General features: G+C 48.1%; 8 protein-coding genes across 9 annotated transcripts; 6 read left to right on the top strand and 2 right to left on the bottom strand.

Annotated features, from left to right (window-relative positions):
* Positions 1-6,927: 6,927 nt before the first annotated feature.
* gm2a (ganglioside GM2 activator) lies at positions 6,928-8,375 on the bottom strand. The gene is made up of 4 exons (XM_076137469.1): positions 8,182-8,375; positions 7,909-8,061; positions 7,379-7,561; positions 6,928-7,219 (listed from the first exon to the last, which is right to left on the bottom strand). Exons 1-4 carry the CDS (start codon positions 8,260-8,262, stop codon positions 7,064-7,066), a joined length of 573 nt encoding a protein of 190 aa, XP_075993584.1. The 5' UTR covers positions 8,263-8,375; the 3' UTR covers positions 6,928-7,063.
* A 3,499-nt stretch (positions 8,376-11,874) lies between these two features.
* On the top strand, positions 11,875-16,957 carry shtn3 (shootin 3). Its single transcript, XM_076137486.1, has 16 exons — positions 11,875-11,886; positions 12,260-12,320; positions 12,706-12,800; positions 13,145-13,295; positions 13,377-13,474; positions 13,561-13,642; positions 13,918-14,012; positions 14,124-14,270; positions 14,400-14,532; positions 14,756-14,933; positions 15,425-15,495; positions 15,591-15,712; positions 15,917-15,979; positions 16,119-16,248; positions 16,344-16,632; positions 16,837-16,957. The coding sequence occupies exons 1-16, from the start codon at positions 11,875-11,877 to the stop codon at positions 16,955-16,957; spliced, it is 1,848 nt and encodes a 615-aa protein (XP_075993601.1).
* A 2,682-nt stretch (positions 16,958-19,639) lies between these two features.
* On the top strand, positions 19,640-22,212 carry thoc3 (THO complex 3). The gene is made up of 6 exons (XM_076137470.1): positions 19,640-20,050; positions 20,525-20,681; positions 20,956-21,160; positions 21,264-21,425; positions 21,552-21,652; positions 21,782-22,212. Exons 1-6 carry the CDS (start codon positions 19,871-19,873, stop codon positions 21,943-21,945), a joined length of 969 nt encoding a protein of 322 aa, XP_075993585.1. The 5' UTR covers positions 19,640-19,870; the 3' UTR covers positions 21,946-22,212.
* A 3,442-nt stretch (positions 22,213-25,654) lies between these two features.
* On the top strand, positions 25,655-28,308 carry cplx2b (complexin 2b). The gene is made up of 3 exons (XM_076137485.1): positions 25,655-25,842; positions 26,931-27,106; positions 28,111-28,308. The coding sequence occupies exons 1-3, from the start codon at positions 25,812-25,814 to the stop codon at positions 28,306-28,308; spliced, it is 405 nt and encodes a 134-aa protein (XP_075993600.1). The 5' UTR covers positions 25,655-25,811.
* Positions 28,309-33,333: 5,025 nt separating this feature from the next.
* Positions 33,334-37,159, bottom strand: slc25a48 (solute carrier family 25 member 48). Its single transcript, XM_076137472.1, has 7 exons — positions 36,750-37,159; positions 36,475-36,518; positions 36,243-36,314; positions 35,419-35,671; positions 34,787-35,074; positions 34,201-34,334; positions 33,334-33,880 (listed from the first exon to the last, which is right to left on the bottom strand). The coding sequence occupies exons 1-7, from the start codon at positions 36,802-36,804 to the stop codon at positions 33,776-33,778; spliced, it is 951 nt and encodes a 316-aa protein (XP_075993587.1). The 5' UTR covers positions 36,805-37,159; the 3' UTR covers positions 33,334-33,775.
* Positions 37,160-39,769: 2,610 nt separating this feature from the next.
* On the top strand, positions 39,770-48,351 carry dgkq (diacylglycerol kinase theta). Its single transcript, XM_076137471.1, has 24 exons — positions 39,770-39,985; positions 40,823-41,794; positions 41,937-42,016; positions 42,116-42,215; positions 42,583-42,668; positions 42,887-43,012; positions 43,157-43,310; positions 43,502-43,570; positions 43,662-43,762; positions 43,869-44,086; positions 44,205-44,295; positions 44,390-44,444; positions 44,550-44,611; positions 44,751-44,901; positions 45,006-45,044; positions 45,222-45,337; positions 45,491-45,642; positions 45,780-45,928; positions 46,068-46,246; positions 46,449-46,549; positions 46,682-46,828; positions 46,960-47,071; positions 47,173-47,325; positions 47,429-48,351. Exons 2-24 carry the CDS (start codon positions 41,620-41,622, stop codon positions 47,510-47,512), a joined length of 2,700 nt encoding a protein of 899 aa, XP_075993586.1. The 5' UTR covers positions 39,770-39,985; positions 40,823-41,619; the 3' UTR covers positions 47,513-48,351.
* A 1,780-nt stretch (positions 48,352-50,131) lies between these two features.
* On the top strand, positions 50,132-62,327 carry nfkb1 (nuclear factor of kappa light polypeptide gene enhancer in B-cells 1). Of its 2 annotated transcripts, XM_076137474.1 has the most exons (24): positions 50,133-50,429; positions 52,853-52,893; positions 53,099-53,168; positions 53,586-53,626; positions 53,731-53,829; positions 53,941-54,092; positions 56,209-56,372; positions 56,458-56,616; positions 56,982-57,086; positions 57,204-57,295; positions 57,460-57,598; positions 57,680-57,832; positions 57,928-58,074; positions 58,159-58,326; positions 58,420-58,549; positions 58,632-58,746; positions 59,118-59,319; positions 59,413-59,582; positions 59,883-59,985; positions 60,126-60,265; positions 60,631-60,694; positions 60,779-60,942; positions 61,270-61,378; positions 61,476-62,327. In XM_076137474.1, the coding sequence occupies exons 2-24, from the start codon at positions 52,858-52,860 to the stop codon at positions 61,556-61,558; spliced, it is 2,805 nt and encodes a 934-aa protein (XP_075993589.1). In that variant the 5' UTR covers positions 50,133-50,429; positions 52,853-52,857; the 3' UTR covers positions 61,559-62,327. The 2 variants fall into 2 exon arrangements, with proteins under 2 accessions (XP_075993588.1, XP_075993589.1); XM_076137473.1 differs by having other exon boundaries at positions 50,132-50,429; positions 53,731-54,092.
* A 1,419-nt stretch (positions 62,328-63,746) lies between these two features.
* Positions 63,747-67,489, top strand: LOC142988346 (alpha-1,3-mannosyl-glycoprotein 4-beta-N-acetylglucosaminyltransferase B-like; the record flags this gene model as incomplete). The annotated part of the gene is made up of 4 exons (XM_076137479.1): positions 63,747-64,046; positions 66,825-67,004; positions 67,191-67,334; positions 67,467-67,489. Coding segments are annotated over exons 1-4 (438 nt in total), but the record flags the coding sequence as incomplete, so codon positions are not given.
* Between the last annotated feature and the right edge of the window lie 11 nt (positions 67,490-67,500).

The following is a 67,500-nucleotide window of genomic DNA, read 5'->3' as shown; positions in this document are numbered from 1 at the left end:
TCTGACGGACGATACCTGTAGGACACGAGGAGACTTCGGTACCAGGAGGAGCTGTGTTGTGAGGAGTAATAGTATTAAGAGAAGAAGTAGTAGTGGTGCATGTGTCGTCCACCTCAGTGTGAGCGGCAGTGATAGTGTGGTGACAGAAGAAAAAGGAGCAATGAACAAACTCCTCTGTGTTCCAGATTTATTCCTGCAGCTCTCCTGGTAAAAGCCAAGTATTACATGAGATGCTGACTGGCAGAGTGAGCTCAGTAGGACAATATGTGGGTCGTGTTCTACCAGAGTTCATGATCTTCCTCTCCTTAACCTCTGACCTCTGTGTGTTCCTCTGTGTGTGTGTGATTGTGTAGATGTCTGAGCGTCTCTTCAGGTCTGCAGGTCTTTGTTTGGACCCTGCTGATGGATCCATGATCTTCTTTCTTCTACGGCACAAAGATTGAAGTGCTGCCCTCCACAATAAAAGTTAAACATGTCTCCTGGCTTGGTCATGTCTGTAAAGTGACACGGAGGGTTTGGGCTGAGAACTGAAGTGAGAAGACGCCTGAATGAGAAGTCGCTGGGAACACAGAAATCCTCTCTAGCTTCCAGACATTCGGAGGTCAGGTTCCTTGAAGGTTACAGGGGCGGTGACTTCCTGTAAGATCTGAGCGAAACATGACCTCAGAGCACAAACTCGCCTGTTAACCTTCGTCTTCATGGCAGCATCGTTTCAGAGAAAGCATATGTCCTGGCATCTGCTTCCTGTCACTCTGGGAGAGCGGCGGATGCTCCTCGGCGTCTTGAGTCACAGAGGAGCCATTTTTAAGGCGAGCAGCCATCTGTCCGCCGCGCTCCAAGTTTCTGCAGGCATCCCGGGGTGCAGCGGGAGACGAGGGCAGAGGAGTCGCCCTCTCCTCCACACCAGAGTCTCTGAAGACAGGAAACATTAAGGACGTCCAACAGCCCGCTGAGGACGGGCAGCAGGTCACATGACTGCAGCAGCTGAGTCATTCATGTCGTCTGTAGATAGTGACTGATCAGTTCTGAACCTGCTGTGTAATCAGTGAGATCAGATAAATCCTGAGCTCCATGACCCAACATGCAGTGATGAAGACCTGCTGGCTGCCATCCAGGGCGGGCTCACTACTTATCAATCAACCCTGTTTCAACCTGTCGGAGCTAACAACCAGAATAGTCGGAATGGTTTTGAGTAATTTTGTCTTTGATTGTTATTCTGTTCAGATTACAGTTGTGGATGATGTTGACTGATAAATGGTGAGCCTGAGCCATAATGGAGTGAGCAGGGTTGACTGATAAATCTTGAGCCTATCGTGGAAGGTTGAGTCATGAAGTCTTATGGAGACTGGTGGTGGTGTGGAGGGCTGACTGAAAGGTTCTGGACCTAGTGTGGAGTATTTTAATGGGGGCTAGGGTTGATTGATAAATCCTGAGCTTGGCATAAAGCAAAGTACCTTTTTTTCTGTACTTTAGTACTCAAGCGCGGGCAGAAGAACAAAGGAGTCGTTTGAAGCAAATATAAAGGAGCTGGTTTGTTCAGTCAGTGGTTGGTTGGTTACTTTCTTTCATTTTTTTTTCTTCTTTCTGTTGTGATCCTGTGTTTTGGCTTCTTTTGTTCCTCTTTTCCTGTTTTATTTTGTAGTTTCCTGTTTCTGTTTCTTTACTTCCTGCCTATGTGTCTCTTGATTGTTACCCGTTGGTCTCACCTGTGTTTCCCTTTGTCCTGTGTTCTCCTCCTGGTCCTCTTCCCCTCAATTGTCGTCCTGTATGTATACTGCTTGTTTCTCGTGGTCTCTGGTTGCTGAGTTACGTCTGCCTGGCTGCTCTTGGTCCCACAGTCCGGTCTGTTATTGTGACATTCTCCTTGTGATTCTGGTTCTGGTTTGGTCCTCCTGTCTTCCATGGGAGTGTAGTGTCCCTCTGCTTCCTGTGTTCTGCTCTGCCTCCAGGTTGTTTCTGTAGCTTTGCTTGTGTTTGAGTTCTCCCAGTTTATCTGAGTCGTCTGCACTTAGTTTTAGTTTCCTTGTTTGTTCTGTTGTGAGTTTTGTCATGAAACAGCCTTTGTGTAATCCATGTGTGACCTTAACCCTTTGTATTCTTCTTTATTTGTGACACTTTAACTTGATTTCTTGGTTCCTCTTCATTTCTTAAAGAGTAAACTTCTTTTCATGTACTTTCTTTCCTTCTTTCTTCTTTGCCTTTTCTTCTTGAGACGGCGCTGCACAAAGCACTTCAGTCTCTTTCTTTCTTTCTTTCTCTCTCTGGTAGTTTGTATTTTTTTGCAGTGTATTTTGGCATCGATGTCGTCCTTAAAGTAAGAACGTGAGGAATGTTCCTCACCTTCGCACAGGAAGTGATCAACACAGCCTTTTCTGCTAATTGAGGGGAAGATAATACCGAGCGCGCCCCCGGCTGCGGCCCGACAAACGGAGGAATGGGGGGGCCGGGGCCTTACACCGGGGGCCCCTTTGTGTTGGTGCGACACCAAGGGGATCAGCGCTGGAAAGGGGAGGAGCAGCGGTTTGTGAACAAAGTGGGATTACGGCGTTCCCAGCAGCATGAGGCTTTTCCTCACATAACGTCATTACGCGGATTTACAGACGTTTGGCTTTCATCCCTGTTTACCTTCTTTATCAGGTTAAACCAACAGGCCGGGACAGAGAGACGGACAGAATCAGTCCTCTGTCCCGTCTCCTGTAGGCGATCATGACATTAGTTTAATTTTGACATGGAGGGTCATGATCCTGTGTTTTCATGTTGGTTTCCTGTTTTATTCTGTAGTTTGTTCTGGTTTTGGTTGCTCTACTTGTCTTCACCTCTTCCCCATTGTCATCCTGTCTTGTGAGTATCTAGTCTGCGTCTCTCCCTGTCCTGTCTGCTCGTCCTGGTTGTGTTCTCTGGTCTCTGCGTGTCTCTGGTTTGTCCCCGTCATGTCTCTCAGGTCTCTGCTCCTCTGGGTCCCAGTCTGGTTTAGTCCCTGCGTTCCGTCCACTCTGTTTGTTCTGTTCATTTCCTTTTCATCAGTTTCCTTGGTCTTATCTATGTAGTCATGTCTTCTAGTTCTCCCTAGTCAGTGTTCCATGTCCTCCTGCATTTTGGCTCCTCCTCTCTCACAGCTTCCAGTTTTCTCTCTCTCTCTCTCTTGATGGTAACAGTGGCGTTCCAGTTTTTACAGTGTAATGTCTCAGTATTATTTTTTACAGTGTAGAGGCCTGATGGTCTGTTTGTGTTTTGCCAATATTCCACCGATCACCTCTCTGATTATAAATGAGTCATTACAATAATTGATTCTTGACTCCCCGCGATGCGTTCACTGACACGCGGCAGGACTTTGTGCGTAATCAGCCAACGGGTCGGAGCAGAACCGACTCGGCTAACACACTCCACAATAATTGGCGGATTTGTTCCCTGGGCTCTGTAGACCTCGTTCCCACCCGCCTCCCCTCCCCCGCTCCGTCTGCATGTGAAAGGAAGCGGCTCAGCTTAATGTCCCACCTCAGCCCCCGTACACCCGCCTGTAATTACACAGTGATTAAGACGCCGCCGCCAATGAATGGAAACCTCCAGAACACCACCTGCTGCTCCCTGACAACCACAACGTTAAGACTCAGTAAACCGCCTTTACATCAGTGTTTTTACAAACAACGGATAAACAATCAGGATAAAATTGATTAGATCCTACTCAGGGAAACAAAGCTGATCACTTTGGTCAGAAATGCCGAGCTGATGAAACTCCATCTCAGCATTAAACAAGTGTGTGTGTGTGTGTGTGTGTATATAATGTTGCCATCTTGTCGTCATGACACTGAGATGACTGGCAGATCAGCTCAGGTCTCATTCTGACCATCATAGCGATGCAGGAGTGATGAAGGCTGCGTGTTCGCTCCATTGTGATGCGTTGTGTTGTGCAGAGCAGCAGCAGCTCGGCAGAAGGCGTTCTGTACTATCCTGCATAAATTAACACACACATTTATAACACTACTTCTGTTTATTTCTAATCTTTAATCAAAGATTTCCTACAAAGAGAGAGGTCAAAGTTGTTCCCCTCCGTCTCTGTGTGCTCTTGTTGTATCAGAGGCTGTGTGTACTTCCTGCGGTACTGGAGGCTGTGGGTATTTCCTGCAGTAGTGACGGCTCTGTGTACTTCCTGCAGTTTTGGTGACATATGTTGCGATCACACTGCTGAAAGCTAAAATCGAGCTGTAAAAAAGCTCCGGCGGTGTGAAAGCGGTGCGGCGTGGAAACAATGGCTGCTTTGTGACGCTGCAGCGTTTGGCTGCTCGGAGAAAATATGTTACTGCAACATGTTCATGTTCAGACTGAGACAGAGTGAGGACAGGACACACACACTGACACACACACACACACACAGGAGGCAGAGGACTTCATTTGGTCTCTGCAGTTTGATCCAAAGGGTTCAGGTCAGACTGTAGGCCTGGTCCTGAACCTGAACCTGATTCATGAAACACCCCTGGAGTCTGAGAGTGGAGGCCCAGGAACACAAACGACTGAGACAGAGGAGGAGGAGGAGGAGGAGGAGGAGGAGGAGAGTCTGGGGCCTCACACAGATCAGGACGAGGTCGGCCAGATCAGTCAAGTGAAGCTCAGCGATGCAAACCAAAGCTCACACAGCATCTGAGCTCCTGAGATGGAGGAAGAAAGTCGGAGGAAACAAACCAACCACTAAGACCTCCAACCCAGAGGAAGATGACACAGCTGAAAAGAAGCAGAGGCAGACTGGACCCAAGCTTCAGGCTCCAGGGTCCAGGAGTCCTCTGGAGACAAAGTGGGCTCATCAACTCACATCAAGGCCTCTTCAAGCATCGGATTGGATCAGATCCTGATTCTGCTCTGATCCTGATGTGCAAGCTTGCAGTCATTTATCTGTCTAATTGTTCTATTTTGTAAAATGCCACACTGTTCAATTCACGATGAACTTTTGTCACCTTTCACTGCTGAGGGGGGAGCACACACACACACACCCTGCCTCTCGCTCTCTCTCTCCCTCCCTCCCTCCCTCCCTCCCCGCCTCTCTCTCTCTCCCCGCCTCTCTCCGTGCTCTCTCTCTTGTTGTTCTCTCCTGATCTTTGCTTGTGTTGTACGTCGCTCTGGATAAAAATGTCAAATGAGCCAAATGATTAAATGTAAATGTCAATGTAAATCTCACACCCACACAGCGAGAGAGACAGCGAGAGAGACAGCGAGAGAGCGTGAGAGAGCGAGACAGAGAGAGAGAGTCAGAGTGAGAGGGTTTGGTTGGCTGCATTATGTTGCTGTGTGTGTGTGTGTGTGTGTGTGTGTGTGTGTGTGTGTGTGTGTGTTCACCTCATTCATATATGATTGGCATTTTGCATGTGGTTTCCTCAGTTAAAAGGTTTGACACACCCACACACACACACATTTTCAAACTTCACACTGTCTCTATAACTCATTTCCTGTCAGTCTGACCTCATCTGTCCTCTCCTGTAGTAACTTCAATCTTTACAAATCAGAATCCCAATCAAGCCGCTGATGTGCTGCAGATGTTCAGTCGTATTGATCTGTGATTAGACCATGGACCGTCTCTCAGCCTGTGTTGTATCTGGACTAACGCTGCCACCCGGTGGTTGGAGTTCTTACTTTAATGTGTTTACGTTTCATCCATCCTCATATCGGCCTGTTTATCTGTTAATTGGTCATACCTCACTGTGTGTGTGTGTGTGTGTGTGTGTGTGTGTGTGTGTGTGTGTGTGTGTGTGTGTGTCTGTGCGCTGATTGACGAACACTCCCATCAACTCACAGACTATTTATGTCACATCACATTTAATGGATGTGTTAGCTGATAATTTACGACCTCGTGTCACGACCAGTTTACACGGGGAAATGCCAAACACACACACACACACAAGCAGAGAATACACACTCCAATCATCCACTCATGCCAAGATGAAATACCTGTTATCAAAGCTGACATTCAACCTGTTATTATCCTGCTCAGGTATGAAGACCAGCAGCCTACTACCTGACACACACACACACACACCAAGGATGAAGGACAGAATATTAGAAGGGTGAAGTGCTGAGACTGTGTGTGTGTGTCTCAGCTCTTATCTGATGCAGACCTCTTCACACAGACACTTGTGCAATCAGGATATACAACCGGCGTGAGCCCCAAGGTGCAGCGCTGTTGGGGGGCGGGGCTTCATACAGGTGCAGGAAGTGCAGACGGATTATAGAAAAGTGAATCTATCAGCATAAACATTTAAGATTTGACCTCCTGGCCCTTCTCAAGGTGTGTCTGTGTCTTCCATAGTGAAACCTGTGTGTGTGTGTTTAATTCCTCCCGTTATCAGTCCAGTAGAAAGAGTAGAGCTCATAAGGACCACAGCGCCCCCCAGTGCTCACACACCGAAACAACACAGCTGCTCAATTCCCTCACTCATCCCATAATAATCACTCATGCAACACTTCTGTGGAAGCTGAATGTAGAAACACTTTTAATGCTCTGTGAAGTTTCAGGGGTCTGAAGATGAAAACATTTTCCTTTTATTTCATTAAATCAAAGCACTTTGAAAACAAATCAAACATTGTTCACACACACACACACACACACACACACACACACACACACACACACACACACACACACACACACACACACACACACACACACACACACACACACACACACACACACACACACACACACACACACACACACACACACACACACACACACACACACACACACACACACACACACACACACACACACACACACACACACACACACAGGCTGTTTGATAATAAAATGATCTCAGATATAAAAAAGTAGTCATGTAAATTAAACAGTGTTCATTAGCTTGACCTGTAAAGGAAACAGAAGCTTCAGCTGTGAAGGTGTAAAGTTTTTTCTGATCATTCTTATTTATGCTTTTTATTATAAAATATATTTATTTCAAATCTGTTTTAATTTGAACAGAACTCCTTTAGTGAGCAGCAAGTCAGAATCCTAAGCATTTCTCATTTTAAACTTTTTAATTGATCGTTAACATGTTTCTCATTGACAGTGTTGAGTTGTGCTTCAGTCTGAGTGGATGGACAGCGCCACCTTCAGGCAGGCTAGCTCCTTGTCCTGGCTGCCCAGCGCCCCCTGCAGGCGGTAGTTCCCATTGGTGAGCCAGTATGGAAGATCCATGTTAGGAAGGTAGAAATCAGACTGAGGCAGCGAGTACGAACCCTGAGAACACACACACACACAGACACACACACAAGGACAGACACAAATATACGACTCAGCATGTTTCAGATGGGTCAGTACACTTCTAAACACTAGAGTATATTGTACTACATGTCAGAGTGAATGTGTGTGTGTGAATGTGAATGTGTGTGTACTAACAGCTTTAAAGGGACATCTGCAGGGCAGGCCGTAGCTGTGCAGGGGCTCGGGACAGTCCTGTCCCGGGGGAACCAGCTGGTTCAGCAGGTCGCAGGCGTCAGGATAGTGACAACTTCCCAGATCCTCCACACACGGAATCTTCACCCAGAAACCTGCAACCTCCTTCTCTATCGTCACGTTCAGCTGCAGACACACATGAGTCAAAAGGGAAAATGGTCAGATGACAATAGTTTCAGATTAACTTGACAATAAGTGTGCGTGTGTGTGTGTGTGTCAGCAGGTTTCTGGTAATCAATGCTTTGTGTTCCAGCTGTAATTGATTGGCTGACATGACTGTGAAAAAGTACAACATGTTCACAACACAACTTTGATCAGAGTTTTCTTCTTTAACAGATGTGCTCATGCTGATGGACCCACATGATGAAACACTAAGAGGTAAATAGTTTAATAACAGTTAAATAAACTTCTCTGTGTGTGTGCGTGTGTGTGTCACTGCTCCATGAACAAAGACACAAAGTGGATTTACTGACGGGCAGCGGGGCGACCAGCTCCACAGAGGTGGAGGCCGAGGCCGAGGCACTGAGGTCTCCTGGGATGCTGATGGGGTCTGGGGAAAGATCCAGGGTCTTCATCACTGCAGGGTCATCAGGACCCCCGCAGTTCTTCCACACAAAGTCCAGGATCTGAAACAAGAGACGCTTGTTGTTGTGCTTCTGTGTAGAGTAGCTGCTGTTGTTGTTGTGCATTTGTTGTTGTTGTGCACGTGTGTGTGCGTGTTTGCGCGCGCGTGTGTGTGCTCTCACCTTGGCGTTCTTCAGCCTCCTCCTCTCCTGCTCGCTCTGAGCTCCTGTCATCACAATCATCAACAACAACAAACTCTTCATTCTCGTCTTCTTCGTGCTGAGCCGAGCCGAACCAGGACACCGTGACACACCGAGCCGTCACCCACACAGCCAAGCTACTGCTCCTCCCGCGCGCTGCTTCCGTATTTATCGCCATCACGTGCTGGGGCACGTGACCGCGGCGCCACGTGACTTCTCTTCCTTGTTTTTAGCGTCGCTTTGCTTTTTATTTGTTTGTTTGTTTGGAAGTGAGTGATAATCGAAATAACCAAATGGAACACAAAAAATATTCACATTTTTGGAGATTTTTTTAAAAACTTTATTAATATTTTGCAAACACAGCAAACAATGAAACAATTAACAATAATGCAGTTAAACTTGATCGTCTGATAAAAGTGTTCAAACAAGAAATGTGATAAACAACAAACCCTTTAAATACAAATGTGTAGATGGAATAATATGCAGTGAGATCAAGAGTGGACATGCAAGCACCTTCAGACTCCTTCAGCTCCTTCAGACTGGACCAAGCGAAGTGTCAGACTGTGGGTGAACTTCAGACCTTTGAGGGAAAAGCTTGGACCAACTTTGTGCATTGGGAAACTATTTTCTTTCATTCTTCATATTCACCTGAGGGAATATGGTGGAATAGGACTGAATATATTTCTGTTCTATCTTGAGTTTGTGTCATTCCTTTCGCCATTAATGAGACAAGGTCCGACCTAAAGAGGCTCCTCCCACAGACTGCCTCAGTGACATCATGTCAGACGGCGTGTCAAAGGCAGCAGGCCTGTAACACACAGCTGATGACATCACATGCAGCTAGATAAACACTGATACGAGTGATGAGTCCAGGAAACATGACAGAAACAAAGACCAGACTACAGGACACTCACTTTGATGTCCTCTGCCAGGACAACAACACAACCCAGGAGCTCACTGAGACACTGGAGGAGTACTGGAACACCAAGACAGAGACTGAGGAGGACATCTTGAGCTGGCAGCATGATGAAACGCAGGAGGAATATCTGGAGCTACAGATGACAGCTGAGGAACTGCTGCCTCTCAAAGGGAAGGACCAGGACTGGATGGTCTGGGAACTGAGTGAAAAGTGTAAGGCAGCCATGATTGAGAACACAGCCTTGAGATCAGAGCTTCAAGAACAGAAGAGGAAAAATCTTGAGCAACAGCTGGCAGCTGATAGACGATACAAAGACATGAAGCGGAAATATAAGTGGAAGGTCCATGGGCTGAAGGAGAACATAGTGGCACAGGAGGTTGAGATTGAGATCTCCAGGGTGGAGACATACGACGCAGTGAAGAAAGGTCTGAAGACTCATCTGAAAGCTCAGACAGAGAGCCTGAACCAGGAGATGCTGTTCCGGGAGATAGCAGATAAACTGACTGTAAAGTACCAGTCTGAGCAGGAGGCCAACAGAATCCTGACAGAGACGATACAGATGCTGCAGAAGCAACAGCTGAGAGCCAGGGAGACGCCTGGGACCACCAGGGACAGCTACCTGAATGAACCCTCTCTGCTCAGGATGATGGAGATATTTGGAAGAATATGGGGGAAGAAAGCTCTGAGGAACCTGAAAAGGTTCATTCTGAAGCTGAAGGAAGAACTGATGAAGGCCCTGATGAAGGCCCTGAAGAAGGACGCAGCTGAGACCTGGAGAGAGGAAGACTAGGGACAGAAACGTCTTCTCCCTCTGTCATGAGGGGGCGAACAAATGTGGCATCACTTTACACTCCAGGACATGAAGACCATAAGAAAGTGAGATTGATGCTCCTGCTAAATAAATAAAAACATAAATCTGACTGTGCCTGGAGTTCTATCTGCGTTTTGTGTGCTTTTGTTGTTCTTCAGCAGAGCATCAAGCTCTTCTTACCCTGATATAGAGCTGCACAGGCAGAGAGGCAGAGGGGCAACAGAGCTGCAGGTCTGCTACAAACCAGCAGCACCTCCAGTAAAGGAAGAAACTTTCTGTAAACACACACCTGAGCAGCATGAGGTTTGTTTTGTTAGATAATGATGGTGATGTTGATAATTAACTGTCACAGCAGTGGATTAGACTGAAGAGTGCAGAATGATAGAGAAGTGTAAACGTGTGTGTGTGTGTGTGTGTGTGTGTGTGTTTATGTGTGTGTGTGTGTGTGTGTGTGTGTGTGTGTGTGTGTGTGTGTGTGTTCCTCACAGTAAACAGGTGTGGGTCTGTGATGTCTTTAACAGTAAAGCTTTAGTGTGTATTTAAACATGCAAGACACGCATGCGCACAAGGCTCAGCCGGCTCTGCCTGCAGGATGGGGGGGGGGGGGGGGGGATGCTGAGGGAGGATCCGCCCACAGACCCACCGAACACAGAGCCGGGCTGCGACCCAGAGACGAGACAACGGGCCGGGATCCGAGAGACAGACAGGCAGGCAGACAGGCAGACCGGCAGACCGACAGGCAGGCAGGCAGACAGAAAGGAGAAGAAAGGGGGGATATCTCTCTCCATCTCTCTCCCTCTTCATCTCCCCCTCTCTCTGTTTTGAGCTGAAGATGCTCCCCTGCTCTTCCTCCGAGCTGATGGAGGGATGTGAGAGAGACACTCTCATGCAGACTGAGGTAAAACCCCGATCCACCCTTTTGTATAAACCGTGATTTCTGCCCGTTGTAGAGGTTTGAATGCGTCTTTGATGCTCCGTGCGTTTCCGGTGTGATTTACCGGCTCATTGTGAGATGAAAGAGGCCGACCCCTCCCTGAACGCCGCGTGCGCTCACGTCAGGCTCACATTCACGCGAGGATCTAAAATACACGCGGATTAACGTCAAAATAACGCAGATTCACGTGAAATCCACTCTTAATGATCGAATAACGCACTCGAGTTAACGTAAAATTCATTCCGATTAACATCCCATTGATTCAGCTTCACTCACATTAACATAACATCAGCCTGAGCTTCAGTCTAAGCTTCAGTCAGTCTCAGCTCTGCTTCAGCTCTGTCTGGGGTTTACAGCCATAAAATATTCCATTCATTTTACACCATTAATATTATTTCACATATTCCTGATATTTTACAATTCTTTTTCAATTAGTTAATTAACTGCAAACGTCTGGCAAGCTGCCAGAATTCCCAGCTAGCTACAACCTAGCATGGCTGCTACAAACTAGCAACTAGATATGTGGTTACTGTGGTTGTGTGAAAAGAAAACTGTCAGGTTTCAAACTGAAAATCAACAAGACTTCATCAGCATCATCAGCATCATCAGCATCATCAGTATCAGCATCAGCATCAGCATCAGCCCAGAACTCTTGTGTAGTTCGCAGTGAACCTGCTGCCTCCATGTAGCGTCTTGCTGGTTTTCCTCTCATTGTTTACGTAGCAGCACTTTGTTTGTCAGCAGAGGCTTGAAATTGTGAATAAAGTCATTTAATTTTAATTCATCGTGCAAAATTATTTCTACTTTAGAATGAGTTGTGTTTCCAGGTACAGAGACCCAGGCAGAGCTCAGCTAGCAAAGAGTGTGTGATGCGATATGAAAGTACTTTGGAAACGTTCTTTTTCCTCAGATTCACAGTTTACCTGCATGTTCACTGCCAGCACTTTGATTTAGTGACTTCAGGCTCACAAGACTTGGTGTGGAGGCTAATGGACGCTAATGGAGGCTAACATGGAGGCTAATGTATGCTAACGTTGCTCCTTTTGTCTGGTCTCAGTCGTTCTGTTGTATTAAGTCTTTGTGTAATTATTAATGTGTAGATTATCGGCTGTGATTGGTTGGTTGTGGTTCTGCACAGCGCGTTAATCAGCAGCTCCTCTCTGACGCCATAGCAACAAAGTGTGTGAGCGCGTCTAGCAGCTGTAGGCTCCAAAGGACCCAGTGGAGGGGCGGGGACCTGGACTATAGCTGCTGCTAAGTAGAGCAGTTAAACAGGAGAACAGACCAACAGGAAGTGGCAGGAAGTGTTTCCCTTAATATTTAAAGAGGCAGAAACCTCAGTTTCCCTAAAGCAGGTGTGTGACCTCTGACCTTTGACCTGCTGTGTCCCCCACAGTGCAGCAGACTGACAGAGGAGCGAGATGAAGCAGAGCGACAGCTGAAAGACATCAGGAGAGGTCAGTCACACACACACACACACACACACACACTCCTCTGGTGCCCTCATTTCCAAAACTTTCACCTCGACGCAGTAAGTCTTCTTTTGAGTACAGTGTAACCATGGTTCCCACTCCTGTCAAACTGCTTCATATATTCCTGCTATCAGATCATCAATAAACACACACACACACCACACACACACACACACACACACACACACACACACACACACTTACACAACACACACACACTTAGAAGCAGGTTTATTGATACCTATAAACATGGTGTGCGTGTGTGTCTGTGAGTGTGTGTGTGTGTGTGTGTGTGTGTGTGTCTGTGTGTGTGTGTGTGTGAGCACTCAGCTGATGAGGTCATTAAGTAAAGCTGTGCTGCTCTCCTCAGTGTCTCAGATGGTGATCGAGGAGGTGAACGTTCTGCAGACACAACTCGAGATAGAGAAGTCCTGCAGAGAGAACGCAGAGGCCCTGGCTACAAAGGTCACACACACACACACACACACACACACACACACACACACACACACACACATTTATTTCAGCCCAAACAAGATGAAGAAACAAGACTTTGACTGAGCCTGACTGAGCCTGACTGCTTACATCCTGTTACATATTGTTTTTTTTCAGTCCTTCAATAGTATATTTACTAGTTTTTTGTGATTAAAAACAATCCCCTCTAACCTCTGTAGATGTGTGTGTACGTTCAGCCCGTTCAGTCACTTTGTGTAAATGGTTCCTCATCTAGTAACATCACGTCGGTCAGTGTTGATCGTACTGTGTCATGGTTACTAACATGTCGGACGTTTTGATCCTCTGACCTGCAGCTGAACTCTGAGATCAGGAAGCTGAAGAACCCGACTCTCTCATCTGGTCCGTCTCTGGACGAGTCGCTCCCCAGCATCTCTGACTGCGTCACGCCGGACGCAGATGACAAAACCCCCGACGCCTTCATGCAGTACCAACAGCAGGTCAAAGGTGAGAGACCTGTCACTCACTGCCAACAAACAACAGAGGTCAGAGGTCACGGTAATTACTGAGAGTGTGTGTGTGTGTCAGATCTGGGGCAGACGGTGAGCGAGCTGTTGGAGGAGAAGAAGCTCTTCGTCGGTCAGATTCACGAGCAGGAGAGAAGAATGCAGCAGCTGACAGCTCAGGTTCACTTTGACTCAAAAGCTCAGGAATAAAACAAATGCAAAGGAAAAATACCTCCTGTTGATTTTTGTGATTTTGCCGTCTGCAGTCAGAGAAAGATCAGGCGGAGATGAAGGAGCTCCGTGAAACTGTGGAGCAGCAGAAGAAAACCATGAAAAGGTTTCACAGAGGTGAGACACACACACACACACACAGACACACACACAATCACACACAGGCACACGTGCACGCACGCACGCACATACACAACCATTGTGCAAAACACGATCCAACCACATTTCATCACCATAGCAACCATGTGGTAACCGTGCACAACCACCTAAGGGCCTGGCAACCACCTAGCACATAAACAACTGACGACCATCCCAAAATACCACTGAGCCACCGACCAGCACTTTACACATCTGCAGTGATGAAGAGGTTTGCACTTGCCCCTCCCCCACAGTGTCCATGATGGCTGCTGAGGAGTACGAGGGGATGATGGAGCAGCTGGACGTGGAGACCAGCCTGAGGGTGAAGGCTGAGACGTATGCACACGAGGTAAACAACACCTGAAGGGTTAAAGGTCATCGCCCATACAGATAAACCACCACTCCTGTTTTCTCACTCAAGATCCTCTTCCTCCTCCTCCTCCTCTTCCTCCTCCTGCAGATGCTGGTGAAGCAGAAGGAGGCGAACAGACAGAGCACGTTGCTCCTGCAGAGCTCTGATCCAAGCGTTCAGCTCCTCAGAGCTCTGGAGGAGGTCGCCTCTGTCACTCAAACCCTGGAGGAGGAGCGACTGCAGCACCAGCAGAGGGTGAACACACACACAAACACACAAACACAAGCATCACACACACACACATACACACGCACTCACGCACATACGCACCGGACACACACATATTTAACTCCATTGTTTGTGTGTGTGTGTGTGTGTGTGTAGGTACAGGCCCTGGAGGCGGAGCTGCAGCATTCTGGAGTCAAGAAGCAGCTGGAGCTCCTGGAGGAGGAGAAGAAGGAGGTGGAGGAAAGACTTGAGGAGGCAGAGAAGAAGAACGCAGAGCTGCAGGAGACAGGTGGAGGGAGGAGGGGAGGGGACACACACACACACACACACACACACACACACACACACACACACACACACACACACACACACACACACACACACACACACACACACACACACACACACACTCTCACACACACACACACACACACACACACACTGTATCAGTACTGGTATTATTTGTGTTTGCGTGCTGCTTTAACTCCGCCTTGTTTCCCGTTTCCACTCAGTTCGTGAGTTCCAGGAGACCCAGAAAAACATCCCGATGACAACCAGCACAGGAGCCCCTCCCCCTGATCCTGGAGTGGCTCCGCCTCCAGCCCCACCCCTTCTGCCGCCTCCACCACCTCCTCCCCCTCCTCCTCCCCCTCCCCCTCCCCCTCCCCCCTCACGCTGTAACCCCCTAAGGTGAGAACAAATCAGCCAACAACACTCTCGCTCCTTAACAACTGCAGGCGTTGCCATGGTTGCAGAAAGGAGGCTGACAATAATATGAGACAGAATGAGATTTCTATGGAATAAGAAACCTGAACAGTCCTCCAACTCTGACTCTAACCTGAATGATGGAATTTAAGTATTGATTAGACCTTGATCATGCCCCCATGACACACACACACACACACTCACACACTCACACACTCACACACTCACACACACACACACACACACACTCATACACACCGACACCAGTAGTGAGGTCACATATGAACCAACTGTAGTTCCAGTCAGACTCAGTCATTTATTCATGAGACACAGCACATTAAGAAGAAAGAGCCACGCCCACTCAACTTTGGTAATTCACTTTGCTGGAGCCAAAGCCAATCGTTTCCCATCAGGCTTTTCCCTCGTAGAGTCGCAGCTGTAGTGAGAAATATCTGATGTCCGTCTCTGTCATTCAGCTCTCTGATCGCCATCATGAGGAAGTCTTCCAAAGGACCCAAAGGCTCTGTGAAGGTGGAGCCCCCTGCTGGTAGGTGCTGTTCATGAGAACGCCTCACAGATGTCTGCATGGGCGGGGTCACTGCAGTGGGAGGAGTCCTAGTTTGCTCTTGTGCCTCTCTCCAGCAGGTGGAGGTGCTCATGATGTAAAGGTGAAGGCGGTGAATGAGATGATGGAGAGAATCAAACTTGGCGTCGTCCTGCGTCCTGTCAAGTCTCAGGACGCCAAGGTGACGACCAGCAAACAGGTCAGAGGTCACCGTTTCTCTCCATACGTCACTCTGCAAGAAGATTGTGTGTGTGTGTGTGTGTCTCTCAAACTTGACTTATTGATGGTGATTTGTTATTCATTTCTGTGATGAGACTCAGTTTTCCAACACTGTGATGTGTTCTTGAATGCAGCATGAATGAGTTTTTCTAACCAATCAGGTTGAATGTAGTTTTGTCCTCAGCAGCCTCCAGTGTGTGAGGAGAAACCTCAGGAGAGCGCCATGGAGGAACTGAAAGGGATCCTGGTCAAAGTGCGTCAGATCATCAGATCTTTGTTTTATCTACTTTAGTTTGATCATTTCTCAGGATAACTGGTTGTAACTGGTTGTGATCTGTGACGTCACACAGACAGGAAGTGTCCCGCAGCTCCACGTTGGTGTGCAGGACCCGGTGAAGCGGAGCCCCAGCCGAGGCTCCCAGGAGGCGGCGCCTTCACCACCGGGTAAGACGGACAGCGAGCTGGAGGTCATCCTGAGACGCCGCCGCAATAAGGCAGGAGAAGCAGGAAGTGGAGGTAAACACACACAAACACACGCACACACACACACACAACTCTCTCTGGATGAAGGGATGAACCCTTTCTTTCTTTCTTTCTGGGACCTTCTGCAGGTCTGAAGGAGGCTCAGGTCGTCTCCTCCTCTGAGAGTCTGAATGGGAAGCGAGCGAGCACAGGCAGGGATCCCGAGGGCCCCGGGGCCTCCGGTGTCCCCTCTAACCCTGCAGGACCCGGGGGCGGTCCAGAGAGACGGGGGTCTGGACCGGGGCCCGTCGTTATGAGGAGGAAGTGCTCTGATGCACGCCAGGAGCCCCGATCGGGTTCCTGGCAGGAGAGGACTTCCTGCTCCTCTCTGACGGAGAGACAGACGCCGGAAACGGTTGCCAACGGCGACAACTTCAGGTGAAATTTCAGCATATCACGCAAAACACAGAGGATAGGAAGTGATCACACACGCTCACCCACAGTAAAGATGATGTAGGAAATGTTTATTCCCTCAAAATGAGTCTAAAGGAAGAACGTACAGGTGGAACAGGAAGTACAGACGGTACAGTGTTGACATGTTTGCATGCCTGACCTTTGACCTTTGGTTTTCCTGCTTCACAGTGAGGTGGAAGCTAAGCAGAGTGTTCAGACAAACGGAGTCGACCACAGCAAAGCCAGAGACGACGCACACGGCGCCACCTGCAGCGAGCAGGTGAACGGCAGCGTGGGCGCAGACTGTTAGGACGTCTGCTGACAGGTCACAGAGGTCACAGAGGTCACAGCTAGGCTCACATTAGATTCATTCCCATTCTCACACACAGCAGCCGGCTCATTGGATATTATAAGATTGTGTTTTTGATATTCAGCACCGTCCCAGAATGCATTGCAAAACAAACCGTGGACAAAGAGATGGCCACACCTGAGGTTAAAGGTCACTGCACAGAGAAAAAGGTTAAACAAACAGCTCATACATCACCATTTACATTTTTAAGAAAAAGACTTAATTATTAGATGAGTCAAGTCACCGTCGATTCACTTCAGCAGTGATGTCATCAGTCTGACAATGATGTCATCCGTCTGACAGTTTGTCAGACGAACGCTGCAAGTTTGCACACAAAGCCTCAGCAAAAAAACCTCAGCGTCCAAAGTCGATCATATTTAATCTTATAAAGCAATACTGAAACATTAAGACATTTAGTTTATATTCAATGATTAAATAGATTTAATGCAGATTGATCATAAAGTTATTGATAGGTTTGTTGCATTCAGCAGTTTTCATTTGTACCAGAAGGGAGCAGCAAAGTGTTTTAATCCTGAAGAAACCACAGTCACAGAGATATTAATAACAAAACAGCATGATGAACTTATAACTTAAAATGTTTTCATGTCATAAACTTTCACATTAAACTCTTTTAATGTGAAGATAAAAGTTCTTCACCTTTCCAGCCTGTAGGGGGTAGAGTTTCCCTCCAACCTTCTTAGGGTCGCAGCAGAAGGACGCCTCTGCACACACTCCTGCTCCAAACCTGAACCCCCTGACTGATGAGGGTTGATTGACAAGTTCTGAGCCCGATCAGGTGTGTAATGGGTTAGTGACGTCATGCACACTAACATCAAATACAAGTGATTTGTAGACTTCCTCATACTCTTCTTGAAGGGAGCAGACCATCACACTGCAGTGATGCTGCACCTGTTGGCTGTTCTCCGTGATTGTGGCTTTCTGTAGTTTGATTTCGTCTTAATTAGACTTTTACCTCTTCACAAACATGTAAAGCTTTTAGCTAGAAGCCGTTTCTCCTCACATGATCGATCAGCTGTGGAGGATTGGTTTGGTAAAGCTCTCCATCTTTGGCAGAAGGAGATCATGACGGCAAAATCAAGACCTGAAACGCCTCGGGCTCACTACTTATCAGTCATCTCGTGTACATGTCAGGTGTGAAACGCATCTTCCACATGTGTTGCTGCACTGAATCACTGAGTCCAGAGACGCCTTGTTAGTTCTGTCTTATTTCTGCACTCCCGAGCTCTTATTTTGAAGGGCCCGATGTTCTATGAATAGCTTTGCTGAAACGCGATGCTACTTTAATAGAATGTGTGAATATTATGCAATTACATCACATGTGACACATTTGCTGAGACGTTTTCATTCGGTCAGTCTTGGTAGCAGCGGGGATGCTCTGATCAGGACTAATGATCACCGATACTGATCAATACTGATCAATGAAACGAGCTGCAGTTTGATACTGAAACTCTGAAACATGAAAACAATCAGCTGATTGAGTCGTTGATGAGAGAACGTCAGCTTCTATCAGAGCATCCCTGCACGTTTTCTTCTTACAATGTTCCTGAAGTGCACATGACCGACACACACCTGTTCCCTCCTGCGGGGGGCGCTGCAGCCTCGCGTTAGTGCCTGTACGGTGAACTCCTCAGAGCTCCTGAAGCTGCAGCTGGTTCGGTTAGGAAACATGCAGAGGACAGATAATAATATGAATAATGTTGTTATTATGATGATTATTATGGTAAAGTAAGAGTTGGCCACGCTGCAGGTCTTGTGGGCGGAGTTCAGACCTGTAGATCCTCTTTGTTCCTGGGATTCTTGTCCTCGTGTGTGTGTGGGAGTTTTTAAATCCTGTATGTTCCTTTCGGATCACTTTGAATAAACTGAAACTCAAACTGCAGATCATGTTTGTCTTCACTGCGAGGAGGAAACACATGAAAGTAACGACAGAAGTACAGAACTGTAATAGCGAAGTACAAGGCTGCTTGAGTTTACATTGGGGTAATCGCAAATATGAAGCTTCTACCGCAAAATAAAGATTTAGTTAAAGCCTCTATGGCTTTAATGAACGGTTATTGTGGGTAAATCGTTTGGGAGCATGCCTCTCAGCCTTATGTTCCCTCAGCCATATGTTCCCTCATTTCTAAGATTTTTTCAAAATTAGGCCCTATGTTCCCTCATTTCTAAGATTTTTTTCAAAATTACCTATGTTCCCTCATTTCTAAGATTTTTTCAAAATTAGGCCCTATGTTCCCTCAGCCCTATGTTCCCTCAGTTCTAAGATTTTTTTCAAAATTAGGCCCTATGTTCCCTCATTTCTAAGGTTAGATAACCCTAACCCTTATTAGAAATGAGGGAACATAGGGCTGTAGGACCATTGAGCTGAGGGAACATAGGGCTGACCCCAATCGTTTGACCCAAATTCTGTCTTAGGCTTTGCTCACAAATGTCTCAATGTAATGAGAATTTCAACAATTGCTTATTATTAATAATTAAAAATAATAATAATTAAAGTTTTATTAAACGGGTTTTTAACAGAATGTGTTTTTTATCAAATTAATGTACTGTTGATGTTTTTAATTCCGTCTTGATTTGATCTTTCCGCTGCGCTCAAACCTTTTTGTCCCACTGCGGCTCCCGTTGGTCAGACCCTTCTTCTCATTCAGTTGCCAGGTAGACGAGATCTCGCGGTGTTGGTTGTTTCCCACAACTTTAGCTCACACTGCAGCAGCCTATTAACTCGTCGTGAAGGGTTAGAGTACAGAGAGAACTGTTCACCTGTAAACCTATCGGTTAAAGTTTTATTTCAACCTCTGCGTCGCGTTTACCGCGAACACCGAATCCAACCTGGCAACCCTAGGCAGCTCCGTGAAAATGGCGTCTCGGTACTACCAAGAGATGCAGGAGAGCTTCAGGAACAACAGCAAGAGCAGAGAGTTCCCGGCGCACACGGCCAAAGTTCACTCGGTGGCTTGGAGCTGCGACGGACGGAGACTCGCGTCCGGATCCTTCGACAAAACAGCGAGTGTGTTTGTCCTGGAGAAGGAGCGGCTGGTGAGTGAGCGGCTAGCATGCTAACGTTAGCCTGCCAACACGTTTAAGCGCTTGAATGTGCAATAAAAGCGAATACTTTACAACAAACTCTGAAAACACAACGACACTATAAAGCCCATTTAAAATTATACATGCCCATTTACACAAGTTAATCAAGTATTAAGACACTGAGAAGTACAAAGCTGAGTATATCTACAGCAGGTCTCAGCTTTATATGGTCAGAACACAACTTTTAATTTTGCATGAATTAAACAACTAATAGAACCATACCCTGAAATAAGGCAGCTTCATAATCTGCCTGTTTGTGAAACTTAAAATCGAGTGTAAACTACTGCTCTCTGTTTAATATTGGACCTAAGAATGTTGAAGTGGAGACAAACAGCGCCCTCTGGAGGCCACAGGAGGCAGCAGGGAGTGAGCTGCTCCTTGTGTCATGGAGGAGGATGATGAGGATGTGTATGTGTGTGTCTGCAGGTGAAGGAGAATAACTACCGTGGTCATGGCGACAGCGTGGATCAGCTGTGCTGGCACCCGACCAACCCGGACCTGTTTGTGACGGCGTCTGGAGACAAAACCATCAGGATCTGGGACGTCCGGACCACCAAGTGCATCGCCTCCGTCAATACTAAAGGTGTGTGTGTGTGTGTGTGTGTGTGTGTGTGTGTGTGTGTGTGTGTGTGTGTGTGTGTGTGTGTGTGTGTGTGTGTGTGTGTGTGTGTTTGTGTTAACATATTGAGGCGGTCTGCCCACTGATGTCTCACAGCAACTTGTCCTGATCCAAACCTCCCTCCCACACACTCTCACCCTCTCTTACACACACACACTCTCACAGCAGAGTACAGAGCGCTGCAGCCTGTGTTTCCTGTGTGAATCTTAACCTTTAAACTGACCGTGAAATGTTTCAGGAGAGAACATCAACATTTGCTGGAGCCCTGACGGTCAAACCATCGCCGTGGGCAACAAGGACGACGTGGTGACCTTCATCGACGCCAGAACGCATCGATCCAAAGCCGAGGAGCAGTTCAAGTCCGAGGTGAACGAAATCTCCTGGAGCAACGACAACGACATGTTCTTCCTCACCAACGGCAACGGCTGCATCAACATCCTGAGGTACAGAGCAGCCGGGCGCCGCTCTGCGTCTCCACGACAACAAACCACAACCATGAGAGAATAAAACCTGTAACTTTGTTTTGATGTAAACATTTCTCCACAGTTACCCGGAGCTGAAACCCATCCAGTCCATCAACGCTCACCCCTCCAACTGCATATGCATCAAGTTTGACCCCACCGGGAAATACTTCGCCACAGGAAGTGCAGACGCCCTGGTGAGCCTGTGGAACGTAGACGAGCTGGTGTGTGTGCGCTGCTTCTCCAGGTCAGTGTGTAAAGGATCCGAATCATAGATTTAGTGAGCTGAGATGTACTGAGGTCTGTGATTGCGATCTGGAGCTGAAAGGAAGTGTGTTTGTTTGTGTGTCGCGTTGTCTTGGCGGCGCTGTAGGCTGGACTGGCCGGTGAGGACGCTCAGCTTCAGCCACGATGGGAAGATGCTGGCTTCGGCCTCAGAGGACCTCTTCATCGACATCGCAGAGGTGGAGACAGGTCAGTAACAGAGCGGTGGCGTTCCTCATGGTTTGCTCCTGGGCCCCCTGTCTTTCTGCTTGTGATGCTGTGACACTCGGGGACTCGGTGGACTTCTGGTCTTGACTCTAATGTGCGTGTCCTCTACAGGGGAGAAGCTGTGGGAGGTCCAGTGTGACTCACCCACCTTCACTGTGGCCTGGCACCCCAAGCGCCCCCTGCTGGCCTACGCCTGCGACGACAAGGAGGGGAAATATGACAACAACCGGGAGGCCGGCACCGTCAAACTGTTCGGGCTCCCCAACGACTCGTGAGACTCGTCACCCTGCAGTCATGTTAACAAACAGGAAGTTTAACGTCTGTGTGGACTGCACTTCCTGTTTGTGATGTGATGAAGGTCCACTTTTCTATGGTTTAAATTGTCCACGTTTCAGGTTTTTGTCTCCACTCTGAGGTGGAACGTTTCCCACCTGTGGGGGCGCCGCTGTTCCATCTGTACTTTTATACTCAAACAACAGTACTGTAAATTATTGTTTTTTTATGTAAAATATGCCGTTTTGTAATTAAAATGAGTCCTCATACCTCTGACTGCTGCTGAGCCTTCATGAGTGCTGATTCATCAAAGATCCTGACTGAGCCTGATTCATTTAACAGCTGATCCCTCTGAGCTTCATCACTCTGAGGCTCTGGATTCCTGTCTTTAGCTCTGAGAATCAAGAATCCCTCAGAGCTCCAGCGGATCAGGCCACGCTTCCATGTTTCTGCTCAGTTAGGAATGAGCACAGAAGTGCTATCAAAGTGAATGAAACATGATTGAAGCTGAGCGTTTAAGGTTAAAGGTCGTGGTGATTTGGAGGTTTTCATGCTGCTGAAAGTAAAATACACTGCCACATTTACACTGTTTCCTAGGTAACCTTTGACCTGCAACCTTTATAATCTGACATTGTTATGATGGGAAGTCTGTAAAATCATTTTATGTTATTCCTCATGCGAAGAGGAGCGATGTTGGCGTGAGGACAGGAGCTGCATGCATGTGTGTGTGTGTCTGAACCTCAGTCATCACTGAGCAAACATACACACACTGGTAAACGCTCAGCTCTGATTGGTCCTTGTTTGGTGAATCAGCTGCTGGTCTCAGTGATCAAACCTCAGTAACTTCGTCATATTTGAGTCTTTCTTACTTTAAAAAGGTAAAAACTTCATTACTGTAACATTTTTTCTTGTTTTCATGCTTCCACTGTTTTCTTCCGCTTCGGTTTTCTTTCTGCGTTGTTTTGATGCTTCGTCCGTTTGTATCAAAGTGAAAAGGCGCGCGAGAAAAGCAGCGGATGATTGATAAGTTGTGAGCGCAGCATAAAAAAACCCTTTCCAGATGTATTTGAGTGTTTGTTGTGATCTGATGTCAATGTTTGTGTTTCTGCGGTTTGCTGCTTTAATGTGAGGGTGAATGTCGCCATATGCTTTCAGCTGGTGGAGGAAGAGGAGGAGGAGGGAGTGAGGTAATGGTGCGCAGGAGAGAGAGAGGGCGGAGAGAGAGAGACTGCGAGGGCAAAAGAGAGGGGGAGGAGAGAGAGAGACAGGGAGGTAGAGGAGCAGAGAGGTTGTAGGATCCAAGCTCACCCTGATCAGTTCCGTTTCTCCGCCTTGTGCTTCAGACGCAGCAGGTCAGTAAAACACCAAGTGTGTGGGTGTGTGTGTGTGTTTCAGGTATCAATCATTTGGCTTTGCGGATTTTATGCGGGACGCAAAAACAGCTAATGAGGGAATGATGAAGATGAAGAGGAGGTGTGTGTTTGTCCCGTTCGAACGCTTCCAAGGAGCGCGCGCTACTGTCTCGCTGAGATCGGAGCCTCCACAGAGCCAAGCAGCGGCTGAGGGCTGCTGAGGCTGAGGGCTGCTGAGGCTTAGGGCTGCTGAGGCTGAGGGCTGCTGAGGCTGAGGGCTGCCGAGGCTTAGAGCTGCTGAGGCTGAGGGCTGCTGAGGGCTGCTGAGGCTGAGGGCTCCTGGGGCTGAGGGCTGCTGAGGCTGAGGGCTGCTGAGGCTGAGGGCTGCTGAGGTTGAGAGGCGGAATTATTTATAGCGGCAGCGCATCGATTGGCTTCACTCTTTGTGTGTGTGCGTGTGTGTGATGTGTCTTTTTGCCTTCACTATCATCTGCCTGCCACAGAAGCATAGTGATAAAAAGCAAGGTGTGTGGGTGCGCGCGCGTGTGCGTGCGTGCGTGCATGCGTGCATGCGTGCAAGTGTTCCAGAGGCGTGTGTATGTTGATGTGGTCTGTCTCTATGTGGGGGCGTGGCCATGCCTATTGCAGTGTGGGGGTCTGGTCATATTTGTTGCGGTGTGGGGGCGTGGTCGTGTAAATTGCAGTGTGGGGGCGTGGCCACACTCACTTATGTGATAATTCTTTAGATCTGCTGGATGGAACACAAAATTCCACTCCCACATTTACAAACCTGATCAATCCCAATCTGAAACACAGGCGTCAAATCCCATGAGATTATGTTTTAGCATAAAATGAGTGAAAGGTCATGGGCGATACAAACGTCTGCATGATGCAAACATCTGCAGAGGCCATCATGTAGAAGAACTTAATGATGACATATAGTAGAGGACATTTCAGTTTGATGGACAGTTGTTCATATGTTGTGTTTATTGTCGATGTGGTTGGCTGGGCCTGACCTCTGACCTCCTGTTTGTGTGTTTGTGTGTGTGCGTGGAATGTGATGGAAGTGTTTTCTTTTTCTCACATAAGCTTATTTATTGTAAATTGTAAATATACATTTTCTCATTTGGCAGAAGCTTTTATCCAAAGTGATGAACACAAGGCAACGCGTCACAAGGCAATCTTTGGTCGTGTTTATGCTTTAGTCTGTGAGGTGGAAGTGGGCGCGGCCTACAGGGATGGATGCATCTCAGCCCAACCAATGAGGAAAGACTTTAGAATCACAGTCTGCTTCCAAAGTTATTGTTGCAAAGTATCAAATTAATTCATGAAGACGTAACCTCCCCCCCCCCCCCCACCCCCCTCCTTCTCCCCCCTCTCTCTGCTTTCCTTTTTCATTCATTTCATCTTTTCCATTTGTAAACAAGTGTCTTTCTCCTTTCTTCCCTGGTCACTTTGTCCTCTCTTCATGCTCATTCCTCTTCATTACATCAGCTTCATCACCCCCCCTTCCCCGCCCCCCACTTGTCCTCGTTCTCCTAACCACACAAGACAAATGGACGAGTGGCTCGCTGCTGATGTATGGCTTCACTTCCTGCCCTCGTCTTCATCGCCTGGAGGGAGCAGCCAGAGTCAATACAGTGTGTGTGTGTGTGTGTGTGTGTGTGTGTGTGTTCAATGACTGTCAATAAAGCCGTTGTTAGGGGTTTACATAGAGAGATCCTGGTAAGGGCTTTTACAAACACGCCTGACTGGACTGAGGATGATAATTGATGGTCAGGCTGATGTCACAGACAGCATCGTTAGTGCTCACATTACAGGAACTGATCCTCCGCTCCTATTGGTCTGAACCCTCTGTGTTTGTTCCTCTGTGTTTGTGTCTCATTGTGTAGATGTTTGTGCTTCTCTTCAGGTCTGTAGGTCTTTCAATGGACCTTGTTGGATCCATGAACATCCGTTAAGCTTGTAAAAGCTCTGTAAAACTCTCTATCTCTGACCTTTGACCCTGAACCCTGTTGTCGTGGATATCTATCCTATAGTCACTTCCAGGTGCCTTCTCACATCAGTGGAGTAGCTGCGAGAGACAGTGTGTGTGTGTGTGTGTGTGCGTGCGTGCGTGCGTGCGTGCGTGCGTGCGTGCGTGCAAGGTTCTTCAGTCTGATTTAGGCTCACTACTTTTCAATCAAGCCTGGTATGATGTTTACAGCTTTAATCAATGGCTAATATGTCCTCCAGGCTGCAGGCTGAAACGATACAGATCTCAACGGGAAATGAGTGTGTGTGTGTGTGTGTGTGTGTGTGTGTGTGTGTGTGTGTGTGTGTGTGTGTGTCTGCTTTATTGGATTACTTTGTCCTGGAGTCTGTTTCAGTAAGAAGATACACACACACACACACACTCCACACACGTCAGAAATCCTAAACCCGGACAAAAGCAAATGTTTGTTTGTTTGTCAGGTCGAGAGCTGAAAACATCTGCAGACATTTGAGAAGAAGAGTCGACCAATCATCAGGAAGCGATGGACTTTGTCATGAAGCAGGCGCTGGGCGGTGAGTTCACATCCCTCCATCATCCCTCCATCATCCCTCCATCATCTAAGAGCAGCCAGCATCTCTCCATGTTCTTCATTCCCATCATCATTCATTCTTCTCCCTCCATTCTACATATTGTAGTTTTTTACTTCCTCCTCCGTCCTTCCCTCCTACTCCTTGTTCATCATAACAGTTTACTTCACTCTCTCTCTCCCTCCTTCTCTCTCTCTCTCTCTCTCTCTATCTCTCCCCTCCTCTCCCTCTCTCCCTCTCCCTCTCTTTCCACTCCTCTTGTCATTTAGCTCCCACAGAGTTTCTCTCTCTTGCTGTGACCTTTTCCTCTGGAACCCTGGAAGAGAACAGATTTGATTTCACTGTGACGCAGCTGGACACACCCACACACCCACACACACACACACACTCATATCCCCCCTCAGCATCTGATCGGTTCAGACTGCTATCAGCTGTTAAATCACCATCACATCTTGCACGAGCCTCAGCAGGTCCCTGAACCACGATGTGAACCACAGTCTGTGATCCATCAGAAGATGCACACGCTTACCTGAAACTGATTTCCTGTTTGATGTGTGGTGGCACAACCAAACACCTAAATTCCTCTCCTCTTGTGACGACCTGCAGGGTGAGAGCAAAGCACCTGGCCCCCCAGGTGACAGCCCCACTTCCTGTTCAGGTGGGATGAGCAGGTGGGGACAGGAAGTCAGAGGCTCCTGTAGTCAAAGCTTCATGTCGAAAAATAAACAAGAGCTCACTATTTATCAATTAGCTCTAAGATGTTAGTGCGTCAGTGGGGGGCTCATGTTTATTTACCATCATGAAGACAAAGCTTCACACAAAGTCGTCTTCCACTGTTTGTGTTTGTGTGTGGACCATCTGACCTTCACCAGGCTCTCCAGGGGGTCCTGGGGAACCGTTCCTTGCCCTTCTGTCCCACCGCTGAGTGCTAATTTCTCTTCAGACTTCCTGTGGGGACTCGGTATGAGCCAGGCGGGGGCCGAGGCAGGGCCACAGACCACAGAGTGAACCACCCTGACACGTTTGACTTGTGTTTTTGTCGTTGTGGTCATGTGATCCTTGACCTCCTGCAGGAGCCACCAAAGACATGGGGAAGATGCTGGGAGGCGAGGAGGAGAAGGACCCAGACGCTGCCAAGAAGGAGGAGGAGCGACAGGAAGCACTGAAGCAGCAGGAGGATGAGAGGAAGGCCAAACACGCCCGCATGGAGGCGGAGAGAGAGAAAGTACGGCAGAGCATCAGGGACAAAGTAAGAAGCACTGCCCTCTACTGGACACAAACTGTAGACACATGTACACTGAAAACCTTACTGATACTATGCATTTAACCATACACACTGTTATACAGTGACACACACTGTTATACAGTGACACACAGTGTTATACAGTTAGACACAGTGTTATACAGTTAGAAACAGTGTTATACAGTGAGACACAGTGTTATACAGTGACACACAGTGTTATACAGTGAGACACAGTGTTATACAGTGACACACAGTGTTATACAGTGACACACAGTGTTATACAGTTAGACACAGTGTTATACAGTTAGAAACAGTGTTATACAGTGAGACACGGTGTTATACAGTGAGACACAGTGTTATACAGGAAGACACAGTGTTATACAGTTAGAAACAGTGTTATACAGTGAGACACGGTGTTATACAGTGAGACACAGTGTTATACAGTGACACACAGTGTTATACAGTTAGACACAGTGTTATACAGTGAGACACAGTGTTATACAGTGAGACACAGTGTTATACAGTGACACACAGTGTTATACAGTGACACACAGTGTTATACAGTTAGACACAGTGTTACACAGTTAGAAACAGTGTTATACAGTGAGACACGGTGTTATACAGTGAGACACAGTGTTATACAGGAAGACACAGTGTCATACAGTGACACACAGTGTTTTACAGTAAGACACAGTGTTATACAGTGACACACAGTGTTATACAGTCAGACACAGTGTTATACAGTCAGACACAGTGTTATACAATGACACACAGTGTTATACAGTGACACACAGTGTAATACAGTGACACACAGTGTAATACAGTGAGACACACTGTTATACAGTGACACACAGTGAGACACAGTGACACACAGTGTTATACAGTGACACACAGTGTTAAACAGTGAGAGACAGTGTTATTTAGTAAGACACAGGTTTATACAGTGACACACAGTGTTAAACAGTGACACACAGTGTTATACAGTTGTTTGTTGTCATGTCTTGGCTCAGTACGGTCTGAAGAAGAAGGAGGAGAAGGAGGCAGAGGAGAAAGCGGCCATGGAGCAGGCGTGTGAGGGTTCTCTGACACGTCCAAAGAAGGCTATCCCGAGGGGCTGCGGGGACGACGATGAGGAGGACGAGGAGAGCATCCTGGACACTGTCCTCAAGTTCCTGCCGGGCCCCCTACAGGACATGTTCAAGAAGTAAAGATATGCAGGGAGTCACAGTGGCCCTGACTCCAGGTCCAGCCTGGTGCATTACGCTGCAGGGCTGCAGGGCTCAGGGTCTGTGTGATGGCTTTGACCACCAGCCAGGTGGTTAAAGGGCAGAGTGAGTTTGGTCTTTGTAGGCAGGGTCTGAGGGTTTGGGGATTGGGTTTGGGTGGGTTGATGTTTTGGGAGGGGTTCTTGCCAAGTGTTTAGAGGCTACACACTGCCTTTCTAGGAAACTCTGTGACCAATTTTAGCCCCTTTTGATTCGCTGCAACCTTTCACTGCCACTCATTTCCAATGTTCTGATGCTGCGTTCAGGTGTTCGTCTGAAGGTGGTAAATGCCAAATGGTAAATGGTACAAACATACATGACTTAAGTGCTTCGACCAAATCACAGATAAACATGGAGATGAAGAGGATTGTAAATACTGAGTTAGTTTTTTGTAAACAAGTACATCGACTTTCAGGCATCGTCTGTTCTTTGAGAAGCAGAACTTTGGTTGTGAAGTTTTTTTCAGGTAGATTCACCATTTAAAGGTGTAGACGCCAAAACGTGAAAAGGTCGCGTTATACATCACAAACTTGTTGCATTCAGTTGCAGTTTCTAAGTTGTTGTGACTAACATGGACCAGTATTACTTACAGATAAGCAGCAGATGCTTCAGTCTGCAATTTTACCCCCCCTTCCTCCTCCTCCTCTTCCTCCTCCACTCACTTCGTCATTCTTTCATCTTTATGTTGGAGGTTTTTTGGACTCGTGCCTTCACAGAGTAGCAGAGAAGTCAATAAGGGGTTTGTTCACATCAAACATTCTAGTTTTCTAAGAGAATAGAATCAGAAACTTAACCTACATCTAAAGCTCCGCCCACTGCCAACACGCCAGGAGAACTTTTATGTGAAAATGTTTCATTAGTAGAATTAGTAGAATGAGATTTTATGTCTCCTCAGGTTTACGTTTTCAGCTTTTACTTAATTTATTGGTTGCAGCTCATTTTCGTTTTCAGTTTTTCCAACTATTTTGCAGGAAACATAGAAAATGAGCTGCTGAGCTGTTTTGAAAGGTTGAAGGACCTTTTCTTAATATTGAAGTGTGATGTTTTTCAGTAAAAATTGAAAACTAAAACCCTGAATTTCATTTTTTTTAATTTATTTATTTAAATGTATTCTTATGTTCTTGTTATTTTGGTAGCAGAAGGTGATGCATTGAGGGTCCCCACAGACAATCAGAACATGGGGGGAGCTGCACATGGTGTCACTTCCTGTCACACATTTTATCTTTTTAGTTTTTAACAACATAAACACAAAGTGTCCTGTTGATTTTAAGGATTTGATTTTGACTTAAACACTGATTTAACTCAATCGGGCCGAAGCCCCGCCCCTTCTGCCGGCATGTTTTTTAGTCAGTATTTTTCCTCGACTTTATCAAGTTTACCAAAAAATCGTTTTGTTAAGAAGAACGAGACTTTTTCAGACACATTCCGAACGTCTTTAAGTATTTTCCTGTAATTAAACTTAAGATTCCTGGATTCCTTGTTGCTCCAGGTGGCCAATCACTGTTTACATCGCTGTTTCCCCTTTCAGAGTAAAAGCAGGATGTTAGATAAATAGATAGTCAAGCTGATATTTGTTATTTCACATCGATGTCCTGTAAATGAGCGACTGAGAGTCTGTCTGTCCTGGTTGAGCTTTATGGTGATGTGTGTGCTTCGTGCATCAGTCTGAGTTTTGAACAAAGAATTAATGAGACGGATGATGACATCATCGTGAGCGCTGATCATCATTCTTTGATTTGATGTTTAAACTCAGATAGATGAAGCCATAATGCTTAGACTGCAATAATGCCTCACAAAAAGGAAGTTTCATCCAAATGTTTCCTGTTTTATGTCAAAAAACAAAACCACGTGTGTTTGTTTAACTAAAGGAAAAGCAGAGAAAATGAAAAAGGAACAGATTTGGTGTCTTAACGTCTCCACGTGTTGCTGCATGTTGTTTCCGTCTTTGTGTGTCTGTGATGTGGAACCACGTCGTCCCGTTCTCTGTCCGTTTATGTATCAATTATGACTGCACGCATTCCTGTCACGTGACCAGCATGTTTACGTTTAGAAAAGTACGAGTATTTTCTGGGAGAGGGTGGGCGGAGTTTAGCGGCGTGTTCGGCCGTGATCACACACTTTTTCATTCTTCGTCTGAATTTGATTTGAAACAAACGTATGTCTTTAAGGAATTGGCTGATGATTGATGAATGGATTCATTGATTGATTGATACAAAGCGAGTATACTAGCGGCCCCCTCTGGCTACTAAGCCAAAGTGCTGCCATCTGCCGGTCTTTTCTAATGGCTTAAGAAACTAGGTGTCTAAAGTGACTTCGCTTCAGTCGTGATCACGACCGTGGGACTCGAACTCTCGTAACGTGGCCGATTTCACAGACAAGCAACGAGACAACGATTCTGTAAGGAGGATATTGACTTTCTTGATAACGGAGCTGTAGTAGGAAGAGATTTCATCCTTTCATGTCTCGATCCATGAGGCCGACCTGCTCAGAGTTCATTTGAATGCCATGTTGATGCTTGACGTCATAAACAGAGAATCACTGCTCCAGCTGTCACTTTGATCCGTTTACTTTACTTATCTTTATTTAGATATTATTTTTGAATCATCCTCAGTTTAGTTTTTGGAAAAATTATTTTTCCGGTTTTACTTTTGGTTGAGTTGTGATTGTATTCAGTCTCATGTTGAGCTCCCTGCAGCACAGTCTTAGGTGAGAGGGATCAAACAGGAAGACAAACGTTTTCCCATGAATCTCTGCATGTTGCCTCTAAAATTCACTTCCTGTTCAGTGTGAACATGCTTAGATGTATACGTACCAGCTGGTTAGTGGTCCATGTGTCTCTGCTGGGCTCAGGAGGAGCAGCAGGGACCTCAAACAGCAACACAACTTTATATGTTGTCTAAAAGAAAGAACAGGATGATTTTGCGTTCTGATTTTTGTTTCTGAATCAGAAATCTAAAGACTGGAAGGTGCAGGGGCCCAACAGGGAACTGCATTCCACCAAAAACCTGTAGTTTAGTTCAGAGTCTGTGATGTTGTGGATCATTATATGACAACAAAGTGGTGGAAATGTGGGCGAGATCATTAGAGAGCAGTTTGTTTCCACGGTCTCTGTACTGTTTAGGCGTTAAAGCATCATGAGGGTCAGATAGACGCTCAGCAGGTTTGGACTCCAGGCGTCACACACGTGATCCGCCTCTCAAAGGGCTACAATCATGTCATCATGAGTGCTCCACCTGTCTGTCACGCGTGTTGTTGTGTGTTGCATGCCTGTGTGTAAACGTCTGTGGACCTCAGAGGCCTCCTGGTTTTTCAGATGAAGTTGTGTGTTTGTTTACGTCCGTATAGTTTCAGACTCTGCCGGGAGCTCACGGACGTTCAGGTCCAAACCTCCTGGCAGCTTCGGCTCCGCTCTCTGTGCTGATCGTGCGTGTTTACCTCTCTGAGTACGGTGCACAGTTTCAAAGATTTTTTAAGAATGTTTTTTTTCCTTTCAACGTCCTTATTTGCCCTAGCGCGGCTGCACACACTCTAATGATGTCATAACGCTGGTCTGTCTTAACATTTGGTTCTCTGCTGACCCCTGCCTGTGTCGGTGAAGTTAAAGCCTCGCCGCCACGTTCAGTCTGACTTTGACAGCGCTGATGTTTGTGTTAGCCGCCAGCTAAACGTCTAAACTGTGAAAGACTCGACTCACATTCCGAATTTTCTATTTGCACTAAAAACTGAAATGTTACGCCGATAAAAGTTATGACATCAAAATCAAAGCAGCCGATGAGAAAACGTAAAGGGGAGAAGGATCGAGACTCAATCAGACCTCAGCAACGCTTTCACAGCAAAGTCCCGCCCCTCTTGGTTACAGTTGCTAGGTTGAGATTGAGCATTAAACCCGTGTGTGTGTGTGTGTTTTCATCAGAGAGCAGCAGGAGAGGCGCAACTTTGGCACTTAACTCATGGAATCAAACACTCAAGGACTTGTGGATGCCTTCCTGGCTCCGCCCCTTTTCTAAGACTGTTTGCTATAGGCTGCTGGAGTGAAATTGCACATTAACATTGAACTCATCCTCACAGGTGGGTGTGGCCTGTGGCTCCTGTGACCACGCCCTCCTGTCATCTAACCTCTGACCTTTTTCAACATCTCCGCTAACAGACGCCAGCAGATGTCTGTGTGGTATATAGTGCTAAGCTCTGATTGGGCAGAGTGCAGGGTGGAGGGCGGGGCTTTGCTCTCTGTGAGTGACAGTGGAGGACAGAGAGCGATGTCGCTGCTTTAGCACCTCCTGCTGGTCTGAGATGTTTACACACCTCAATGAGAATAACAGGAAGCTGACGTTTGACTGCTGAGGGTTTGTTTGTTTGTTTGTTTGTTTTCAGAGTGTAAACTTAGTTTCTGCATGTCATCTTAATCACTGTAGATCTGTCAAAGAAACTATCTTTCTTTTAAAAACACAGAATAAAAAAAAACTTTATACAAACTTTCAGCCTCTGGTTCTCTTTTGAAACCCCAAATCTGTGTGTGTGTGTGTGTGTGTGTGTGCGCGTGCGTGCGTGTGTGTGTTTCATGAGGGTGGAAGGAGACATTAATGGCTGGTCAGTGCTTCCACCTAGTGGTCACTGTAAACACTTGAGTGCCATCTGGCTTGTGAGTTCTGGTGTATCAGTGTGTGTGTGTGTGTCTGTAAATGAGTCAGGCCGGCTCCTCGCTCTAATTGAGCTCATTTGTGTTGTGCTGCCATGTAGAGGTTATGTTTCTTTGTTTCCATGACGATTCTTTCTCCACACAGCTTTGCACTTCTGCACGTTAACTTACATGATGATGATTACACCTGCAACCAAACTATAATTATGAATCCTGCTGATCAGAGCTCCAGCTGAGGGAAATATAGAATGACATCGTCTGTGTAGAGGGCGAGTTTAAGGTGTCGCTGTTAGTGTGTACTTTTAGAGAAGATAACAAACAACAAACGTCACTTTGTTTATCAGTGAAGAGCAGGCAAGTGTGTGTGTGTGTGATGACTCCACACAATGTCCTCACCTGTTCAAAGCTTTATTTACATTAAGAACAATCATATGTTAATATTTATATATTTACAAAAACAACAACCTTTAACTAACTAAATGAATCCATGAGATCTGTTGACTTTCTCTGTCTTTGTTAAAGACAGCTGGTCCCCTCCAGGCTCCGCCTTCTGTCCTCTCCAGGCTCCGCCTCCTGCCGTCTCCTTGTATTTAGATCTCATCTGTACGTTTTGGCTAAAAGCATCTGAGTAAATGTGATTAAAGACACAAAGCTATAAAAACTATGGAAGTGAGTGTAACCATGGAGACGTTTTGCTGAAGCAGAAGTGTGATTTCCTGACTTCGTCTCTATGTAAAAAGTTTTCTTAATATAAGAAACAAATGTTTCCATCTGTTAAAACTTTCTGAAGAACTTTAGGGAAAGTTCATAGGTCAGGAACATCGCTGCACTCATGGGAAAACCTCGGACAGCGTTCACAGACGCTCCGCGGAAGAACACCTGCACACACACACACACACACACACACACACACACTCACACAGTTAAACACGACAAAAAAACATCACAATTATCCATGACTGATAACTGATTCATCAATATGATAATAGTGATGTTTGCTGCCTGCTGATTGGCTCCATGTTTGGATGCTGTGATGATGATGAAGATGATGATTATTATGATGACGAAGATGAGCTTGCTGAGAGACATTTGATATGGTGTTAGTGTGTGAGAGTGTGTGTGTGTGTGTGTGTGTGTGTGTGTGTGTGTGTGTGTGTGTGTGTGTGTGTTGCTGATGTCCTGATGCCTCATCTTCTTACTTGTACTCCTTCAGTCTTGTAGCTGTGGACGATGCAGTGCAGGATCCCTCTGTACTTCCTGTGCAGTTGGCCGTCGGCCTGCATTCTGCTCTTCACCACGTCAGCTGGAGTCGCTGTGACCCAGGAAATGGAGCCTGAGGACAAAGGGCAGGAACCATCAGGTCAAAGGGCATGAACCATCAGGTCAAAGGTCATTTCTGGTCAGTTACACTGTCACTCTTTTCTAAATATGGACGGACAAGAATCTGAAGGAGACCACAGCTGAACCATCTGTCCAAACCATCTCATGCTTCTCCTGACTGTAGGAGGAAGAGCAGCTTTGTCCAGAGCAGCTTTCGTCTCTCTAGCATGCGGCCACATCAAACAGCTGATGGTCGCCTGACTCAGGAAATCAATTCCCGAACCATGTGGGTCTGAAGCTTCCTCTGCTGGAGACCCGGAGCCTCTCAACTACAGTGCATAGACTGGTTTTGATGGGTCCTGCATATAGTAGCCTGGTGTCATGGGTCTGATGGGTCTGATGGGTCTGATGGGTCTGATGGGTTAGAACAGTTAGAACACGGTTCCAGGCTGCGTCAGGTTTTACCTGCCAGGCCTCCCGCCAGACAGATGGAGCCAGGATGTGGGCTGGTCATGGCGTCTGGCGTCAGCAGGTCACAGAGGATGGTGTAGGGGATGAAGTAGAGGGCGTATCCAGGGACGTCCCTCAGGACCATGGCCCCGGCCCCCCTGTAGAGGCCCTGAGGACCCTCAGTCTGCAGGATGCTGCTGATGCAGTGGATGGGGCCCCGGTAGAGCCTCTTCCCACTCAGGTCCACAGAGGTCACAGGGATGTTGGTTTCGCTGTGCATGTTCCCGGCCAGCTGGAAGTTCTCTGAGGTCACACAGAGGTCACACATCACCATCATGGGTCAGAACATTCTCAAACTGCAAACCTACAGTAAGTGACCCCTGACCCCTCTGTCATACAGCCTGCAGTGTCAGTTCTCTTAAATATGGAATTTAATATTGAAGGATGCTAATTTAATTTTCATTTGTTTGTTTCAGAGGATTTTATTATTTATTATTATTTTATTTGAATGAAATCAATTCAATGTGTTGATCTGGTTTGAACTCTGGTTTGAACAACTTTTGTTGCCTGACAAACTAAACCAATCCAAATGAAGGAACCCTTTGATCTTCTCTTAAGTCCATAAACGTTAGCAGATGTGTTTTTACCTGCGAGCAGCGTCTGCGTCTGCAGCTGCAGCCGGATCTTCACCAGCTCCACCGGAGCGCCCACACTGACCGACACCAGGCCGGTCAGCATGCTGGCCCCCGTCAGGTCTAACAGCCCACAAGGGTGAAGCCTGTCACCATAGCGATACTGACTGATGACTCTCTGTGCACTCCCGAAAAAGCCAAACACCACCGAGTTATAGGCCATGTTGCTCGCCAGAGGAAACGACATGCCTTTAAAGAAGCCGGCAACCTGCGGGCCGCAGAGGAGCTGTGAGTCATGGGCACACGCCAAAAACACGTAGAAAAGACAGAGAGAGAGAGAGAGAGAGAGAGGGAGAGGGAGAGGGAGAGGAGGGTGTGTGTGTGTGTGTGTGTGTATGTTGCAGTGGGTGGTTTCCTCTCTCCGTCTCTGATTGGCTGATACCGTGCTGATGAAAGACCTAACAACTCCTCTGCTTGGTCCATCTGATCCTCAAACTGTCAGCCTGGAAAAGTTAAGATCAACATCGCAAACATCTGGAGTCACAGATGTTTGCAGTTCTCTACAGATGATTGGAATCTCTTTAGCACACAGAATGGAATCTGATCACAACAAACATCAGCCTCCACACACGAAGTGACACGTCTGCTCCTCTTTCTACTCACTCCCAAATGACTGAGTCACAGAGTCCCAGAGTCACAGAGTCTCTCAGACAGGGACTCAGCCAGGGACTCGGACACTACTCTCAAGTCTCTTCATCAACTTCTCTCACTTCCTCTGTGTTCAGACTTCCTGTCTTTAGCAGAGTCATTACACAAACTGAGACACACTGCTGTCTTACCGTCTCCTTCCTGTAGATGGCGAGGACACAGTGGAGGGAGTTCTGGTAGCCTTTTCCTGCCTGCAGCCTCGTCTACACACACACACACACACACACAACACACGTCACCATCAATGCATGCTGCTACATTAATGTGCTGCTGTGTGTTTGTGTAGTTGTTGCGTGTTTGTGGGGTTGTTTTGTGTTTGTGGGGTTGTTGTGTGTTTGTGTGTTTGTTGTGTGTTGTGTGTACCTTGACCGTGTCCAGAGGATGTCCTACCACCACACTGCAGGCTCCTGGGACAGAGACACAGGATGAAGACAAGGACCAAACCTTCAACCTGAACAGTGTGTGTGTGTGTGTGTGTCAGTGATGTTGTTAGGTGGTAACAGCGCCCCTAGTGGCCGCAGCCTGCAGCGCCGTGTGAGCGGTTGCAGAGGCATTGTTTACTGTACGAGGGGCCGGGGGGGCGGCAATGCAAACACACACACAAGTTCGCTGCTGCAGTCAGAGGAAAGCAAACTCACCTGCGATCCATCCCGCCATGAAGTCATCCAACCGGAAACTAGAGGAGCTCTGCATCTTAAACTCCGTCGGGAGGCGAGAGGCTCAGAGATCAATCAGTGGTCAATCAGCACGAACCCGCGAAGAAACAGGAGGTCCGTCCAGTTCACTCCCAACTCTCACTCTCTCACTCTCTCTCTCTCTCTCTCTCTCTCTCTCTCTCTATGTGGGAGTGTGTCTATCTTTCTATGTCTCTCTCCCTGTTTTTCTCTCTTTCTGCCTCTCTTCTCTCTCAGTCTCTGTCTTCTCTCTTTTATATCTCCCTCTTCTCTCTCTCTCTCTCTCTTCTCTAGTCTCTCTCTTCCCCCCCTTCTCTCTTTTTCTCTTTCCAAAGCAGCTCTCTTAGCCAATCAGCAGGGACTTTGAGGCTAAGCAGCAGCTCTCCCTGCTAATCAGCTGTCAGCAGCTAATAGGGGGCGGTGATGGAAATGAGCCATGATGAGCAAAGAGGGAGGTATTTCACCCCTCGGTGCCTGATCTTATCTCATCTCATCTCATATCTCATATCTCTTATCTCATATCTGTCTTCTCCCGCCTGCACTACTGCAACTCCCTCCTTGCTGGCGCCCTCAGACCTCTAGAGCTCGTCCAGAAAGCTGCTGCTCGTCTGGTGTTCAACCTTCCCAAGTTCTCCCACATAACTTGCCTTCTCTGTTCTCTACACTGGCTCCCCGTAGCTGCTCGCATCCAGTTTAAGACTCTGGTGCTAGCCTACAGGGCAGTGAAAGGAACAGCTCCTTCATACCTCCAGGCTATGGTCAAGGCCGACCACTTCGCTCTGCTGCCTCCAGGCGGCCGGCTGCCCCGGCGCTCAGCGGCCCCTGCTTGCGATCGACGCGGTCACGGCTTTTCTCTGTTCTGGCACCTCAGTGGTGGAATGATCTCCCGACTGATGTCAGGACAGCGGAGTCGCTGCCCATCTTTCACCGCAGGCTGAAGACCCATCTCTTCAAGAAACACTACCCGGATCCTCCCTCTTAGGACATCACCTACTCTGTCCTAGCTCTTCTGATGCTCTTGTTTTCTAATCTTTCATTTCTAATTTGTCCTTTTTTCTCATTCATCATAGTACCTAACTTATTGCACTTCTACTCTAGCTCTAGTTTTGCTCTTAGCTGTTGGTTTAGGAAGGAAATGCGCTTACGATTTCTTGTGACCTGAAGTTCTTTTATCTACCTTTGTTGAACACACTTATTGTAAGTCGCTTTGGATATAAGTAATGTAATGTAATGTAATGTCATATCCGTCTGTGTTGTGATGCTCATGTGTCCGTCTTTGTCTCAGCTGGACATCCTCTCTCCTCTCCTCTCTCCTCCACACTTCTCCAGGTTCTTGCTCTTCCCTCTGGTGCCCCTGGGAGCCTGGTGGCTTCCTCAGATCTTCCAGCAGGATCTCTGCTGAGCTGCAGACTCTGTGTTTCTCCTTCACACTCACTTGTGTCTCAACTTTTTGGTATTTGTTGTTTTATTCGTTGTTTTTGTTAATTATGTATTGTTTTTTATCCCCTTGCCCTTAAGTTACCTGTGTGTGTGTGTGTGTGTGTGTGTGTGTGTGTGTGTGTGTGTGTCTGTGTGTGTGCTGTAGGCATGCCCTGATCCTGGCCCCTGATTGGTCGGTGGGGACAGATGTGTGTGACATGGATGGAGCACAAGTGTGGAACACACAAACACACAAAGCTTCGGTGAGCGAACGACCACAGCTCAATCATTGATGTTTATGGGAGTTCTCTCTCTCACACACACACACACACACACACACACACACACACACACACACACACACACACACACACACACACACACACACAAAGTCTGAACACAAAGTCTGAACACAAAGACGGAGAAAGAGGGCAAAAGTGTTTTTCTGCCTTTAAGTCGACCTTTGTGACTGAATACATCTGAAAAAATGAGCCGTTTGCTCAGAAACTCTGTTTGTTCTGACAGAGCAAACACCACACACACACACACACACACACACTGATGCACACACACACACTGACGCACACATGCACAGTTGACACCGTGGTCAACACAGATCTTTGATTGACAGAGAGAAGATGAGAGCACAATAAAAGAATAAAATAATATTTGTGTCACAAAAACTTGTGAATTCACATTTTTGTTGATTAAAGTAAAATGAAAATGCAGGAACAGAGAATGAAGAGTCCTACATTTTCATCATCATCATCATCGTCCCCGTGTGTGTGTGTGTGTGTGTGTGTGTGTGTGTGCCCACTTTACTGCTGTGATGAAATTCTTCTGAAATCTTAAATCGATCAAAGTTCAACGAACAGAACAGAAAAGAAACAATAACACCATGAACCTGGGACGAGATCACTCAGTGCAACTCATCTGTCACCGAAGTAGGCCACACACACACACACACACACACACACACACACACACACACAAACACACACAAACACACACAAACACACATACTTTTTACTTGACTTTCTTTCACAGTGTGTTGATTTAGATGAACAAATAATTACAAACTTTGAGTCGATTGTCTAGAAAAGCAAACACTCCAAGACTGGTTTGTCTCCATTGATTCAGTTCGGCAGGTATTGTATCTTGGTCTTTCGGTTTAACAACCAGAAGTGACCAACTGCACTTTTAAGCAATAAATTGATTCTTCATTTTACTCCTGAGTCTTCTCAATTGTCTCACTGCAAATTTCCACCACAGTTTGGCACCGGCGGCAGGATCTGACGGCTGACTGGGTAAACTGCTGAGGACGGGAACGGTTTCAGGCGACAAATATTGACTGCTCAACGCTCAGATTCCTGAGGGGTTTAGAACCGAAGGGCTTCTGCAGGGGAAAGACAATTTATTTACTCAAAAAGAGAATTCCTTGTGGGACAAGGTGACCTGTTTTATTCAGAAATCTGTGTAGGATAAGGTCACCCATCTTATTATGAGCGAGTCGGCTCTGTGCATGTTTGACTCCACCTCCTGGTTGAATGAATGAATGAATGAATGAGTGTGAGGTGGTTGTGGATTAAAGTACAGAGCTGTTCTTAAAGCTGTTGGTTTGGTTTCCAGGCTGATGAACCTTCAGAAGTGTGTCATGAGTGTGTTGGACTCGGTCACGGTCTGGTCACACTCGCTCAGAGGCCCTGAAAGAGGATCCAGAGCGTCCGGCTCATCTGTCGCCTTACAGCACAGAAACATCAAACCTGATCCTGTAAACATCGGTGAGTCAGAAATAACCTGCACACCCCCCTGTTTAGACTGTACACACACACTTTCACACACTTTCACACACTCTAAACTCACTGCTTTCTCCTCCCTTTTAATGAAGCACTTCCTGCTAGTTTTCACCATAAAGGCCCAGGAAGGCGTTGCAGGCAGGAAGGCTTTTATTGTGAAACAGCCTCATTCATAGATTTAAATGTGATCCGTTTAGGTCACCACTTTATTAGGTACACTGTTGGTAAACTCTTCCTGATCGCCATGGCAACTCTCAGTCAGTACAACGGTATGATTTGCTGTTTTGGTTGGTTAATACCTCCGCCAAGGAAGCATTGTATTGATCAGAAACATTCAAATTAACGTAACGGAAATGTTTCAAAACAAAAAACAACTGGAGCCATGAGGCAACCGGAAAACATCCTGCATTGCTCAAAGGCACAATGGCAACACACACGACTACAGCATTGAAAAGCTCTACACTGTCATCTAGTGGTCAGGGGCTGTAATTGCCGATGGGACTCGAAAGTACTTGTGCAGATAGAGAAGATTTATAAACCTGACAACAAAAAGTCCTGCTTTCATAAATATGGAAACATTATAATGAGCTCACACAAACACACACACACACACACACACACACACACACACACACAGACACACACGTGTGAAATAAAGTGGCAACGATTGCAAACAGGAAGTCAGTCATATTTGTATGATGTTCAGAATCAAAGTGTGTAAACATGTTCACGGTCACTGACGCGTTCAATGAAACAAAACAAAAACAATGCTGCGAAAAAATTGCCTGTGTCTTCTTCTTTTACTCTGTTTTTTTTAAACAGGATGATGATGATGGTGAGGAAGAGGAGGAGGAAGAGGAGGAGGAGTAAATCAGTACCGGGGACTCAGAGGCGGAAATAGGAGGAGGCGCCCTGTGCTCCTCTGAGGAGGAAGGAACCCAAACACACGCTTCTTCTTCTTCTTCTTCTGCCTCTTCTTCTTGTTTCTTCTTCTTCTTCTTCTTCTTCCACTTCTTCTTCTTCTTCTTCACACTTGTTAACTGAAGTCGTCTGTCCCTCTCCGGCTCCTGCTCTCTGCTCCTTCCCGGGTTCCTGCGTCATTATCCGGTCCGGATCCGGCTTCAGACTGACCGGCTGTGATTACCATGTTTCATCTTCTCTCCTGGCCAGCCTGGATCGATATTTATAATCAATCATAATCGGCATTAATCAGTAATCCCGCTCTGCTCCTTCATCAGCGCGGATCCGCAGCAGTGCCGCCGTGTGGCACCGCTGTCTCCGGGCGGACGGAGCCTGGTTCCGGCGTGCGGGACGTGACGGCAGAGCTCAAACACAAACACGATCATCTGATTAGTCTATAATCAATATTTGTGGGTTTGGATCGATACAGCTTCGGGCTTTGATGCGCGTGCCTGTGGGAACGTCTTCGATCCCCGCGGTTCTTGTGGCTGCTCGCCGCTCCGGGAGCTCTGTGAGGCGGGGAAGCATCCAGCAGCCAGCCGGAGCTCCGTGAGCCTCCGCCGGCCTGCGCCCCGCCGTCCGGCCCGCTGTGATGCCTCCGCGCCGGATGAGAAGGTCGTGAATCCTCCGCTAGCCCGGCCGCTCTCTCCTCTCGGCTCATGGCGGACTGCGAGCGGGCCGAGGCGGCGCTCAGCCCGGACCCGAGCCCGCTGAAGCCCGAGCAGCAGCCCCCGTCCCCCGGACACTGCTTCAGGAGGGTGACCCTCACCAAGCCCACCTTCTGCCACAGCTGCAGCGACTTCATCTGGGGGCTGATCGGCTTCTTGTGTGAAGGTCAGTCCCTCCCCTGGTCTCTGACGGTCTCTGTCCTCTGAGGTCCTGGTCTCTGACGGTCTCTGTCCTCTGAGCTCCTGGTCTCTGACGGTCTCTGTCCTCTGAGGTCCTAGTCTCTGATGGTCTCTGTCTCTGTCCTCAGTGTGTAACTTCATGTGTCATGAGAAATGCCTGAAGACGCTTTGCTCCGTCTGCTCCTGCATGGCGCCGTCTGTGGTCCAGGTGAGTTCAGTCTCTGATGTGGTCCTGGTGTGGTTCTGGTGTGGTTCTGATGTGGTTCTGGTGTGTGTTTGTATTCAGACGCTCTGCTTCTCTCTTCAGGTCCCTGTCGCTCACTGCTTTGGTCCGGCCGGTCAAAAGAAACGATTCTGCTGTGTGTGCAGGAAACAGATGGAGGGAAACTCAGCACTCCGCTGTGAAGGTCAGACCACTAACACCAGTATGAGACCAGAGTAAAGGTCTCAGGGACTCATGGTCTCAGTCTCTGTTGTCACGGGCAAGAAGACGTCGAGTCTTTCAGCTCAGAGACGATCATCAATATTATCATTCTGTAAATCATAGAACAACAACATGGCTGATTAATCCTCACCAGCATCACAGCTACAGTGAGGAGCAGCCTGATGACACACACACACACACACACACACACACACACACACACACACTGAGCAATATTCATAATGGACTCATCTCTTAAGCTCAGTCATCAGTCAGTCCAAATTTCTCAAAGTGATATTTGATTTCCTGTGTTTCACGTGTGTGTGTGTGTGTGTGTGTGTGTGTTGCAGTGTGTGAGCTCCACGTGCACGCTGACTGCGCTGCCTTCAGCTGTGCAGATTGTCGTGTTTGCCACGTGGACGGGTCGCTGCAGACGGTGAGTATCTGACAGATCAGAACAAACGTATGGATTATAAACTCCTGCCTTTAGAAAAGAGACAGAAATGAGTAAACAAAGAGATGTTTCACTCTAAAATCAGCTGTCCTCCCAAATATGGCTGCAAAAAAAGCTTCCACTGTTCGGTCCCTCAGCCTCTCCTGTGCTCGTGCTAATGAAGCTGTGATGAGGCTCAGATCTACTTCCTGTCTCTTCAGGAAACCTTTCATCACCACTGGCGGGAGGGCAACCTGCCGTCTGCAGCGCGCTGTGAGGTGTGCCGCCGCTCCTGTGGCTCGTCTGACATCCTGGTGGGGATGAGGTGCGAGTGGTGCGGCATCACGGTGAGACACGCTGAAGTCTGGTTGGCTGCTGAGATGTTTCAGCATGTTTTGGATTCTGACACACCACGTTTTGACTGTTGACGTGTTTTCTGTGTTGACGTGTGTGTGTGTGTGTGTTTTGCATGTTGTGTCCTCTCCCTGCAGAGCCACGCTGTGTGTTACCCCCAAGTGCCACCAGAGTGCACCATGGGACGTCTGCGCTCCATGATGCTGCATCCCACCTGCGTTCACCTCAACTCCCGAAACTTTAGCAAGATGCACTGTTACCGAATTACAGAGAGCTGCGGCCCAGAGCTGGGTACACACACACACACACACACACACACACACACACACACACACACACACACACACACACACACACTGACTGCTTGGCTTTTGGGAAAATAGCCCCAGCACCTCTGATTTAGGCTCACTACTTATCAGTCAACCCTCCCTGATTCCGGCAGAGCTTGAGTCTGAGTATCTTGTTGACTGTGTTCCTGTCAGATCCCTCTGATGACGCGGATCCATCTGTTCTGGTTCCTAAAGACGCTCAGCCAGCCGCTCCAGACGCCGGTGAGTCCAGTAGCTTTTTACTCCACACGTGGATCCTAACGGTCCAATCAGAATGCTTCTTACATAAACACATTCACACTCTGACCCACAGGAAAACAGTTTCTCAAAGTGTTTGATGGTGACGATGCGTTCAGGCGCGGCCAGTTTAGATCCATTTCCATCGTGCGAGCTTCCAGGAAGGAGGATGTGGTGGTGAGCGTCTGGCCTCACACACACTCTCACACACTCACACACACTCACACACACCACTGGACATCCCGGCTCCTTCTGTCTGTGCAGCACCTGCTTTGTCCTGCAGGAGGCGGCGCTGAGAGCCTTCTACCTTCCTGACCAGCAGCAGGAATACGAGCTGCAGGAGGTCGGCTGTCCGCAGCATCTCTACAGCGACGACGTCCTCAATCGTAACGGTAGTCTAGACAACAGGAGCGCCGTGAAGGAGGTCGCCACGGAAACCTGGCTGCTGAGGGCCAAACCGCCACACACAGAGGTCCTCAATGTCCACGCCAGCTGGCCTCAGTGAGTTGTGTGTGTGTGTGTGTGTGCGTGTGTGTGTGTGTGTGTGTGTGTGTGAGATCAGATGTTCTGCTCTGAGAACATCACTCATCCGTCTTCCTTCCACCCGCTGATGTTTCAGGTTGGCTCCGCCCTTCGTCTCCGTCTCCGTCTCCAAGAACAGCACAGCAGCATCAGTCCTCTCTGAGGTCCTCATTCAGATGGGCCGACAGGTAGAGGGATTTTATTCTGAAAGACCAAGACTCAGATCAGTGATGAAGGTGATGATGATGATGATGATGATGATGATGATGTGTTTGGTTTCAGGAGAAAGAGGCATCAACCTTCAGTCTGGTGGAAGTCTGCATGAGTAGTAAACAGGGTGAGTTGCCATGGCGATTATTGATTATTGTTGTGTATTGAACACAGAAATATGAATGTGATGTAATGTGTGTGTGTGTGTGTACTTCCTGTCTGGTTCCTCCAGTGCAGAGGCAAACACTGACGACTCAAGAGAACATGATGGACAAACTCCACGACATCAGGAAGGTGGGCGGAGCCAGAACACACTCACACCTGCTGTCTGTGACCTGATGTGAACCTGATGTAGATGTGCAGTAAACAGGATTTAGGAGTCTTGAACTTCCTGTAGATGGTAGTGAAGCTTCCTGTCTTCGTCGTCTCTTAGGTTTCTCTGCGGCAGATGAACCAGACTCGGTTTTACGTAATGCATAACAGGAAGCTGGCGGTCCAGGTCAGCCTGCTGATTGGAGGCCTGCCCCCCCTGCTGTGCAAGGAGGAGTACGCCCAGCTGATCCAGGAGCACCTGTCCATCAAAGGTGAGTGAGCTGAGAGATCAGCTGATCCAGACAGACGGAGCTCAGCAGGGAACATTCACCAGCACCGTCACATTCTCACAAACTGACTCTCTCTGTGTCTGCAGGTCACCTGGTCACTCTCAGCCATTTTTATACCAGTCAAGGTGAGCTGGTTGCTATGGAAACAGGCCAACTGTTGTCATTTTTCATGTGATGCCTATGTGCACATTAAAGCTGTGATTCTACTCCAATTTAGACAATAAGGCAATAAATGGGTTTGATTTCAAACCTCATGTTAAATCAGATTGTGAAAGTATTCAGTCATGTATTTGTGTGTGTAGGTGCTGTTGCGCTGCAGGTGTCGTGTTTCATGGAGGCAGAGAGAATCTTCATGCTGGCCAAAGACACGACCATCAGCTGCAAACCGCTCAGCTCGCTGGTCATCCCCGAGATCCTGGTAACCATGGCAACCTGTAGTTAATCTCTAAAATTATAATACAATTTATCGTAAACAAATGTATTTTTGTGGCTCGACAAAGTTTTTTCTTTTTGACACAGCTTTGTTTGTATTATTTCCCATCATGCCTCAGTGGTTGTTCTCTTTCCGCAGCACAGTAAGTTTGCGGCGGACGTGCGCCCCCTGCTGGTGTTCGTGAACCCAAAGAGCGGCGGCCTGAAGGGCAGGGAGCTGCTCTACAGCTTCAGGAAGCTTCTGAACCCTCACCAGGTGTTTGACATATCAAACGGAGGCCCGCTGGCTGGGTGAGGACACGCCCCCTCTGCTGCTGTACCTCCAGCAGGCTGCAGGGGGCGCAGGAGTTCACTCAGTGTCATTCAGTTAGCATGAAACCCAGGATTTCACTTTTTACTTCCTGTCTCTGGTTCTGGTTCTGGTTCAGCTTCCACACGTTCCGGGACGTCCCCAGGTTCCGGGTGCTGGTCTGTGGGGGTGACGGGACGGTGGGTTGGGTGCTTGGGGTCCTGGAGGCCATCAGGCACAAACTGGTCTGTAGAGAACCTCCCATCGGCATCGTCCCACTGGGAACAGGTGAGAGAAGCACGCCGCTCTGTTTCCTGCTCAGGTTTCCATCCTGCTTCCTGTCCTGACCTCTTATTTAGAAGCTTGATATTGATCTTGACCTATTGATCCATGTTCTGAGGTGTGTGTGTGTGTGTGTGTGTGTCAGGTAACGATCTGGCTCGGATCCTGCGCTGGGGTCCAGGTTACAGCAGTGAGGACCCCCATCACATGCTGGTGTGTCTGGACGAGGCTGAGGAGATTCTGATGGACCGCTGGACCATCCTGCTGGACGCACAGGAAGTCTCAGAGGACGGCAAAGACAACGGCTTCCAGGAGCCGCCGAAGGTCTGAGGGACATGTCCTCATGTGGATGAACTCATTGATGATCTACGACTTGGACAGATTATCAATGTTTCCAATATCAAATATCTCTCCTTACTATTATGTAGACTCAGCTGCACTTTATATTATAAATAATAGATCTCTCTCTCTCTCTCTCTCTCTCTCTCTCACGCTCTCTCTCTCTCTCTCTCTCTCTCTCTCTCAGATCGTCCAGATGAATAATTATTTCGGGCTCGGGATCGATGCAGAGCTCAGCCTCGACTTCCACCTGGCACGAGAAGATGAACCCACTAAGTTCACCAGCAGGTGATCCAGCTTCACGTTGCTTCACGTTGCTTCACCGCACACATCGATCACTTCTATTGAATTTGATCTGGCCCATCTATCGTTATGATGTCATACATTTCCCATCAGCCCCGGTGCTTCCTGTCCCTGCAGGTTCCATAACAAAAGAGTGTATGTGAAGGTCGGTCTGCAGAAGATCAGCGCCACCAGGAGTCTGCACAAGGAACTGCAGCTGCAGGTGGACACACAGAGCGTCCCCCTACCCAACATAGAGGGGCTGATCTTCCTCAATATACCCAGGTAGCACACACACACACACACACACACACACACCTGCCTGCCTGGCTGGGTCACTTGAGCTTCTGACACCAAGACCTTAAATACCCAGAGTGCATCACTGATGTTGTTGTACTTGATGTTTGTACTTGTAGTTGGGGTTCGGGTGCAGATCTCTGGGGGTCAGAGGTTGATGGTCGCCATGAGAAGCCAAGCTTTGACGACGGCCTGCTGGAGGTTGTGGGGGTCACAGGGGTCGTCCACATGGTGAGACAGACGACAGACAACCTCCAATGTCCTCCAATGTCCTCATCAATAGGCAATGATGCTGAATAAGTGTGTGTGTGTGTGTGTGTGTGTGTGTGCAGGGCCAGGTGCAAAGTGGACTCCGCTCAGGAATCAGGATTGCTCAGGGGAACTACATCAGACTGACACTTAGTAAAGCCGTTCCAGTCCAGGTGGATGGAGAACCGTGGATCCAACCTCCAGGACACATCATCATCTCTGCTGCGGGACCCAAGGTACTCTGTCCCCACCTCCTGCCTGTCTGTCTCTCTGTCCTGTCTGTCTTTCATGCTGGTTTAGACAGAACGTTTCAGTTGACTTGTCGTGTTTGGACTTAAGGTTCGGATGCTGAGGAAGCAGAAGCAGAAGAAGACGCCAGGCGGACGCTGTGAGAGTCCTTCCTGTAGAGACGGAGGACACTGATGTGGATGCCAGTGTCTCTCATCCTGCTGTGGTTCTCATTGATTGAATCAGTTTGGTAACTAATGACGGAGATGTTTAATGTGGTGGCACTGATCCGACCTAAAGACCTCAGAGGAGTGTGTGTGTGTGCAGTGAGGATTGTTTCTGTGCTGGTTGAGTAATTAACAGAGTAATATTGTGCAGCTATAGACTGAAGCAGAAACCAACAAACTGAATGTTTATACAGGAATCTGTGAAAGAAGGAAAACTTTGTAAATGTCTGTATCTCAGCAGGTCAAAGGTCATATCAAGGCTGCTGACACCTGCCTGACTTTACTAATTATCTTAATTAATATTACTCTCAGAGTTTTGTATTTAGCAAAACAAACGTGTAAAAATGTCTGATAGACTTCGGGACAAACTGGCCTTCTTCTTCTGCCTTCGCTTCCTGAATCAGTACAAGTGAATCACGCCCTCTGGTGGAGGCTGATGGGAAATACGACAACTGAATGACGTCATCCAGACTGAGCGCTTGATTGGAGTTGTTTATTGCTGCTTGTCACTCGTTTGGTTCATTACAAATGATTTTTTTTAAATAAGGAATCATATTACCTTTGCTGTAAAGCTAAAAATGCTCCAAACCAACATGTGTCACGTGAGCAGCTACTTACTACGACCGCTGTACAACTGAAATGCTTGAATCTGACACAGATTCACGTTGGCATCGTTATTAACATTTTTTATTTAATTTTTTGTAAACATTTGTACATTTCTCATTGTAAAAAAAAAAGTTTTTAACTCAAACTGAAATAAGAGTTACTGTTGAACAACAACATGCAAAACATTTAAATAAGCTACAAGCACAGAAAAGAACAGCCGCAAAGTAATATTTACATTTAAAAGAAAGTAGCTTCTTAACTCGTTTAACACGCAGCTACTAAAAAACAAAACAATTCAAAAATGAAAAATACGTGCAAGCAGCGAGTGTCGGGGTCCAGTTTAGTTGTTATAGCGCCCCCATCAGGCCTGCTGATGTTTAATGTTGTGCATAAATTCACCAAAGTGGTTGCAGTCGACTCATTAATTCCTGAGATATAAAACATTTTGTACAATGAGATGAACAATAATTGGTCCAAATATTCTACATGTAAATTTTCTATTCTGGTTCAAAAGTTAAACGTGATTATTCCAGCACCACCATCTGGTCAAGCAGTGTAAATGTTGTTGTTGGTGAGATTCTGAACCTATGAGCTTTGTTTCCCTGCTGCTGCTTTTATATTCATAATAATATTAATGATAATAATCCAACATATCCTGAAATGATCTGCTTAGCTGTAATGCCTACACTGCCCACTAGGTGTCACCTCACCAGTGCACTCAGTATCCGTGTGGATTCAGGATCAGTCAAGTCGCTGGGAGACGTCTCGTGTTTTACTGTTTGGTTCCTTCAGCGACTTTGTGACTCACATCCACTCTTTGTGACAATGACACAAATCTGATCAGATTCAGATTCAGATCGTCACAAAGAGTTGGGACATGGTCACAGAATAGAATATGTTGTGTTGTTACAACGATGCACTGTTGTCAATGTTTTTGTTTGACAGTACTAAACTAATCTTTATGTGAGTCTTAAGTTAGCTTGCTTTCTCTCCAGTCTGTTTGGTGTCTGAGCTGCACCGGAACCACCACAGTACCTTCAGTGCCCTGTAGGGGGAGCTGCTGTTAGAGTTGTTTCCATAGATGTTAGGAGAGTTGTTTCCATAGATGTTAGGATTCATACTGGAGCATTTCTTTGTTGTTGCTGTCATTCTGAATGTTGTAACAGCTAAGATAAATAAACTAAATTCAAAATGTTCAGATAAATGTGTCGAATCATATCGAGACATGTCACAATGTGTGTGGGTGTGGGTTTGTGTGCTGAGTTTGTGGTGAATCAAAGCAAAAATCATGAGTAGGAGAAAACTAGAGAGAGAGAGCGAGATGCAAGTTGCGTAGTTAAGCAAACTTGGCTCTCACTCACTCAGTGTTGTACATTTAGTGAGTCCAGAAGTCTGTAGAGATCATTTAAACATTTTTATACATTTTTATTTGTGGCCCATTAGTAAGTTTGTGCCATGTCGACACATATTTGAAAGTTTTACCACATTTGTGAAATCTTCCTTCACCTTTCCTCTGTTTCTTCTCATGACGTCACGGGGAATTTCCCTTAAAGAGAGGAAGTGCATGCGCTCATGCGGTGTTCAGGTAGTGTTTGGAATGTGGGAAATAACATTGTACTACATGGAAATTGCATCAAACAGCAGTCTAAGCTATAAACTTAATGTTGCACAACTTTACCACAGTGACGTCTTACGTAACGCGACGTTAGTGCTGTGAACATCAGCGTCCAAGCAAATGAACGCAAAGTGACCAAACCCTCCAGACAGGATGACAGCAGACAGCAGCACAATGGAGGAAGGAAGAGTGAAGCACGTAGATGAGGAACCATGTCAGTGATATTCAAACAGAATCATTAAAACTAACAAAACACAACATAAAATCCTTTCAGACAAAGTCTTGGTCTTGTTTTTGGTGTCCTGTCCTCGCTGTGATTGTGTTGCTTATCTAAAGTGTTTTGTAAACACACTGTTGATGTGATTTCCTTGTCACACACTGTCAGAGTTCAGCTGACTGTTACGTTTTCACATCACCCAGCCTCTCCCAGTCTGCTGGAGGTTTTGATCAGTTTGGTGTCCAGACGGAGGTGAAGCCATGATTTGTTTATAACGAAGCTCCTTCACTGTGACGGGACGAAGCGCGCAGCTCGTTCAAAAGGAGCGACTCGTTCATGAACCGTCCATGTGAGCGGCGTGTTTCTCTTCCTGGATCCGCATCAGGATCAGGTCCACATGAGGACCCGCTGAGACCAGGACCCGCTGAGACCAGGACCCGTCAGCAGGTGAGGACCGGGCTCCGTTTTGCTCTCTAGGGTTTCTCGATTGAGGCTTTTCTGATTATTGATGAACAGAACTCCTCCAGCTGCTCTCGTCCCTATCAGACCTGTCCGCCCTGCTGTCTGTCCTCAGGACGGGGACATTGTCCCTCAGCAGGACACTTTGGCTTCTACAACTTGTCTCTCCTCTGCTCAGTTCGGCAGCTACTAAACACAATAAGACGCGGTCATTTTCACACATTTAATCTTTTACCATCGCCCCTCTCTCTTTTCCTTCCGCCTCAGTGTTTTCGTCATGAAGTTTAAACTCTCGTTATAAACCAAGTTTTAATGTTTTATATGCGCCGAATATTAAAGTGAACTGCAGGGATACAAACAATGACACCTGTCTCGTAATGATGACAAATAACTGTTGAACTTCAAAACATTAAAGTGGTAAAAGGTGACTGGAGTTTGGTTTGACGGCAGAACGGAACCTTGATAGTGTTGTTAGCTGTTAGCTCGCTGTTAGCTCCCCGTTACTTTTTAATATCCTTTCGTTTAGCTTCCTGTTAGCCTCCCCTTACTCTCGTTAGCTCTCTCTTAGCTTCCTCTTAACATTCTAGAAGTTTTCTGCTAACTCGCTCAGCTTCCTGATAGCTTTCTCGCACTTTCGTGTAGCTGTTTGCTAGTTCTCTCTTGGCCCCCCCTTACTTTCTGAAGGGGGGGTCATTTATAAACACAACCACCAGGAGAGTTGACACATGTGAAGAAGCAACACAGGGAAAGACTCAGAAACCATGAAGGTGGAGGCTGGGGGGGGGGGGGGGGGGGGGTGCAGGTCTCCTGGGGAACTCTTTGGGGGGTCTCACAGTCCAGAGGGGCCCCATAGAGGAGAGGGACGATCAAAAGCTGTACAAGAGAGAGAAGTGAAGGAATCAGCTCAGCTATTCTCACCCTGCCACTGTCCAGCTGAGGCTAAGCTGAGCCTGACTCTGCCCAAAACTAAACTTCTCTGGAGCTCCAGCCGGAGAAGAGAACATGATGGTGGTCCAGTCTAGGTCTGCATGGTTGGTGTCTGAGTATATGAGACAGATGGTGAGGCAGACGGTGGTTGGAAAGATGGTTGGAAAGATGGTTGGACAGACGGTGGTGAGACAGGTGGTGGGAAAGATGGTTGGTCAGACGGTGGTAAGACAGGTGGTGGGACAGGCGGTGCACTGCCGTCTCTCCTGTGTTTAGCTTCGTGTTTCTCCAAGGCCTTCAGCAGTTTTTTCTTCAAAATCATAAGTAACTTACCCAGTTGTACCAGTGCTTTTTTCCCCCATATTTTCCCGAATAACTTCACCGTATTGAAAAGAGACAGTTGATTGAGGTATTCTTCCCTTTTGGCCTTCTGGAACGGCGTCTCACTGGCCCCTAACTTTTGCCTCTGCAGCTTGTCAATGGTGTCTGTCAGGATTATGTTGGCCTCCTGCTCAGTCTTGCACTTTGCAGTCAGTTCATCGGCCATCGACTGGAACTCCCTCTCATTGGCTCTGGTCTCTGTCTGAGCTCTCAATTCGATCTTCATACCTTTCTTCACTGCGTCGTATGTCTCCACCCTGGAGACCTCAATCTCAGCCTCCTGTGCCACTATGTTGTCCTTCAGGACCAGGACCTTCCACTTATATTCCCTCTTCATGTCTTTGTATCGTCTGTCAGCTTTCAGCTGTTGCACCAGATTTTTCTTCTTCAGGTCTTGAAGCTCTGATCTCAAGGCCGTGTTCTCAGTCGTGGCTATCTCCCACTTTTCATTCAGTTCCTTGACTTTACAATCACGATCCTTCCTGTCGAGTTTCAACAGTTCGTCACCTGCCACCTTTAGCCCCGTATGTTCTTTAAGCGTCTCTTGTTTCTCCCCCTGGTATGTGTCGGAGTCTCTCTGACGATTCTCAGCATTCGCCTGCACTTCCAAAATTTGCCTCTGCAGCTCATCATGCTGCCGTCTCAGGATGTCCTCCTCGGTCTCTGCCGGCCCCTGGTCTGTGTTGTCGTCCTGGCAGGGCTCGGAATTCGGCGTGGGAACCTGAGGGTCGCCGTCATCACTGTTAATATTGCTAATAGATTTTGTATCCGGACAAGTCATGTTTCCTGGACTCATGGTTGGTCTCAGTATTTATCTAGCTGCATGTGATGTCATCAGCGGTGAGTTCAAGGCCCGATGCCGCGCGTCAACTCTGATGCTGTCGTGCGAGTGCAGCATCATGTCTTTGACACGCCGTCTAACATGATGTCATCTCCGATGTTTACAGTCTGTGGGTGGAGCCTCTTGAGGTCGGACCTTGCCTCATGAATGGGGGCCTGTGATTGGCCAAGATACCACATTGTCTTGTCAGTGCGATGCTCGACACTGAGACCTCACAAAATGATTCCACCTTTCAGTACCTTTTTGTCCTTTCTGTTTTCAGACGTCATGGCTGAGGACGATCAATATCTGCATCACAACCAGGTAAACAAAGTGATCAGCTGGTATATGAGCCAACCTCCTGGATGACACTGCAGTAATAAATGTTGTACTGGGCGTGGGTGTTGGAATGCGTGCGTGGGAATGCGTGCGTGCCTGCGTGCGTGCGTGCCTGCGTGCGTGCGTGCGTGCGTGCGTGCGTGCGTGCGTGCGTGACCGGATTGTTGTTTGATTTCTCTTTTCCCTGCAGCTCTTTGAAGCCGGAGTGATGGACTGGGATTTTCCTATCTTTGGGACTCAGAGTTGTGTCCTGAACACAGGTGAGACCTTCTCCTCAGTTCCACCCTGACATGTCCCATCCCAGCCTGACACACTCAGAGCAGCTGCCTTCGTTTTTAATGTTTGTGTGAATAAGACGACGGAAGTCATTTCTCTAAATGCCGGACTGGAGAAGTGAAGCTGATGTGTTTACAGATGTGTATACCTTCACCTGTAGATGAGTCCTCTGCCGTAACTTTAGGGTTGTAAAAGCTCAAAGCAAGGAGGTCCATCATCATCATCATCATCATCATCATCATCATCATCATCATCATCCTCATCCTCATTGTGACTGCTGCCCCCTGGTGGTGTTTTACTGTTAAAGATTATTGCTAAGGAGGTTCAGCTCTAGGCGTGTAAGATGGTTGACAGGCCTACTAGACAGGATGCAGATGATTGACATGTGTGTGTGTTTCCAGTGGACGGACCTTATCTGCAGATCATGGAGCAGCCTAAACAGGTGAGCAGGTCTCTGCCTGTCCTTCCCTGTCTCCACCTCTTCCTACTTGTCCCTTCCTGTTTACACCCCAAAGTGTGTCTGTGTGTCTGTGTGTGTGTGTCCAGCGGGGCTTCAGGTTCAGGTATGACTGTGAAGGTGCATCCCATGGAGCTCTACAAGGAGCCTCCAGTGAGAAGAACAGGAAGACCTACCCCACTGTCAAGGTAACGTGCTTTCATCAGTCATCCAGCTTTTGTTGCATTGTATCTTTGCTTATTTGCTCCGTAAATCTTTTGGTTTGTGTGTGTGTGTGTGTGTGTGTGTGTGTGTTTCAGATCTGTAACTACCAGGGCCCGGCCCGGGTGGTGGTCCAGCTGGTGACGGCTCTCACCAACTATCCACACCTGCATGCTCACAGTCTGGTGGGAAAACAATGCGAGAAGGGAATCTGCATAGCAGACCTCCCACCCAAAGAGTCCACTATCAGGTCAGTACGACACACACACACACACACTCAGACACACAGCACCACACACGGTGTGATGTGCCTAGCTGGCAGGCCAACATTTCATTTTACAAAACTCTGTGAAAATGAAGCTTCTGGACCTCGACTCTCCACTCACCGACTGTCAACAGGGACATCATGTTGAGTGGAGTGGAGACGACATCATGGTGTCAAGGGCCTGATGCTGCACTCGCATGAAAACATCAATGTTGGTGTGCAGCGTCGGGCCTCTAACACACAGCTGATGACATCACATGCAGCTGGATAAATACTGAGAGCAACCAAGAGTCCAGGAAACTCTGATGTCCTCTGCCAGAACAACAACACAAACCAGGAGCTCACTGAGACGCATGCAGAGAAACAACGCGGCTGAGCCTGAGCACACCTTGAGACTGTGGAATGAAGAGCTGCAGAGGCAAACTGTGCAACTGCAGATGAACGCTGATGATCAATCATCTGTAAACAGGCTGGCCAAAGCAGCAGAGGAGAAAAACACCTTGAGACACAAATCTAAAGCTGCAACTGAGAGCTGACAAACAGTTGAAACTCAAAGTGAAGGATCTTGATTGGACGTCTGGGAACTGAAGGAAAGAGTGCACTGAGAGCCACTGAGGCACCTTCTCCTCAGGCCACATGATGAAAGTATTCAGACACAAATGGGGGAAAGAAACACTGAAATTCCTGAAAACTTCAATCTTAGGTTGAAAGAGCAACCACGGCCTGTCAGCAGTGCAGATGACATCATGGAGTCAAAGACCTGAGCCTTTGTGTCAAAAGCATCGGGCCTTTAACACACTGCTGATGACATCACGTGCAACTAGATAAATACTGATAGGAACGATGAGTCCAGGAAACAACCATGTCACAGGAGGCAACGGCCCCGCAGGACGAGGAGGATGACAGTGTGGAGCTACGGATAAAGCTCAGTGAGTGGGATCTGAACTGGAAGGTCTTGGAACTGAATGAAAAGTGTAAAGCAATTAAGTACGAGAACTCGTCTTTGAAATCCGCCCTTGAGGAGTTGAAGAGGAAATGTGGGGAGCAACAGGCGGCAGCTGATAAACGCTACAAAGACCAGGAGAAGGAACAGAAGCATAAGGTCCGGGAACTGACGGACAAGGTGTCCAACCTGGAGTCTGAGATCGACATCTCGTGGTTTGAGACTTACAGCGCACTGAAGAAGAGTCTGAAGGGCCACCTGAAGTCTCGGACAGACGCCCTCAACCACGAGAGGCTGTTCAGCTCAACCTCCAATAAACTGACTCTAAGGTACATATCTGAGCAGGAGTCCACCAGAATCTACACAGATACCATAGAGACGCTGGAGAGGGAGCTGCAGACCGAGCCGGGCGACACCCCCCCTCCGACGCCCACATGGGAAAGTCACTTTGAGCAAATGACTCTACTCAAGACCGGGATGATATTAGGAAAAATATGGGGGAAAAAAGGACTGAAGGCCCTAATGAAGTTAATGAGGAGGTTGCAGAAAGAACTGATCAAGGCCTTGAGGAAGGACACAGGACAGCACCAGGGAGAAACCGAACGGCCCTACAGAGAAACCGAACGGCCCCAGAGAGAAACCGAACGGCCCCACAGAGAAACCGAACGGCCCCACAGAGAAACCGAACGGCCCCACAGAGAAACCGAACGGCCCCACAGAGAAACCGAACGGCCCCACAGAGAAACCGAACGGCCCAACAGAGAAATAGAACGGCCCCACAGAGAAACTGAACGGCCCTACAGAGAAATAGAACGGCCCCAGAGAGAAACCTGCTATGACGAGGGTGAACTAGAGTGACATCACTCTACACTCCAGGACATGAAGACCGTAAGAAAGTGTGATTGGTGCTTCTGCAAAATAAATAAATACATAAATCTGACTGTGGCTGGAGTTCCATCTGTGTGCGTTTGTCGTTCCTCCCTCTGCTGTGATGTTAAGCTGCTGCACCTCCGCGAGCTTCAGCAGAGCATCCAGCTCTTACCCAGAAATAGAGCTGCACAGAGGGGCAGCTGTGTCAGCACGTCCACATGGAGGAGGGCTCGTCCATCTCTCTCCTTCTGAACCATATCTAGTAGCTTTCTGTACGTCTGTCTGCAGCTTTCCTAACCTGGGGGTCCTCCATGTGACCAAGAAGAACGTGGTGAAGACTCTGGAGGAGAGGATGCTGGAGGCCTTCAGGATGGGATACAACTGTGGAGTGTCCATCTGCCCCGAGGTCGACGTGGTGCAGGGAGAGGTCAGAGCGCCGCGGGAGGTCACAGGTGTGTGTGTGTGTGTGTGTGTGTGTGTGTGTGTGTGTGTGGGCTGACAGCGGTGCTGATGCCTGTGTGTGTGTGTGTTCCTCAGACAGACAGCACTCCTTCATCTCCAGCGCTGCATCTCTGCAGGCCAGAGAGCTGGACCTGTCTGTGGTCCGGCTCATGTTCACCGCCTTACTGCCCGACAGTGATGGAGGCTTCTCCAGGAGACTGGAGCCGGTCCTGTCTGAGCCCATCTACGACAGCAGTGAGTACCTGCTCCGCTGCTCCTTCCTATCCTTCACCTCCTCCTACACTTCCTTCACCTCCAGCTTCACCTCCTCCTTCTCCTCCTGCTCTCCTATGTTCTCCTGATCCAGCTTCCTGTTCCCTTTCTCCTCTCCCCCCAATCCCTCCACACCTCCACATCCAGCTCCTCTTCCACCTTTCTCCTCCACCTACTATTGCTACTCCTCCTGAACCAGCTTCTCATTTTCTGACACACTCTCTCCCTCTCTCCTTCTCTCTCTCCCCCTCTCTCTCTCTCTCTCGCTCTCTCTCTCCCCCTCTCTCTCCCTCTCTCCCTCTCTCACCCTCTCGCTCTCTCTCTCCCCCTCTCTCTCTCTCTCTCAGAGGCTCCAAACGCGTCTAACCTGAAGATTGTGCGCATGGATCACACAGCTGGCTGTGTGAGTGGAGGAGAGGAGGTCTACCTGCTGTGTGAAAAAGTTCAGAAAGGTCAGACGTGTTGACATCACAGCAGAGGAAACTCACTTATCAGGATTCCAAAGTGTTCGGTGTCCATCAGTCACACAAAGTTGGACACAAACTCTTGGTTGTGTGTGTGTGTTGCAGATGATATCCAGGTGCGGTTCTTTGAGGAGGACGACTCTGGGGTGACCTGGGAGGCTCTGGGAGACTTCTCCCCTACAGACGTGCACAGACAGGTCAGCCATCATCAGGTGGAGGTGTTAGTAAAGCCAGCATGTTGCCATAGTAACCAGAGACATCCAGTCAGCATCCCGTCACTTACATACAGGGAGTTCCCGACCCTCCAGGTGTGACTTCATTGTCCACATCTGTGCTCAGGTTCTTCTTCTTGTCTCTACAGTTTGCCATCGTCTTTAAGACCCCAAAGTACCGAGACCTGAACCTGCAGAAACCCACATCTGTGTTCGTCCAGCTGAAGAGGACGTCTGACAACGAGATGAGCGAACCCAAACCCTTCATCTACCATCCTCAGATCATAGGTACACCTGCCAGGAAGAGTTGTCACTCTCTCTCATACACACACACACACATGCGACTGTCTAACGTGTGTGTGTTTGCAGACAAAGAGGAGGTGCAAAGGAAGAGACTGAAGACGCTGCCCACCTTCCCTGACTTCAGTGGTCATGGAGGAGGAGGCCTGTACAGAGGAGGAGGTGGGGGAGGTGGAGGAAGAGGAGCTGGAGGAGGAGGAGGCCCTGCAACAGGAGGAGGAGGCGAGTTCAATGTGGTTTCAACGAAGACTAAAAAGTCACACACACACACCACTTGATTCTGTATTGTGATCGGCATTGGGTTTGTTTTCTTCCAGGTTACTTCCAGGGCTTCTCTACATACAACTATGCAGGAGGAGGAGGAGGAGCAGGAGGAGTAGCAGGAGGAGCAGGAGGAGGAGCAGGAGGAGGGGGAGGTTTCCCTACAGGTTACTCAGCTGGAGGAGGAGGAGCCATCAAACATGGTGAGGAGATTATCCAGCGCCATCTAAAACAAAGATTTGGCATGGCGGCCTGTGGATCTTACTCCTGCTGTCTCACTGTTAAAGGCTGTGGGGGCGGAGCCACAGAGGACAGCGACGACGGGGACGACACCAAGCCAGACAACGACGCATCATCAGGCGCCGTGCTGCGAGCCGCCGCTCAGAGGGGAGGAGCAGCTATGGAGGAGAGACCTGAGGGGGGAGGAGTCAGCGGGGAACTGGAGCCACACACAGGTTGACACTCATACACACACACACACACACGGGTCATACACACGGTTCATACACACGGTCACTAACGTGTGTGTGTGTGTGTGTGTGTTGCAGACGAGCCTCAGCTGGAGCTGATCTACAGAGATGTGGCGGCTCTCTTCCAGTACACTGTGACAGGAGACCCCGCCTTCCTGCTGGCTCTACAGCGCCCCCTAATGACGGCCCAGGATGAAGAGGGAGACACGTCAGTCACACACACCAAGCTCTCACTGTGTTGAGTTTCACAGAACAAATCAGTGTGTGAGTGTGTGTTCCTGCCTTCACAGTGGCCTCCATCTAGCAGTTCTCCACAGCCAGCAGAGGGCGCTGAAGAGCCTGACTCAGGTGGTTTCTGTTCTGCCAGGAGAGGAGGTGCTCAACATGAGGAACCATCTGTACCAGGTCAGCATCAACAACAAACTGAGTGACTGCTGCAACTCTGCCAGGCTTAAACATGTAAACAAAATAATGAGCGGAAAGAAGATGTTTGTGCTGTGACGGAGTGTGACACAGACACACGCACGCACGCACGCACGCACGCACGCACGCACGCACGCACGCACGCACGCACGCACGCACGCACGCACGCACGCACGCACGCACGCACGCACGCACGCACGCACGCACGCACGCACGCACGCACGCACACGTGGAAGGGGGCGATGTGCTCTGGCCTGTCTGCATGGTTTCCCTGCATGTATCCTGTTGTGACTGTTGTCGTGGAGATTCTCCTTTGGTAAAGTAAAACTCCGCCCCTTCTCCGTGTTTCCCAGAGTCCTCTGCACTTGGCTGTGATCACCCAGCAGAGGGAGGCAGTGGAAGCTCTGCTATTGGCTGGAGCTGACCCCACCTTGACAGATCGCCACGGCAACACAGTGCTCCACCTGGCATCCCAACAGGAGGGAGGAGGTATGGTCCACTTCCTGTTACAGCACAGCGAGCTGAGCAAGCTGCTGGATCAACACAACACAGCAGGTAAACACACACACACACACACACACACACATATATATTCACACACTGACACAGTGTTTGAGAGCTCTCTGCTTCTGTTACCATGGTTCCCAGGACTGTGTGCGGTCCACCTGGCTGTTCTGGCCAATCAGCTTTCTTCGCTCCGTGAGCTGCTGGAGGGAGGAGCCAACGTTGAGGCGCAGGACCGCAGCTGTGGCAGGACGGCCCTCCACATCGCCACGGAGACCAACAACGTATCACTGGCCGGCTGCCTTCTGCTGGAGGTACACCGGATACACTGCATATACTGTGTGTGTGTACTGGGTTAAACTGTAATCATGTACTGTGTGTGTGTGTGTGTGTGTACTGGGTTATACTGTAATCATGTACTGTGTGTGTGTGTGTGTGTGTGTGTTTTCTGTTCCAACCTTTAACGTGTGTGTGTGTGTGTGTGTGTGTGTGTGTGTGTGTGTGTGTTCTGTTCCAACCTTTAACGTGTGTGTGTGTGTGTGTGTGTGTGTGTGTGTGTGTGTGTGTGTGTTCTGTTCCAACCTTTAACGTGTGTGTGTGTGTGTGTGTGTCAGGGTAATGCCAGTGTGGACTGCTGCACCTTTAATGGCTCCACCCCCCTCCACATCGCTGCAGGGAGGAACTCTGTCAAGCTAACAGCGCTGCTAATGGCTGCAGGTAGAAGACACACACACACACACACACACACACACACACACACACACACACACACACACACACACACACACACACACACACTCGTATGCATACTTCTCTATGTGTTATGGACGTGTGTGTGTGTGTGTGTGTGTGTCCAGGTGCAGACCCTCATAAAGAGAACTTGGAGCCTCTGTTCTTCAGGGAGGAGTGCCTTGATGAGGAAGAGGAGGAGGATGAGGAGGAGGATGAAGGCTACGTCCCCGGCGTGACTCCGCTCAGCGTGGCAGCTTCAGCTCAGGTACGTCCATGCTGCTGTTAGCATGTCAGCTGAGCCTGATCAGTGTGAGGCGTCTGTCCTTCCCTCTGGCCCCACAGGACAAACTACACCTCACTGAGTTTAAGGCTGTGTGTGTGTGTGTGTGTGTGTGTGTGTGTGTGTGTGTGTGTGTGTGTGTGTGTGTGTGTGTGTGTGTGTGTGTGCAAATTCACTTCATCAGCAAGCGTGTAAGAGCAAAGAGCAGAATGGCTCAATAACTTCCTGTATGCCTATCAAAATAAGAGTCATAAATACAATTAGGGTGCAAAATCTTATCTGTGTGTGTGTGTGTGTGTGTGTGTGTCTCTGTCTCTGTCTCTGTCTGTGTGTGTGTGTTTCTGTCTCAGGTCTTAGAGCTCCTGAAGGGTAAACGTTACGTTCCTGACTCTCACAGAGTTTCTGCTCCTTCAGGTGAGCGACGCTGTGCCTGAAACTGTGACATCATAATATTTGGGATCGGTTGCAGTGTCAGTAAAAGTGTGTGTGTGTGTGTAGGTGACTTTGCGAGCCTCAGCCTGGACCTGAAGCAGGCTCTGTGTGGCTTTGTGGAGAGTGAAGGATGCTGGGAGAGTTTGGCTCACAGTCTGGGCCTCGGCGTCCTCAACACCACCTTCAGCCTGAGCCCCTCCCCCACCAAGACCCTGCTGGACAGCTACGAGGTCACACACACACACACACACACACACACACACACACACACACATACACACACACACACACACACACAGGGTTGTCTGTTCCAAAAAAAGATTTGTATGATCCATTGGGTTAAAGGTCGCACTGTTAAAGGACGCCTGGTCCTCCTCAGCACGGACCACAGTTTCCTGTTTCCTTCAAAGGTCAGGGTTCAGGCTGTGGGAGGGGGGGGGGTCAGCTGCTTCACCCGCTCTGAATGCTCTGTGTCACTCCACATGTCACACACGTCTTCACCTCTCAGTCTATGTGTACTTTGTGGTGGTGTAGTAGATGTGTGTTTGTGTGTGCAGGTTTCCGGGGGAACGCTGTCTGACCTGCTGGCTGCTCTCAGGTCAGTTGGCAGCTCCACAGCTCTGAGTGTCCTGGAGGAGGCGCTGCAGCAAGCACAGAGCACAGCAGGTACACACACACACACACACACACACACACAGGACTCACAAAGGCAAGACTTTATTCTGTTATGTGTTTATTTACAAAAACGTGTGTGCGTTTGCAGGTGTGTGTTTGTCACAGTTGCAGTCGGGCGTTCAGATGGACAGCAGTGTGTGTGACAGTGGGGTGGAGCTCTCCACAGCCTGAGCTACTGATTGGTCTGTGCTGTGGCTGGTTGTCAGGGAAACCGTCTCCAACTAATGACAGCGTACTGACGCTGAGGAGCCACGCCTCCTTTTTGTTTGTTGTTTTGATTGAACAGTTCACTCCTCAGTCACTCCATCATCACCCCATCATTTAAAACGAGGGTTAAGTGAAACGTTGTGACCCTGCTGCCTCGGCCCGGAGGGAGGGATGCCTGCTGGCTGCTGCTTCATGTGCTGCGTTTGTAAGTGAAGCTTCTTCTGAATATAAGACTCCAGAATGTTTGGTCTCAACAATCATGATTTGTAACAGAATGGATCTCTTCTCCGCCCCGGGTTTCATCTTCATCATGTGTGAGGACGAACTTGACCTGCTGGCTGCTGATCATAGCTTCACCTCCTCACAAACATGAAACGATTCTGTCCTCAGACGAGGACGCCAGGTCAGATTCAATTAGGCTCACTACTTTTCAGTCACAAGCTGTTAGAGGGACAATTCATTAAAAATGAAACTTTTGTCTCCTACTTAAAAAAAACTTCACCTGAAATGAAAATGGCGGAAAATAAAATCAGCTTCCTGTTGCTTAAAGAGGAGATAAGTGAAGGCATCATCAATAATCACTTGGACTTTGACAGTATTGATCCGTATTCAAGTCTTTTCTGAGAAGCAAGTAAATGCAGTTAGTTACATTTAAATAAAAACATTTTGGTTAAATTGGCTGGAAACCTAGGTCAAGTTTTTGATCTGTTTTATTTTCATTTGGGTGAAATGATCTCCAGATAAATTGGATTTATTTTGACAACCTCATGATTGAAATTATGTTTAAATGTTTAATGTAATTGTCTCTGTTTTTATGGTGTTTTTATGTTTTTATGGTACAGAGTGCGTGTGTGTGAGTGTGTGTGTGTGTGTTCTCAGCTTTCTGCGGCGGGACGTAAAGGTGCTACTGACAATGACATGATTGTAAACATATCAGGTTCCTTTTGTTTTGGATTTTAAAGGGCATTTTTTTTGAAAAGCTTTAAAACATTTTACAAACAGATTATTTCACTTCTCTGTGAATAAAAGCTTCAACTAAACCAAAGTGTCATGTTGGTGATTTGCAGCATTGATCCTTAAAGTTTCTCTAAGCTCAGGCTGCAGATGTGACTCCTCAGCTTCAGGTGCGTTGGGATTGTCTGCAGTTAAATATTAAGACTCTTATTTATCCCAAACTTTTTCTCATGAGTCAAGTGAACCAGGCTAAGATGAGTCTCGCTCTAACCCCAGCCTGTGAGAACATCTTCCTCTGGCCCGCCTCCTCTTCAGCTCCTCTGAACTCACTGAAGGATGCTCTTCATCGTCTGGGATGAACCTCTATTCAGAAGGGTTCCTCTTCTTCATCAGTTAATCGTCAAAGGGCTTCTTCATCTTAACTGGAGCTGTGGAATCTTCCTCACATGATGACATCATTCACTAGCTGCTGTTCTCCCAGATGTGTGTGTTGGTGCAGATCCCTGAGCAGATGGAACGCAGATGAAGATCCGTTGCAAACAAAGCAGGCGTCCTGATTACTCAGTGGTGGTTCTCTCTCTCTTTGGTTCACTTTGCTGTGTGTTGTGGGTTTAGCTCTCCTTACGTTCAGTCAGAAGTAGGAAGAAGCCCCGTCTGCTCTCTCACCTCGTCGCTCCTAAGTGCTCACGCCGCCTGTACTCCTGTCAGCACGTCGGCCATCATGGCTCAGAGGCTTCAGACACACAGGGATCAACATGAACACAAAGACACCGGCCTGGACTCAAAGCTCTTTCATGTAGCTGCAGTCAGTTTGCCCCTCAGCCGTCAGTCAGACAGCTGACAGTTTCTTCTTTGGCTTAAAAGAAGAAACTGTCCCATAAGACTGAAGCATCGCTGTTAAAGCTTCATCTATTCTGGAGACAGAAATACTCATCTTAGACTTGGATTCAGTTTAGTTAATGTCTTGGTTTTCAGAGCTCTGACAGTGAGGATGGGGGCTTTAACTCACACAGATCTGTGTGTGTGTGTGTGTGTGTGTGTGATAGGGATACATTTAACTCCATCCATAGATACCATTTAATCTGTCAGATGTATGTAAATCCTGTTTAAGCCCCCTCCCCCTCCACTCGCCCCTCTCTTCCTCTCCCCTCTCCCCCTCTCCCATGCCCCCGCCCCCCTCAGACGCCAGCAGCTCCGCCCGCCTGCGTCTCCGTCCACTGCTCCTTCTCTGCCCTCAGCCTGTCTGTGTGTCTCTGTCCTCCGGCCTGCCTGCCTGCCTGCCTGCCTTCCTTCCTGCCTTCCTGCCTGTCTGTCAGTCTCTCTCTGTGGCCTCAGCCTGCCTGACTGTCTGTCTCTGTCTCGCCGCCTCAGCCTGTCTCCCTCCCTGGGTGCGATGGTTCTCTGGAGATGAGGCTTCTCTCCTTCCTGTCGGTCCTGTTGTTCGCGCTGTGCGGGCTCGTTTCTCTGTCCTGGTTCACCGCCTTCAGCAGCTCCAGAGGTAAAACACGCTGCGTGTGTGTGTGTGTGTGTGCGCGCGTGCGTCCGTGCGTGCGTGCGTGTGTGTGTGTGTGTTTGTGATGTTGTGGAAGTGAAGCTGAAGCGCGAGTTAAAGGAGCGCTTGGTTTGTATTGAGGGGCACGACGGTGGAGAGGCTGCAGCGCTGCTTTGTTTGTTCCTGCGCTTTAAAGGGAGCGCTTGGTTTGAGACGCACTGTGTCTCTGGACGAGGGGCGCCAGAGGAGTGTTTGCTTTCATCCCGTTTAGGTGTAAAGAAACACACTAAACAACAACACTAAGGCATGCGAGCGCGCACACACACGGGCCTTAAAGGGAGCACTTGGTTTGTCACCTTGCATGTGCCAGAGGAGAGGGAGGGGCGCCAGATGAGGAGTGCTCGTTCTCAGATGCTCTACATATCAGTGGAGAGGATGGGTTAGCTTGTGGGAGCGCTTGTTTTGGCAGAGCATCCTGGAATCACACAAGCACATGCTGCAAAGGAGTGTGTGTGTGTGTGTGGGGGGGGGGCACGATCTGTGATCATCCTCATATTGATGTGCTTAATATTAACACACACACACACCCGGAGAGGGGAGGAGAGGGGAGGGGCGGAAGTAGTGTGGTTTCCATGGTAACGCCGTTTGTCAGAGTGACATTTTTACTCTGTACTCATTCAGGTGTATGAATGAGTACAGAGACGACACGATGCAGCTGAGGTGTAGTTTTAGCATCAAATTGCAATAACTATGATCTGATGAGCTACACTCCCTACCTGAACACTGTGACTCCCTACCTGAGCACTGTGACTCCCTACCTGAACACTGTGACTCCCTACCTGAACACTGCGACTCCCTACCTGAACACTGTGACTCCCTATATACTGTGACTCCTTGCCTGAACACTGTGACTCCCTGCCTGAACACTGTGACTCCCTGCCTGAACACTGTGACTCCCTGAATACTGTGACTCCCTGCCTGAACACTGTGACTCCCTGCCTGAACACTGTGACTCCCTGCCTGAACACTGTGACTCCCTGCCTGAACACTGCGACTCCCTACCTGAACACTGTGACTCCCTATATACTGTGACTCCTTGCCTGAACACTGTGACTCCCTGCCTGAACACTGTGACTCCCTGCCTGAACACTGTGACTCCCTGAATACTGTGACTCCCTGCCTGAACACTGTGACTCCCTGCCTGAACACTGTGACTCCCTGCCTGAACACTGTGACTCCCCACCTGAACGCTTTGACTCCCCACCTGAACACTTTGACTCCCCACCTGAACACTGTGACTCCCTACCTGAACACTGTGACTCCCTGAACACTGTGACTCCCTGAACACTGTGACTCCCTGAATACTGTGACTCCCTGAATACTGTGACTCCCTTAACACTGTGACTCCCCACCTGAACACTTTGACTCCCTACCTGAACACTATGACTCTCTGAACACTTTGACTCCCTGAACACTGTGACTCCCTACCTGAAGGTTTGTTATAGTTGTTTGTCTGCTATAGTGTTGTATAGTCTTGTCTATACTTGGTGATATTTGTGTGTATCCTTATATAATCAGGAAACAAAGAGAAAAGCTTTAGTTGTTGAGAAAAGTTTGTTAAGTTGTTTTTTAAGTTGTTAAGTTGTTACCACGTCAACCGATGAGTGTCCTTTTGGTCAACGTCTGTTCCCACAATTACAAAGGCTCCAGTTTCCCCCATTGCAGTCCCCCCCAAACCCTGCTGCCCCCCCCACACACACACACACACACACACGCGCGCACGCACACACACACACACACACACACACACACACACACACACACACACACACACACACACACACACACACACACACACACACACACACACACACACACACACACACACACACACAGTTATTCAGCTCAAGTATCACTTCTCTGTAAACAAGGCCAGCAGTGTCTCCCTGCCCAGCACAGGACAGGCAGTGTGTGTGTGTGTGTGTGTGTGTGTGTGTGTGTGTGTGTGGACCTGCTGGTGGCCTTCAGGCATCATGACTGCACTTAACACTGAGTGGCCTGTCTCTGCAAACACTGACACACACACACACACACACACACACACACACACACACGTTCTCTCACACTGAAATGTGTTTTTCTCCATTCCACTGAATCATGACAGGAAATAAAATGGAACCTTGAATAAAACAGAACAAACTTAAACTAAGCAGTCAGCCTCAGTGTGCAGTGAAGCCTCAGCCCCTCTCATGTATTGATTATTGATTGTTAGCTCATGAGCCAGATGACATCATTGTTATGTTTAGTGTGTGCAGTGAGCATTAGAATGTCTGCAGTGATCGACTCATCAATAATTAATTATAAAATGTTTATTGGTTTCCTGTCTGCTGTGGAATCAAACAGGCGGTGACCTTTGACCCATACTCACTGACTGTCTCTCTACATTATGTCCTTAATATAAGAATGAAGTTTATGGGCTCACATCCATTTCATGTCTCTCTGTCTGTCTGTCTGTCTGTCTGTCTGTCTGTCTGTCTCTGTCTCTGTCTCTGTCTCTCTCTCTCTCTCTCTCTCTCTATGTCTCTCTATGTCTCTCTCTCTCTCTCTCTGTCTGTCTCTCTCTCTCTCTCTCTCTCTCTCTCTCTCTCTCTGCCTCTCTGTCTCTCTTCTCTCCCTCATTGTTCTCTCCTGATCTTTTATTCTGTGTCATATCCTCCATATTGTGCGGCCCTTGTGCTGAGGATGAGGATGAGGATGATGAAGGTGTGTCTGTCTGCCCTGTAGGAGATGTGGTTGATATCTATCAGAGGGAGTTCCTGGCTCTGAGGGAGCGTCTCCACTCTGCTGAGCAGGAGAACCTGCTGCGCTCCAAAGAGCTCAACCTGGTCCTGGATGAGATCAAGAGGGCCATCGCTGAGAAGCAAACCCTGAGGGACATCAACCGCACCTGGAGCATCCTGTCCGGTACCACACACACACACACACACATCTGCTCCACTCATACGGCTCACACACTCTCTGGTCTCACCAAGGTCAGACCTGGTCACGCCCAGACCCCCCTGCTTGACTCTGTCCTGGTCTTACTGGGCTGTGGTCTGATCAGGTCTGACCTGGTTCAGGACTGACCTGGTTTTGTTCTGTGTGTTTCAGAGGAGAGCAGGCTGAAGCTGTGGAATGTGAGCAGCACTAAAAACGTCCTGCAGCTTCCCTCCATCTTCCATCATCTTCCTCACCTGCTCAACAGAGAGGAAGGCCTGCAGCCTGCAGTGCACCTGAGCCAGGGACGCAGTGGAGGTAACACACACACACACGCGCACGCACGCACACGCACACGCACACAATCACACAATCTTACCTTCACACAGATTATGTAAGCTTTCTTAGCGTGTTCTGCTCAGACTCACATGTGAACATGTGTGTGTGTAGTTTCCATAGTGATGGGACTCCCAGTAGGAGTGAA

This window comes from Genypterus blacodes, unplaced genomic scaffold, assembly GCF_046128005.1.
Source record: "Genypterus blacodes isolate CSIRO-AG114 ecotype Tasmania unplaced genomic scaffold, CSIRO-AGI_Gbla_v1 ptg000321l_1, whole genome shotgun sequence".
Classification (NCBI taxonomy): Eukaryota; Metazoa; Chordata; class Actinopteri; order Ophidiiformes; family Ophidiidae; genus Genypterus; species Genypterus blacodes.
Note: the sequence above shows the minus strand (reverse complement) of the source record. Positions and strands in the feature narration are given on the sequence as shown.

Coding starts and splice junctions, on each gene's coding strand:
- gm2a (XM_076137469.1), bottom strand. CDS start 8,262: ATGAAGAGTTTGTTGTTGTTGATGATTGTGATGACAGGAGCTCAGAGC. Junction 7,562..7,908: donor AGCTGGTCGCCCCGCTGCCC/GTCAGTAAATCC, acceptor GTGTGTCTGCAG/CTGAACGTGACGATAGAGAA. Junction 7,220..7,378: donor GCAGATGTCCCTTTAAAGCT/GTTAGTACACAC, acceptor GTGTGTTCTCAG/GGTTCGTACTCGCTGCCTCA.
- shtn3 (XM_076137486.1), top strand. Junction 14,271..14,399: donor GACTGCAGCACCAGCAGAGG/GTGAACACACAC, acceptor GTGTGTGTGTAG/GTACAGGCCCTGGAGGCGGA. Junction 15,980..16,118: donor AGGAACTGAAAGGGATCCTG/GTCAAAGTGCGT, acceptor GTTGGTGTGCAG/GACCCGGTGAAGCGGAGCCC.
- thoc3 (XM_076137470.1), top strand. CDS start 19,871: ATGGCGTCTCGGTACTACCAAGAGATGCAGGAGAGCTTCAGGAACAAC. Junction 20,051..20,524: donor TCCTGGAGAAGGAGCGGCTG/GTGAGTGAGCGG, acceptor GTGTGTCTGCAG/GTGAAGGAGAATAACTACCG. Junction 20,682..20,955: donor CGCCTCCGTCAATACTAAAG/GTGTGTGTGTGT, acceptor GAAATGTTTCAG/GAGAGAACATCAACATTTGC.
- cplx2b (XM_076137485.1), top strand. CDS start 25,812: ATGGACTTTGTCATGAAGCAGGCGCTGGGCG. Junction 25,843..26,930: donor CATGAAGCAGGCGCTGGGCG/GTGAGTTCACAT, acceptor GACCTCCTGCAG/GAGCCACCAAAGACATGGGG. Junction 27,107..28,110: donor GGCAGAGCATCAGGGACAAA/GTAAGAAGCACT, acceptor GTCTTGGCTCAG/TACGGTCTGAAGAAGAAGGA.
- slc25a48 (XM_076137472.1), bottom strand. CDS start 36,804: ATGCAGAGCTCCTCTAGTTTCCGGTTGGATGACTTCATGGCGGGATGG. Junction 35,672..36,242: donor CCATCTACAGGAAGGAGACG/GTAAGACAGCAG, acceptor TGCGGCCCGCAG/GTTGCCGGCTTCTTTAAAGG. Junction 35,075..35,418: donor GACGCAGACGCTGCTCGCAG/GTAAAAACACAT, acceptor GTGTGACCTCAG/AGAACTTCCAGCTGGCCGGG.
- dgkq (XM_076137471.1), top strand. CDS start 41,620: ATGGCGGACTGCGAGCGGGCCGAGGCGGCGCTCAGCCCGGACCCGAGC. Junction 41,795..41,936: donor GATCGGCTTCTTGTGTGAAG/GTCAGTCCCTCC, acceptor CTCTGTCCTCAG/TGTGTAACTTCATGTGTCAT. Junction 47,326..47,428: donor TCTCTGCTGCGGGACCCAAG/GTACTCTGTCCC, acceptor TTTGGACTTAAG/GTTCGGATGCTGAGGAAGCA.
- nfkb1 (XM_076137473.1), top strand. CDS start 52,858: ATGGCTGAGGACGATCAATATCTGCATCACAACCAG. Junction 52,894..53,098: donor AATATCTGCATCACAACCAG/GTAAACAAAGTG, acceptor TTTTCCCTGCAG/CTCTTTGAAGCCGGAGTGAT. Junction 53,169..53,585: donor GAGTTGTGTCCTGAACACAG/GTGAGACCTTCT, acceptor GTGTGTTTCCAG/TGGACGGACCTTATCTGCAG.